The 60,948-nt window shown below is 34.3% G+C and overlaps 9 protein-coding genes across 9 annotated transcripts in view; 5 read left to right on the top strand and 4 right to left on the bottom strand.

The window, feature by feature from the left end:
- The first annotated feature begins 1,181 nt into the window (after nucleotides 1–1,181).
- LOC7479261 (cell wall / vacuolar inhibitor of fructosidase 2) lies at nucleotides 1,182–1,730 on the top strand. Its single transcript, XM_002304435.3, has one exon. It carries the CDS (start codon nucleotides 1,182–1,184, stop codon nucleotides 1,728–1,730), a length of 549 nt encoding a protein of 182 aa, XP_002304471.2.
- A 10,263-nt stretch (nucleotides 1,731–11,993) lies between these two features.
- LOC7465836 (F-box protein PP2-A12) lies at nucleotides 11,994–14,752 on the top strand. The gene is made up of 3 exons (XM_002304434.4): nucleotides 11,994–12,566; nucleotides 13,017–13,135; nucleotides 14,093–14,752. The coding sequence occupies exons 1-3, from the start codon at nucleotides 12,210–12,212 to the stop codon at nucleotides 14,511–14,513; spliced, it is 897 nt and encodes a 298-aa protein (XP_002304470.1). The 5' UTR covers nucleotides 11,994–12,209; the 3' UTR covers nucleotides 14,514–14,752.
- A 2,291-nt stretch (nucleotides 14,753–17,043) lies between these two features.
- On the bottom strand, nucleotides 17,044–19,626 carry LOC7479260 (probable transcriptional regulator SLK2). The gene is made up of 6 exons (XM_024597031.2): nucleotides 19,327–19,626; nucleotides 19,179–19,247; nucleotides 18,932–19,032; nucleotides 18,402–18,495; nucleotides 18,246–18,315; nucleotides 17,044–18,050 (listed from the first exon to the last, which is right to left on the bottom strand). Exons 1-6 carry the CDS (start codon nucleotides 19,426–19,428, stop codon nucleotides 17,518–17,520), a joined length of 969 nt encoding a protein of 322 aa, XP_024452799.2. The 5' UTR covers nucleotides 19,429–19,626; the 3' UTR covers nucleotides 17,044–17,517.
- Nucleotides 19,627–25,507: 5,881 nt separating this feature from the next.
- Nucleotides 25,508–28,264, bottom strand: LOC127905052 (probable transcriptional regulator SLK2). Its single transcript, XM_052451144.1, has 3 exons — nucleotides 26,064–28,264; nucleotides 25,718–25,835; nucleotides 25,508–25,524 (listed from the first exon to the last, which is right to left on the bottom strand). The coding sequence occupies exons 1-2, from the start codon at nucleotides 26,997–26,999 to the stop codon at nucleotides 25,782–25,784; spliced, it is 990 nt and encodes a 329-aa protein (XP_052307104.1). The 5' UTR covers nucleotides 27,000–28,264; the 3' UTR covers nucleotides 25,508–25,524; nucleotides 25,718–25,781.
- A 2,667-nt stretch (nucleotides 28,265–30,931) lies between these two features.
- Nucleotides 30,932–34,578, top strand: LOC7479259 (lysophospholipid acyltransferase 1). The gene is made up of 8 exons (XM_002304433.4): nucleotides 30,932–31,467; nucleotides 32,140–32,195; nucleotides 32,297–32,517; nucleotides 32,725–33,133; nucleotides 33,283–33,368; nucleotides 33,890–33,953; nucleotides 34,049–34,167; nucleotides 34,258–34,578. Exons 1-8 carry the CDS (start codon nucleotides 31,166–31,168, stop codon nucleotides 34,396–34,398), a joined length of 1,398 nt encoding a protein of 465 aa, XP_002304469.3. The 5' UTR covers nucleotides 30,932–31,165; the 3' UTR covers nucleotides 34,399–34,578.
- Nucleotides 34,579–36,665: 2,087 nt separating this feature from the next.
- On the top strand, nucleotides 36,666–38,470 carry LOC7479258 (elongation factor Tu, chloroplastic). Its single transcript, XM_002304432.4, has one exon. It carries the CDS (start codon nucleotides 36,765–36,767, stop codon nucleotides 38,214–38,216), a length of 1,452 nt encoding a protein of 483 aa, XP_002304468.2. The 5' UTR covers nucleotides 36,666–36,764; the 3' UTR covers nucleotides 38,217–38,470.
- Nucleotides 38,471–41,302: 2,832 nt separating this feature from the next.
- Nucleotides 41,303–43,275, top strand: LOC7465835 (BAG family molecular chaperone regulator 1). The gene is made up of 4 exons (XM_002304431.4): nucleotides 41,303–42,003; nucleotides 42,112–42,368; nucleotides 42,467–42,613; nucleotides 42,710–43,275. Exons 1-4 carry the CDS (start codon nucleotides 41,760–41,762, stop codon nucleotides 42,968–42,970), a joined length of 909 nt encoding a protein of 302 aa, XP_002304467.2. The 5' UTR covers nucleotides 41,303–41,759; the 3' UTR covers nucleotides 42,971–43,275.
- Nucleotides 43,276–54,586: 11,311 nt separating this feature from the next.
- Nucleotides 54,587–56,778, bottom strand: LOC7465834 (protein DETOXIFICATION 49). The gene has a single exon (XM_002303525.4). The coding sequence runs from the start codon at nucleotides 56,453–56,455 to the stop codon at nucleotides 54,875–54,877; it is 1,581 nt and encodes a 526-aa protein (XP_002303561.2). The 5' UTR covers nucleotides 56,456–56,778; the 3' UTR covers nucleotides 54,587–54,874.
- Nucleotides 56,779–59,859: 3,081 nt separating this feature from the next.
- LOC7479257 (sugar transport protein 12) overlaps nucleotides 59,860–60,948 on the bottom strand; it is a 2,234-nt gene continuing 1,145 nt past the window's right edge. The window contains 2 exon segments of the mRNA XM_002303524.4: nucleotides 59,860–60,363; nucleotides 60,494–60,948. The exon segment at nucleotides 60,494–60,948 is cut by the window's right edge and continues 178 nt beyond it. Of these exon segments, the coding sequence (XP_002303560.4) occupies nucleotides 59,860–60,363; nucleotides 60,494–60,948 (959 nt within the window).

Raw genomic sequence — 60,948 nt, 5'->3', positions numbered from 1 at the left:
GGATATATAACACAATAATAAAAAAAAGTAAGAAAATTTTAAGGAAAGAAAAAGAAGTGATGATCTTACCTTTCATGTTCAATCTGCCAACACAATCACCACCACCATGAGTCATCATCTTAAAAACCCATTAAAGCATGCATTTATCAACACTACAAAAGAATACAAAGAAAAAAAAAACTGAAAACACAAGAAAATATGTGTGCAGACATGGGATAATTCTACGATTTTATGATATATATATTTTAAAAAAGTTATTAATTCAATCAATCTAAATTGATATTTATCATTTAATTAAATGCTATTCACATTACCTTATTAAAAAATAATAAAAATAAAAAATCAACCTGTAGTTTATATTTATAGTCAAAGACTGTGCTCATCCAATTTTCTAATATAAAGGTTACATAATATTTCTTTTGAAGGATTGTGTTTATCTAATAAATTTATGGGATAATTACAAAAAAAAAAAAAAATTATAAGATTTGATCATCTTTTTTATTTTCCTGTAATACCTTAATTAAGAAATCACACTTTATTTTCTGAAAACATGTGTAATATCAAAGTACTTTAATATTTCTTATTTAATTTTTTTTATATCAAGTTAATCTTCGAATGTTTATCTAACTTTTTAATCATTATATTTTTTAATATTAAATTTAAAATCTTAATGACATATGTTTAAATATGTTAAATGAGTTACCAGAAATGAGTTTTGAAAACATATATATATATATATATATATATATATATATATATATATATATATATATATATATATATATATATGGCTGGATTTAGGTTCTATATTCCCTTAAATTTTGATTATATTTTGCTAAAAATTATTTTTTATATATTTTTAAATTGTTTTGATATATTGATATAAAAAATAATTTTTTAAAATATATATATTTTTAAATAAAAAACACTTTAAATTATAACGTAATATAAAATTCATACTTCCCTATAAAAGAAAAAAAAAAGAAGGAGAAGAAGGTTGCTTTCAAAGTAGATAATAAATTACATGATGATCTGACATCAGTTGAAATTAAAAGCTGTAGATGTGGTTAGTTGGGATCCACGACCCGGGCAACTCTATTTGTTTGTGGTGTCTGAAATCGGACAACCTAGAAAATATCGTAGGCATATGATCATATCAAATCAATCTAGCATTAGCAAAAATGGCCCCTTCTTTATTCCTTGTACTTGTACTACTCATCTCAACAAGCCAATGTTCTGCAACTCTGCAAGATAAACAACCTGATCTAATAGAGAAATCCTGCTCAATAATCGTAGGATATGAAGACTGCGTGAGAATCCTCAGATCAGACCCTCGTGCCATTAAAGCAACCAACGTCAAAGAGCTAGCTTACATCATTCTTGATCTCTGCATAGCGAACGCCACAGAGACTCTTCGAGAAATCCCAAAGTTGCAAGAGAAGTACAAGAAAGATGGACAAATTGAGGAAGCTCTACGAAGGTGTGCCGTGGAATATGAGAGTGCTGACAAAGTTTATTTTCGCAAGGCTGTTGAGCAACTAGGGACTAAGTCTTATCGTGAAGCACAGAATTCAGCACACGTCGGAGGTGCATTAGGTACGAGTTGTGAACAAGAATTTTATTTCCAGGCACCAGAATTCTCACCTTTATGGCTCAGGAATCATGATTTGGCAGTTCTTGGTACTGTTGCAGAAGGCATTGTTTCCCTTCTTCGTTTGAATAAATCTTAATTGTAAGGGCTACCAATTTCTTATTACAGTGCTGCAAATGATTCTACGAGAATAATGGCATTATCCTTGCGATTCTGAATGGGGGTGCTATACTGCTATTATTATGTGGTGGAAATTTTATTGTTGTGGTGATCTTCTCGCATATTTTCGTTTTAAATGGGCTAATTTGAGAGTTTTTATATTTTGGGCTCAGACCCATATTATGAACGAAAAAAATCTATATAAAAAAGGGAGCTTTTCCTCTGGATGGAATACCTTATTCTTGAATTCAGTTCCAATTGCGTGTTACTTTTTCATTCTATATATTAAATTAAAAGAAAAGCTAAAATGCCCTGAGGTTTCACTATAGATATGTTTTTATTTATTCTTGAATAATTATTTAAGGGTTTTATTGTTTTTTTATCATGTTTATGTATAATAAAATTACTTTACTATCCTTAAAAGCAAAAAATCATTTAACTCTTGCAAATAATCTTTTTAGGTATTTCACATTATGTTTTTCGATTTGGTCTTTTTATTTTTTTTTCTTGGTTTTTTTTTGTCAAAATTTTTATAATTTTTATAGTTCTTAATTTTATTATTCAAATCAAACTTATACTTGTTTTTCAATTTATTTTAGTTTGGTATTTTTTTTCTTTTGATTTTTTATTCCTTTCCTTTGCCCTTTTTGTCAATTTTTTTTATGTTTTTTTAATTTTATCCTTCAAAATAAGCTTATGATTTTTTTATTTCAATAATAATAATAATAGCTATAGTTTTAATTTTATTATTTAAATCAAATTTATGATTTTTTTAATAGTAATAACATTTATTTTAGTTTGATCATTTTGCTTTTGATTTTTTATTTGATTTCTTTTTTTATGCTTTTTTAAAAAATATGATTCAGTCCGCCGCAGAGCATGGGCAAATAAACTAGTATATATATAATATGAGCTTCTTGAAAAAACAAAAATAAAAACCACATGGTTGGCTAATTGCCGAAGCTTTTTTCAATGTTATTAAACTCGAAGAAAGACGGGATGAACAAACTACTGGGTCATTAAACGGACGGATGTAATTAATATATAAATATATTTTGCAATACATAAAATATATACAAGAAATAATGAAGTGATAAGTGTATAGTTTTAAAAGGTGTAATATTTTTTAAACAGTCAATGCAATTCGGTTTTCGATGTTGACCCAAACCGGTTAGATGTCCAGATCAATGAGTTTTCAATTGAACAGACAAGTTCGGTAGATGTTTAATAACACTAGTGTCTTAATTTTCCCCTTGATATTGGCTGCATGCACTGTCACTAGCATACAAGGGGCATGCGCCATGCCAGCTGCTTAGCCATGGCCTACCAAACCCTTCAATTCACCGGTAATGTCCGCATCAAAACCCTTAAATGCAGAGCGGCGTAAGGATGCCGATGGTTTGCATTGTCTTCTTGCCCTGCCCATCTGTATCACCATCGAAATTGCCAACCTCAAGATCTTTGCAAGGTGTTAGTTTTGATTCATAGAAGCCATCTTCGACGAATGGAACCAGTCTAGTTTCATGTTTCTATCTTCCCCTGTCACTCTGAAAAATGAAGAACACAAAGATTTTAGGGTTATCGTTGGCTAGCAAAGAATCTCACAGTTGTCCGAGAGAACTGGTGTATTTTGTGACATTTCCCATCCACGATCGATGACCAGCTAGAGGTGGGGTTTCAGTACCTTACGTGTTCGGCCAAGGTCGTTTCACATTTCTTTCCCTCGTATTCTTTGATGTTTGACTTGATTTTGTGTTAATTGGGCGGACCAAAAGTCAGAATGGTAGGTTCTTGCAATCACAGCGACAAGCCTGTACGTACAGCAAGGGGAAAAAATAATCCCAGAGGAAACGCTTGAGTTTATATAATTAGGTTTGGATTGCTATACTGAGAGGAATGCACGTGCATGGGATGAAAAAAAGATATCGTGTTTGTTTTGTGGAGATGGAGGCAAAAGGTTTTCTTTTCTTTTGTCTCTGTTCTCGTGATGGGAAATTTAATGAAATTTTTTTCCAACTTTATCCTCGTAGATTTTTTAAATATTCCAAGTCATGTCCTCGCCAATAAGTCCTGGCCACTGATTTTGTTTAGATTTTTTTCTATCATTGAATTTGATTAAACAGAAAAATTAAAAAAATAATAAATAATAAATAATAAAAATAAAAAGAAGAGAGAAAGGAGAGAGAAATCTTTTGTTGAAGAATCTGACGAATAAAACCATCGTGTGAACACTCTCATCCTGATAAATTTATAAACACCAAAATTTAATCATATCATTATTAGAATAGAAAATTATAAACAATTTGGATTTATAACAATGAACCAATTAAATTCTATTGTTGTATTAATTTATTATTTATAGATTTTTTAACATTATAATCATCGCTCGTTTTAATCCAGCAAGTTTGCCCAGATTCCAATGAGCACAGGAAAAGCGCGTCGTTTATGCATCAATAGTTTTTTTTTAAAAAAACAACGGGCCTGGATACGAGCCTACACCTGGACAAAGCTCAAGCACTCTTGAACTCAACTCCAGCCCAGGTTCCTTTTTTTATATATTGTTATTTTAAGGTTTTTATAAGTTCTTTTTTATTTTGATTTATATGTAAGCCAACTATAATTGAACTAATGTGTTCAAGAAATTCTTTATTGTTTTTACTTGAATTCTAAATTAAAAAATATTAAAAAACTCATAAAACCATTTAAAATGAAACTCATAAAACTATTTAAGATGTGCTTTTGCATATTTCTAAAATCTTATTTATAAATCGTTTAAGAGTATGTTTGGTATTATCAAAACTATTTAAGATGTGCTTTTGCATATTTCTAAAATCTTATTTATAAATCGTTTAAGAGTATGTTTGGTATTATGATAATGGTTGTTTTTAAAGTATTTTTTATTTTAAAATACATTTAAATAATATTTTTTATTTTTTTGAATTTATTTTTATTATTAGCACATCAAAACGATTAAAAATATCAAAAAATTAATTTAAAACAAAAATTAAATTATTTTTTTCTAAAAAATACTTTTAAAATACAAAAACAAATGGGATTTATGCATGGAATGCTTAAATCTACCACCACAAAATGGTACTTAACACCTTTCTAATGGAATGGCATTCGGAAAACCGAATGTTCTTTTGTAAATTTCAAAAATTATTTGTCTTTCCCTTTTCTTTTGATGGTACAAATATTTTTTTTGTTTTTTTATTAACATGGATATATGGGTCAGTTTACGCGTACCTCGACTAATCTCACGCGCCTTGAAATTAACGACCATGTAAACCTCCAATGACCTTCATATTAGCAACCACAAAACTCGAACTTGAGATTACAGAAAAAGTAAATACTTTAATCTTAAACTCTTATCACTCACAACCTCGTAGATAATTTGGTACAAATAAGCAAGTGTCACTTCAAAATTGAAATTCAATTCAATTGTAGAAGGAGAGCACTCCAATTTGTTTTTCTAAAGCACGAAATTAGGCAGCTGATGTTGACATCTTGTGCATCAAACTTATGCCGGTGTTTCAAGATTCTCCAAAACCAGGCAAGCAATCTGCACTAATTTCACAGGATGCTGTAGAATTGTTGATGAGTGGTAAGGTAGGAGCTTGCATCATTCAACAAAATACACCAGTGACTTCTAACATGCCATCTTTTCAAAAGGTCTACTGTCCTGTCAGCATCAAATTAAAGCTAGGTTACATTACATTAGGGCAAAAAAGAAAGAGATAAATAGGCGTATCATTTTTTTTTTAATTTATCTTGAACATGTTAAATTTTGAACATTTTCTATACTTCAAAAGGTTATATTTTATATACCGAAGTTCTATCCAATCTCAATTAATTGGTTTTATTCTATAAATTAAGTCAGGAATTTGCGTATAAAATGTTACGTGTATTTATGACATATCACATCAAAACTATTCAAATACACTAAAAAGGTAATTTAAAATTAAAAAAAATTAAAAATTTTTAAAAATACAATTGAATTGCAATATGGAACAAGGCCTTCATCTCGGTTCTTTCTCCTTACTTTTCCTCACAAATCTCCTTCCTTCTCCCTCCACAAAGTGAGCTACCCACATAACCTTCTGTTTTAGGAACAAAAATCCATCCTATTTTTATTTTGTGGGTAGCTCGGGAATTCAATCATTATCTTTAGAGTCTCACCAGTAAAATGAGTAAAGTTGGTCCATTACAATTTTTTTTCTTAAAAAGGATTGCTGCACATAGATTTTCAAAGAAAGTAAATGAAGAAGTATAGTTAAAAGAGGGGATTTATTGCAAATTCAAAGTCTTGTGTGAAATTATGCCTGATATACCTAACGGATTTCAATCTACCAAACACACAAATAGAAAAAAAAGTCCATCATAAAAGATCTACCATCCCCATCATCCCAAAAATAATTCTAAATCCTTGATTAATATACTTAAACTTTACATTATTCCCACCCCCCAATCATAACCCCATTCCCCCTTTTCTTCCGTGCAAAATAAGTTTCATTTGCAGTGATCACATCATACGAAAATATAGTCAAGGAAAGGGAAGAGGAGAGAATGATGGTATAACATTCATTACTCGTGTAACCACTTTTTTTCTTTTTTCTTTCAAGTCAAGCTAAATATTAAAAATTAAAAATTTATAAAATTATCAATAAAATAAAAGGACCTTTCTCATTTTTAGGTACGTAATAAAATTAAAGCAAAACTAGGAGCAAGACTCAAATCTTATAAAAATCCATAGTCCTCTCCACCGTCGTCGGCCGTGTGCCCCCCCTGGCGAATTGGCTTCACGTCCTTTTTTTAGTGGACTGCATGCACATCCCTCAAAACTAATCGTGTCTCCCTCCTTAGTGGACTTCCTCGACGAACTGACCATGCATGTGTCTCCTCTCAATGTACTGGATGTTTTCCCGGCCCGCCGGTGGAATTACCATGCATCCTTCCTTGGGTTTTATTCCTCTGACCATGAATTGTGATTATATATACTGATATACAGAACTGTTGGTTTGCTCAAATGGAGGAGAAGCACGCACGCCCTTACGAGATGAACAACATATACCAGACATGTAGCATCCCTTGACTCACCAAAAAAGGAAATGAACAATGCATGTCATTAATGCCATCACATATACAGAACAAGTAGCATACCCTTACAAGATTGTTTGTTAACTTATTTTAATAATCATGAAATATTTAAAAAATAAACAAATTAAATAATGATTTCATTTAAAAACATTGTGTTAATTAAGATAAACAAAGAATATGTTAATAGAGAGTTTTATCTCGATGAACAAATTTAATAACAATGTAAAGAAATTTACGGACTTAAATATTTTTTTCATGTTTAATTAAATATACTTTCCTGTAGCATAACGCAGAAGTAGAAACTAGTATATATACTACTAATTCACGAGGATGGAAAAAGAGTTTGTTAGCAATAATTTATGCTCGATCTCTTCATCTCTCGTTTAACTCTTACAACATTAATCGGAGGGAAAGTTTCGAGCATGGGAAACTAAAAAAAGGCATTCTCTTAATTAGCTTGTTTTTTTTATTGCTAATTAACTTTATACATTATAATAGTAGCACCGACCAAGACCAGTGCCATATTGCTATGCCTACCAACAAAATCTCGCCACACGCGACCATTTTGGTGCGGCGGCGGCGCCAGCATTTCCTTTGGGCAAAAGCAACAAAGCTTAGCCATTTTTTGAACTAGCCGCCTGTGTCGAAAGGGATCCCACCAAGCAGCCCATGGTTTAGGGCCTTAAGCAGCTGTTTAATAATTCAATGTAGGAAAAATCTCAATTTGTCCCTTACCCATTATCAAATTCACAGTTTCATCCCTAAACAAAAGGTATTTATTATCTGTGTCCCTAAGGTTTCAGTGTGTTTCTCATTTGGGTGATCATTTGATCGGTTTTTGTTAAATATTTCCCATTTAATATGCATATTTTATACAATAAAATGGAGATTACTTTATTAAACTTGATAGAAAATATTAATAGACTTTCATAGATGAACCTAAATGGAAAATTTCAAAAACTAAGGACTCAATTGACAAAATCTCTAGTTTTAGGATGATATAGAGAATTGGATAGCATATACGGGGGCTAATTTTAAGCTTCCCGTGCTTATTAATTTGAGTATTGACTCAATCGACAAAACCTAAAGGGCACCTACTGTAACAACTAAAGAGAAATACCATGGATTGTAATGGTATTTTTTTTAGTCCATAGAGTAATTAATTAGATTTGTTTAGTCAACGAAACCAGATCATATAAAATTAGTTTTAATCTGATATAGTTTAAAACCGAGGCCAAGCAAGGGCCTAATCCAAATGAGTCTTTTAGTTTTTATTGAAATTAATTTATTAAAACATTAATAATGCCTGCAAATACTAGTAAAACCTAACCAATGTTCAAAGCCAAAGAAGGAAGCCGCAGGCATGAATTAATGTTCTTTCCTAAACACTCAAGAACCTGCTACAGGAAGATTAGTTTTAAGCATATAATTAAATACTTGACTAATTCCTTGAATATTCTTAGTTTACATTCAATGGTAGACTAGCAATTCCTCAGGCTGGAAAAATCCTCGACGGCCTTGACTAAATTAGTTCTTTGTTGGTATTGATGCACGAAAAACACTAACTAAATAGTTCCATATGTCACCCTTTAATTGCTCAGTCAAAAAACATGTTTTTCTTTTTCTTTCTCATCTTGTTGGCTAAATTCTGGAGGCTTCTGGAAACTTGCATTATGAAGAAAGAAAGAACCAAAATTTCAACATTACAATAGTGTGAACACCATGGAGCTGACCTCTTTTCCAAGCTATATTTTTCATCGTCAAATCCTAAGCATTGCTAAATTGACTTGCTAGCCTCGGGATTACACACACACACACCCCTGTTTGTGTTTGGGTGTGTCTATGATATTGAATTGAGTGCAAGATAGAATTCCAAATTATTTCAAAAACATTTTTAAAATGAGAAACAAACATACTCTCTCGGCAATTAAAACTCCTTAATTTTCCCCTATTAGGATGTAACTCTGCAACTTAAGATTAATGCATTCAATCTACAGTCCTCATTTATCGCTTAATCGTGCCAAGACGGCTCTAATCGTTATTTTAATCATGTCATGACCATGTAAACCCGTATATTTGGCCTCCTCATTCTCTTCATAATGATCCCTTGACCATCTGGGAGGCCGCTCCGCTTGTTAATTAATCATAGCCCGGGTGTTGTAACCTTGTCATGGCCACGTTATGTGATTGAGATGTCGAGCTGAGTCAGACACACGTGGATGTGGCTGTACTTTTTTGCTGATTGTGCGTGTTTCTATTGGCCCATGATTTTTTTGGATTGGTTTGAATTCAAAAGAGAAGGACCTGGCCACTTGTTTCGCATATGAGAAACTTGTAGTTTCTATTATATTATAGGCACAATCAGCGGACCAGGAATGGGTTCAATCGGACATTGATTTGACGATAATATTAATTATATCCTAATGTTATATCAGTTAAGTTGTTGATAGTTTAATGATTATTTCGTGGGGAGCTCGTACCATAATAATGACCTTCTATGCTACACATCATGTTTAGGCCTTTTGTTGTTGTCCTTTGCTTTTTATTTTTTACCCGCCAGGATGTCCTATCTTATCAATATTCAATACTATGTTTCAAACAGTATTTTATTAAATTATTAAATTTTATTTTATTTAAATTTTATTTTTTTATATTTTAAAATTGTTTTTGATGGGTCGATATAAAATATAATTTTAAAAAATAATAACAGCACATTCGTAACTCGACTTGTGTGCCCGGTCAAACCCTTTATGGCTGCCATAGATTTTGTAGCGCTGGGAGGAGCATCCAAAAAGTAAATAATTTAATCTATAAATTCTTCTTTGATGAAAAATGGATGAGAATCTCTGCCCAATCTAGGTTTACAAAACAAATATAGGTGTTCGAGTCATTATATATAAGACTACTTGTTTTATTTTCTTTTGCCTTTCGGTGCCTGCCCCTGTACCATACTACCATGGTATTCTTTCTCGCTTTTTTATTTTATTTTATTTTTGTCTTCCAATCTAACTGAGTCCTGGAATTATTATGCCACGGGCAACTCCGCTGGATCTTTAACTTTGTTCATGTCCACCCATCATATACGTGGCATGCTATGTCACGGGGCTCATCTAATTTTTTTAAACTTAAAAAAATTGTTAATGCAATCCAAGTACTCATTAAAAAAAACAAAAAAAATATATAAGGCTAATGTTATTGACATGATTAAGTTTAATAAATGTGGTTAATTTAATAAGATAAATAAAGAAATATAACAAAAAAAGATAAAAAACTGACCAAACCCATTTGAATTAGTATGTCAAATATGCGACGTGGTTGCGACAGCAGAGGTAACCTCATAAAAAAATTGATAAAACTATAAAGCTCAATTATCAAATAACTTAATATTAAATGATGAAACAAAAAAAATAAAAAAACAATAGAAAAAAATCGAGTTAAATCAGATTATCCTCCTAACCCCGCAATCATGGATATAAGGTTTGTGTAATCTCATAGGAAAAAAAGCAAAATTCATGAACCAATTCTCAATTAATCAAATGTTGAAGGATAAAATTGAAATAAATAATTAATTTTTAAAAATCAAATTGAAGAATCTTATCTAATAACGAAGCAAAAATTCAATACAAACTCGATAACTTCATAAAAAATAAAATAAAAAAAAATTAAAACTTAATTTCTAACAAATAAAATATTCAGACAAAACTAAAAAAAAAAAAAGCATTGTTTAGATAAATCTAACACCATCCCAAAAGCCACCATGCCGGCATGATTTTCAGGATGTTAATATCAATTTATTTTAATGTGTTATATCTATAAGGTTATTTTCACAAAATACATGCCTGCATGATTTTCCTCGTAATAAAAAAATAATGCTAATCTCATTCATTTATTTATTTGAATATTAGTCTACATTATTACCATGACTGTAATAATAATAATAAATAAATAAAATTCATAAAAAAAAACTAAAAAAAGATTTATCTGTAGCAATATAGATAATTCGCTGTTCACTGCAGTAACAATACACATGAGAAGTCTATGGCATTCCTAGAAAAAACACGTGTCTCCTCTTACAGCATAGATATCAGTTAAATTGTTTAGAGCAGAGCATTCACAGGACGTCATTACATTGACAAGTGCAAGCTGCTATTACAGACCCTACAATGTCACTGAAAATCTTCGTCTCCTTCCTTCCCAGATTCGCTTTGGATTCCATGACAAATATCTCTTAGCTTCAAGGAATTGATGTAAAATAAAGTAATTTTAACTGAATCATAAGTAAAAATTTAAGAATAAAAAGTTTGTTTCTCCTGTGATTTCAGGTTTAAGCCATATGATTGCTAATATAATGATCACTGAAGGCTTACATGGTTATTAATTTTAAAGTTCATGAGATTAGTCGAGATGCGTATAAGTTGATCCGGATATTTATGATAATAATAAAAAAAAATAGTGTAATTTTAGAAATTGATAATAAAATAAAATTGTACTTCTTCTTTCACCTAAATTGTCAGATCCTTTCTGAATAATTCAATATAATGCCCTGTTTATTTATTCAATATAATATTCATGGTACATTTTACTAAAAAAAATAAAAATACATTGCCTTCTATTCAAAAAAATCATACATTCTCAAAATAAAGTGAAATACATAATAATTTCAAACAACTACTATAAATTTAATTATTTTTTTTGTTAATTAATAGTCAAAGATTCTCGAATCCATCTCCCTCAACTTAAAACATCAAACATAAATTAGTTTGGTCTTATCCTCTTAGTCAACTTGTGGTCTGATTTGTCGAAGTTAAACCAATCTCTTCCATTTAAGCGAATACAGGAGATGGAATAAGCAAATTTATTAAGATTTCTACTTCTCACATCCTGAGAATTTTGACCTTCAATAAAACAAAATCACTCGACATATTGTTCAAACCCAAAAAAAAAAAAACAAATCACGCCATGAATTTAGCACAGTACAATATTATATTATAAATAATACTATCTAAAAAAATATAAAATTAATGGTAATATCTTAAAAGTAAAAAAAAAAAAAAAAATCTAAAATCCAACCCGTCAAAAACAGACAACTGTATTTTGCTTTGTTGTTTTCCCGTCTTTCCTCTGGTTGTTTCTGTCATCAAAACAAACAAACAAACAAAGAAATCTCCATGTGTGTGTGTGCATACAGCCATACATACATATTACCCGCGATACGCGTCTTTTCTTTAAGGCTTCCTTTACCTCCTTCTGACGACTCTCCTTCGTTTCCTTTCATACGATCTCTTAATTCTACACAACTTTCTAGCCCTCCTCTCCGTTTTTGGGATTCCTCTGTGTTTGCTATGCTCTGTTTATTTTCTTGATGGGTGCTAATCTTTCTTTAACCTTTACAGACCCCAACGCCTGTTCCCTTGTTGGGTCTCTATGCTTACAAATATCATCGCCACCAGCAACAAAGCCTAGTCTTGGAGATTTACCAGAGGGTTGTGTGGCTTTAATTCTTGAATATTTAAACCCGCAAGAGATTTGTAAATTGGCTAGATTAAACAGAGCATTTCGTGGTGCTTCTTGGGCTGATTTTGTTTGGGAGTCAAAACTGCCTGTGAATTATGAAGATTTGATTGGAAGAGTTTTGGGTGATGATTTGAAAGATAAGTTGTGTAAAAGAGAGATTTATACTAGGCTTTGTAGAGCCAACGCTTTTGATGATGGCACCAAGGTACGATCTTTTAACTTTTATTTGTTTGGATTATGAGAGGAAATAACCTCTGGTTTTTGGTATTTCGTTATTTTGTACATTAAAATTGGAAAATTTGACAAAAAGGTGTCCTTTTGAGTTGTGGCTCTTCTCTGGTTTTTGCAGCAACTAGTAATGGAATTTGCATGTTTTCTTAATAGTGGAACCCTGATATAGATTTTTTTTCCTGATTTTGTTTGTTTTGGTGGATGAGAAAATTTAACGGAAGGCAAAGATAGGATTTTTAACTTTATTTACTGCGCCAGGGGGGAAAGAATCTTTTGCTGGTTTGATTTTGAAATTTTCAATTACATAGAAATGGATCATGATTGTGAAAAGACAGGACGGTTATTGACTTTGAGTGTTCAATTCTATCAGGTTTTATTCTTCTGGCTTTTCAACTTGTTGAATTAAAATTTTGCATTTGTGCAGAAAGCATGGCTAGATAAGAGAACAAGAGGTGTCTGCTTATCCATTGCTTCCAAGGGGTTAGCGATAACAGGAATCGATGATCGAAGATATTGGAATCATATTCCAACAGAGGAATCTAGGTGTGATTACTGAAACTTTTGCTGGAATTTTGATTAGAATTGCAAAATGGTCAGTTTTTCATTATTTATTTGTTAGACATGGCTGGTCAAGTCCAAGTTGATCGGGGCATTTTCTTGTCGAACTTCTTCAAAGAGGTTTTTTAAGTATCTTTCATTCTTCAAAGATTTCTAGTCCATGATGTGTGAGAATTTGGAATCCAGCAACTATTTGTAGTTGTGTACCATATGAGCTTGGAGGTAATTTGATTGGATCTTCAAGGGGTAAGTGAGTTTTGGATTATGTCAAGAGTTTTTATAACTTCCATTTCCTGGCATCAGGAATTTTTTTTTAATGTAGAAGTAGATTCTTTTGACCCTGAGCGTGAAACCAATAATGTGACTGGGGAGCATAATTTGATAATGTAATTTACAGAATTATATCCCTGAAGCCCCAAGTTATTGAACAACTTGTCACTAACGAACCTGCTCTGGTTGCCTAGCTGCCCCCATCCCCAAGAATCCTCTTCTTTTTTCTCCTCCATAGAATATGGTCAACGAGGAAGGACCCTGGACCTAAGTTAATATTTCTGCATTCCTTCTTGAAACAATTAATTGGCATACACGGCTGAGACCTGCATCTGATTTGGCAGATTGGATAATTGTATCGCACCTTTCTTAGCTATGCATGATTTTGCAGTTTGTTTGTGTGTGTGTGGATGATAATTCCACGATCCAATAATGTTTTTATCCTTCTCGTAGCCACTGCTTCTTCACATGGTAATTCTGGTTGGGATTAAAGGATTCTAATATCTTTGTTTCTGTCGACACTTTGCATCCATATTATGCTTTTTATAAGTGGGTTGATGTTAATTGGATTGGTTGTTTCTATGTTTGTGATCAAATTGGTGATTATTTCCCATATAGATGTAGTCAAAATAGCACTGGAATTGATCCAAAGTTCCTTTGTTTTTCTTGTAGGTTCAACTCAGTTGCATATCTTCAGCAAATCTGGTGGTTCGAGGTTGATGGGCAATTTGAGTTCCCATTCCCAGCTGGGACCTATAGCCTATTCTTCAGACTACAATTGGGGAGGGCTGCTAAGAGGTTTGGCCGCCGCATCTGTAACACTGAGCATGTCCATGGTTGGGAAATAAAACCTGTGCAGTTTCAGATATGGACTTCAGATGGTCAGCATGCCTCTTCCCAGTGTTTTTTGAACGATCCTGGGAAATGGAACCTCTACCATGCTGGGGATTTTGTGGTTGATGGCTCCAATGCATCAACAAAGCTCAAGTTCTCTATGACACAGATAGACTGTACACACACCAAAGGTGGTCTGTGTTTGGACTCTGTTTTAGTATATCCATGTAAATTGAGAGAAGGGTTGAAGCATTTTTAAGCTGCATTTAACCTTTTAGAGTAGAGAGGATGTTCTGCCCTTGTGGTGAGCTAGGACACATCTTTGAGATGAAGCGGAATCTAGTATATTATTAGTTGGTTGGTTCTTCAGCCCTTGTATCGATTGTTCCCAAGCCAATGTATATATTGTCATTGGTTTAGCTAGTTGATAAAGTGTGTATTTCTTCTTCTTTTCTTTCCTCGAGGAAATGATCACTGCTCTTTTTGTTGTTGTAAAAATAGCTTCATGGATCGTCCATTTTGGCTTTTTCTGTGGACGAATATTACAAGAACGTTTGCTTCTGTGCTTAAATTTGAAACCATGAAGAGAAACCAAGGGAAAAAGGAATTGATTATCGCAGACCCCTTGCAGCTTTCTCCGGTTTTAGGTTTTGTGTTGCCACTTGCCAGACAACAATGCCAGTTGGCGAGGGAGACAAGACGGTGATGTTACTCACAAGTTTCCTTGGCTTATACGAGATATTTTTGCACACAGACTGCACTTGTCAGTACTTCTTTGTCTCGTATAATTCACGGCTGGATTTCAAATTAGGGATCCATCATAAATAGAATCACTGCACCAGTTAGAAAGAATAATTTGCCAAGTCTTTCTGGCAAATTCATCAATTTGGATGGCAAAAAATGTTCCCTCACTCTTACTATATGAGCTGTAATAAGAGTGACCGTTAAAAAATGTGTGGCGAATAACGTGTCAAGACAAGAAAGAGTAGATCGCTACATCAAATACGAGTGAGATTCCACAGCATCAGGCATCAGCCTCTAAAAATAATAATATATAAAACAAAAAACTCGCAAAAATATCGTGCGACTTGGTTTTTTATTCACTGCATTGGTAACTAATGGTTTTGTGATTTTTTAAAAAACATTTGTCTTTATTCTTGAGGTATTTTTACCGTGTATTAGTTATTAAAGGATTTTCAAGAAACATAATTGAATTTTTTATTTTTTTAAGCACAATAAAATAATTTAATTGTTTTTAAAATAAAATATTTATTACACCAAGAAATGATTGTCTTTTCATTCATTCATGTACAGTGACAAGTGTACATTTGAAATAAAAAAAATATAAATCATGAGTTTAGGAGCTTTTTAGTCTTTTTCATTTAACTTTTTTTTTTTAATTTTGTAACTATCAGAATAGTCAATGATATTTTTATTTTAAATATTATTTAATCCTAAAAAATTATTGGTACATGTAGTGTACGTAATATTGCGTGGAAAGCACATGAGTCATATGAACGGCATGTGTGGCGCCTCCTAGTAGCATAAAATGTCATTACACCATGTCGTTGCATATGTCATCGCGTTCTCTTTCTCTCGGTACGACATGTGTGGGTTGTGGTGTGGTGGTTGTGTATAAGATTTTTCAATTTGATCCTTTTTTATTTTTATTTTTTTCCTTGACTCTTTTGTAAAAGTTCTAATGTTTATACTTAAGTATTTTTTCTAATTTGATTCTTATTTTTTTGTTTCTTTTTAGATTTATTTTTCTTTTCAATATAACCTTCCAATAAAAAAAATCAGGTTTCTCTAATGACTGGGGTCACGGTTTTATAAAGGTAATGCAGTTCAACGTCTTTTTTTTAACTTATTTTTTTTTCCAATCTCATCGATCAACATTAGTTTTTTTAAAATAATTTTATGGTTTTTTTCAATTTTTTTTCTACTGGGTTATCCCGATCTTATAACATAAGCCACAGATTTTGGGGGTTAACATGGGTTATCTTGTCTCTTATTACCCAGGTTACATGTTTATTACGCTACCTCAAGTTGACTTGAACCCCCTCCCTTTTTTTTTATCTCTTTTTTTTTATCTAGTTATGTAATTCCTATGGTATTTTTTTCCAAGTGATTGTGGTATTATTTAAAAAAAAATGTTTGTTTTCTATTATTGCTAAGTTTTTATTTTATCATCTACTTAAAATAAAATTAACTTATTAAACCCAATAAAAACTATAACATTAAACCCAAAAGAAACTATAACCCTCGATTCGGTAGTAAAGAAGGAATGATTTGAATTTTTTTGTTGGGGAAGAAATAATTGTTCGTTTTTTCTTATTTTCTTGAAATGCGTTTGAACCACAAAAACATCTTTATCGTTTTTTATAAGAGAGAAAATTACACCGCAATCCCATGTCCATGTCTAGTCAGTCCTATAACAGAACCAAATCACTCTACGAAGTTCAAACCCAAAATTTCCTTGTTCCCTTGCATCTAGTCCACGGTGATTGCGCCATTAACCACATGTACAGAAAGACCAGGCACAACAATTTCACAGCCTAACAAGTTCTGTGATCTGAACGTTGGTTATCAGCTACGAAATAGTTATACATATTTAGAAATAGGTAAAGAGAAGACAGCCTAGGCATGCAACAAATCCAGGGTCGTAAAAAAAAATTGAAGCCAATTGCAATTCAGCGTTGGCTTTCTGTGGCATGTAATTCATGCACGGTGCCATGCTTATCTTGACAAACCTGAACAAAACTTATTATGGCAAACAGACAAGGATGTGATAAAAACAGTATGGTACCATATTTCATTTCTAGGGTAAGGTTTAGACTTTGGAGTAGTTAATAGTTCATGTTGACATCACAGCATCTAATCTTCCTAATCAAGTTAATTGCTCACGAAACTGCAACTACTATCAAAAGCACTTGCGGAAAGAAACTCTCAAGGCCCTATACGTACGTATCTTCTATTGAATCACCCCCCAGAAGGATGGAACAGAAAGTACAAAAAAAAAAAGCCATTACAACCATCCCAACCACATAGCTCATGCTGCCACAACATGAAAAAATCCTATTTCCATTTGAAGCATTTTCAGGATCTCAGGAAACTAATGCCTTCGTGGAAAAGTTGATGAAACCAGCACTGTCACCAACCTTGGAAGAATCCGTATTAGGAGTCATGAACACAGGTATTTGCCATAATAATACTCGACGCGTTTCCTGAAGGATCGAGCAGCGACATGTTGTGACCAAAAGTCATCCCATCCGTAGCAGCGTCTTGCCCTTGGCACCTGTTTGCAAGCCAGATATAATATTACCTATCTTAGCGTTAACTGCTTCATTCTCAGCCCTAATGATGATCTCCTCGAGCAAATTTTGGACTTTATGTTCCCGTCTATGCTGGCCACCCCCAGAGGAATGGAGACCGGGAAACGCAAACTCCTGGATGAATTCTGCACTCAAAGTCTTGGGACCTTGAGATGGTGTGGAAGATGCATTTCTTCCACACCTTTTGTATAAAAGTGACGTCTGCTCCAGTTCACCCACATTCGAGTTGATGCAAGTTTGTGATGGATATATACAGTGGCACGACACATCAGAGATATTCAATAGAGCACCCTTACTCATGTTCGAGTTATCATTGCTGTTGCCACCAAGAGCATGAGAAGCAGACAACTTATTTGGATCAGTTGGCAAACCTTGAAGGACCTCGAGCTGCTCTTTATCTTGCAATTCATCTTTGTGGAGTTTGGTTGTCGAAAATTGCTGGGTATATTTCTTCAAGCTCTCTGCATTTTAGGTTTTTACATCAGAAATGACTTTGCAAGAATCAATTGGAAACTGCCTTAACAAGTACATTAAAGTTTACAAGGCAACATAGAAAAACAGAGATTTGTAAGGCTCAAGCAGCTATTTCCAAGGGTTTTCAGTTTTAACCTTTTTAAGATGACACACAAAGATATAAAACAGTAGATATCACTTACCAATTGGTCCAATTTGATTATCCCAGCTGAATGTCATTAAGTCTTTCATGCAGTTGAATATGTCTGCAATCTGTCAGGTAATGAACACAGAATACAGAAGATCCTGAGTAGAATTCAGGTGAAAATAGACAAATCAAAACAAGTTCTCTTACAGACCTGCAAGCAACGGACATATCTCTTCGAAAACCCCAAATCACCAACCAGTTGCAAGCCTAAATCTCTTTCAAGCTCACGCCCAGCTGATAATAACCTACAAGATGGACCAGATTTATTTGAGTTACAATATTGTCGCCAAAAACATGTTTTTCAAATATGACAAGAAGATAGATAATTGGGGCCTCGGTAACTAATTATCAAGAGAACAAAATACAAATCAGTTTCGGAAAGCAATTTGTTTGCTGCTTGACATTACATAACATGCTATGGGGTGGGTGGTGGTCCTGCTTATTGGGTCAAATCCAATACGTTGTAAGAAGAAATTTTTAAATATCAATCTCATCAATCTATCATACAAAATCCCATTAATCCGATAACATTTTTGAGAAATAGGAGACATCTAAGTCATACAAGTAAGATATCTATTCATTGATAAGAAAGGGAAAAATGGTGAACGGTGACATGTATCATGCTTGACCACTTCATAGAATTAGTAAGAGCAGTAAATAAAACCTCCAGGGATTTCTTACATCGTGCAATTTTCTTGTAAATCACACAGTGGTGTACTATATGATCCGATATCATCAATGTTGGTTTGATAGTTTTTTGAAGCATGAACTAACTCATTAACCTGCATACAGGAGCATCTGTTCTGTCAAATTTAAATCTCAAAAGGATGCATCAACAATGTTCAAAAATAAAATAATGGATTGATAAACAACATACAAGGACCACAACGGATCCAACATGATGGTTCAGACTGCAGATCATTTGTACCTTAGGTAGAATTGAACTTCGAGGAATTAGTTCTTCATGGTCCCGAGAACAAAATTCCCAGCAAATTATCTGAAAAGCATTCCGTGAATATAAGATCAATGTGTTATAGAATCCACCAGCTTCATGCTATATATGGGCTATAGCTCACCTTTAAATTATGTGCGAAGATGATACGAAGTTTACCCTCACGAACAACATGAAGTTGGTCATAGAGAGTCTCATGAACTACCTTTCCATACTCCAACACCATTAATCCAGAAGGGAGTGTGAACTCAAAAGGGCATTCAAGAAACAAAAGTTCATTGATAACACCGCTATCAAACTGAATATTATTAAGCCTGGGAAGAACTTCAAAAGTTGCCTCTGCCAAGAAATTAAAAAAAGAAAAAAGATAAGTGTTCCATGGAAAAATGTTAAAAAGTATTAAAAAAATTAGCTTTCACCTAACACCTCAAGCCTTTAAGTTAGACATTAGGGTCCAACGGTAATGAATTTGTAGCAAATTGTCAACATTTGTAATTGTCAACATTTTTCTCAACCACTCTCAACCACCCTCTCCACCATCAACCACCCTATCCTTTGCAGCCATTATATTTATGTTTTCCTTTCTCCTGTAAACATGTGTAAAAGACAGAAGAGAAAAACGAGAGAGAAGAGAGAGTGCAGTGTGTGTGCAGAGGAAGAAGAGAGAGTGCAACTGTGAGAGTGAAAGAGTGCAGATTTGAGAGAAAAACTGAGTGTAAGAGTGAAACACTGGGTTTTGTGGGATTGTACTGGGTTGAGTTGAGTGTTTGTATCATTCCTCCATTAATATACAATCTGCTGCCTCCGTGGACGTACCCGGTTTTGGGGAACCACGTAAATCTGCTTGTTTGTGTTTTATTTGTGTTTGCTTTCGGTCCAGTATGCACAACAAATTGGTATCAGAGCATTAGGGAAGCTTAAACGCAGAAAAAACACGTTTTTAGCTCTCTGTTCAAAGTTGCAGAATTTTCAAAGTTCTCAGATCTTGCTTTTGACCAGCTGCGGAGATTCCTCTCGTCCATACGAGTCCGGCGATATAAATATCGTCGCAATCGGAGTTGAAACGAGCCCTGTAGAGCTCGCCGAAGTTTCGCCGGAAATCTGCCGGAAAAACAGACAGTGCCGGAATTCTCGCCTGAGAAGACAGCCACGTCATCCGACACGTAGGCGCTGAGTCATCATCCACGTCATCAACAGAGGGGCCACATCGCCCTGTCATCAGCCATGTCATCTAACAGTGACAGAATATTCTCTTGACAGAATAAGAATATTCCGTTACCAGTAAGAGAATATTCCCGTGACAGAATATTCTTTATCAGAGACAGAATATTCCTTCCCTGAGTCAACTTGGTCAGATTGGTTTTTTGGCCAACTCAGTGATTTTTTGACCCGTTTTTGGCCGAGTCAAGTTGGTTCCTAGCATTTTCAACCATTCCGGACGCAACCGTGGTGTCCGTTTTGTTAAACAGCATACCGAAGTTACTGTTTTGGCACTTTTGAGCATAAAAGTGTGTGTTTTAACAATTTCGGGATTCCATTTGTAATCCAAAGACGTCCTAATGGCTGATATTCCAGAAGAAAAATCAGCGGGGAATGCTAGTATACCTCCACAATACATCCCGGTATCGAATACCAAATTTGAGGTGGAGAAGTTTGATGGGAAAGGTAATTTTGGCATGTGGAAATGTGAAGTCATGGATATGCTTGTCCAAATGAATTTGGATTTCACTTTAGAAGATAAACCGGAGGATTTGGATGATAAAAGCTGGGAAAGGATAAATCGGTTGGCTTGCAGTTCCATCCGACTTTGTCTTGTAAAGGATCAGAAGTACGCCTTTTCAGAACAAAACTCTGCAAAGGAATTATGGCAAGCACTGGAGGACAAGTTTATGAAGAAGAGTATAGAGAATCGTCTCTACTTGAAGAAAAGGATCTTCCGTTTTCAGCACAAGAAAGGTACTTCTATGAATGAGCATCTAAATGATTTCAATAAAATGATAGCTGATTTGAAGAATTTAGATGTGGAAATTGATGATGAAGATAAAGCTCTATTGTTATTGAATTCACTGCCTGACACATATGAACATCTCGTCACCACTTTACTGTATGGTAAAGAAAAGATTAAATTCATTGATGTGTCCAATGCTTTGGTGAATAATGAGTACCGAAAGAAGGACCAGATTGTTCACAAGGAGTCAACGTCAGAAGCATTGACAGTTAGAGGCAGAACAAACCCCAGAAGATTTCGAGGGCGAGGGAGATCTCGCTCAAAATCCAGAGGAGAATCATCAAACAGACAATATCTTGCAAAAGATGAGTGTGCCTTTTATCACAAAAAAGGGCACTGGAAGAAAGATTGTCCAATCAAGGGCAACAAGGAAAAAGATGAACCAATTGTGAACGTTGCACGAGATGAGGATGAACAAGACTCTGCATTCATGGTCTCATCACCAGAAAACCATTCTGGTGAATGGGTTCTTGATTCTGCATGTTCCTATCACATGTGCCCTAACAAGCACTTATTCTCGAGACTCGAGGAGTTCGATGGAGGAGGTGTGTTGATGGGTAATGATGATGTGAGTGAGATCAAAGGGATTGGGACTATCCATCTGAAGATGCATAATGGGGTAGTCAAGACACTAACAGATGTACGGTATGTACCTGACTTGAAGAAAAATCTCTTCTCACTTGGAGTTCTAGAATCCAGTGGTTATAAGATTATCATGTATGGTGGAGTCTTGAGAGCAATCCGTGGTGCATTAGTTGTCTTAAGAGGCACGAGGATAAGAAACTTATATTTCTTGGATGGATCTACAGTTACTGGTACAGCAGCTGTTTCCAAAAGTATAGAAGATGATGAAGCAGATAATTCCAGACTTTGGCACATGCGCTTAGGGCATGCTGGTGAAAAGGCTTTGCAAGGATTAGTCAAGCAAGGTCTATTAAAAGGCGCCAAGACTGGGAAGCATGGGTTCTGTGAGCATTGTGTTCTTGGAAAACAGACAAGGGTCAAGTTTGGCACTGCAGTACACAACACAAAAGGGATCCTAGATTATGTTCACACAGACGTATGGGGACCTTCAAAGAATGAATCTCTTGGAGGTAATCGTTGGTTTGTTACTTTTATTGATGATTTCTCAAGACGAGTATGGGTTTACATGATGAAACACAAGGATGAGGTCCTTGATATCTTTCTGAAATGGAAGAAAATGGTGGAGACTCAAACTGGAAGGAGGGTTAAGACTCTTCGGTCAGATAATGGTGGTGAGTACACTTCAGATCCTTTCTTTGAAGTTTGTCAGGATGAAGGGATCAAGCGACATTTTACTGTTCGCAAAACACCACAACAGAATGGAGTAGCGGAACGCATGAACCGCACATTGGTGGAGAAAGTCCGATGTATGCTATCACATTCGGGACTAAGCAAAGTGTTTTGGGGCGAGGCATTAAGCTATGCTCGTCATATTGTTAATCGGTTACCTTCAGCAGCATTAAATGGAAGAACCCCTTTAGAGGTATGGTCAGGCTCTCCTGCAAATGATTATGACTCTATGCGTATATTTGGTTGCTCAGCATATTATCATGTTACTGAGTCCAAGCTAGATCCTAGAGCCAAGAAAGCTATATTTTTTGGCTTTAGTGGAGGAGTAAAAGGCTACAGACTCTGGTGTTCTGAATCAAAGAAAGTGATCTTGAGTAGAGATGTCACTTTTGATGAGTCTGGCATGTTACAGCAAGAGAAATCACAGGAGAAGGAAAAACAGTCTGGTGATGCACAACAGGTGGAGTTGGAGACTTCAGTCATCCCTATAAAGACTGTTCAGACAATCTCTACTGAAGGAGATTCAGATGAAAGTTCAGATGAAGAGGATGCAACAACTCCAGCAACCACACAACAAGAATCCATTGCAACGAGTAAACCGAAAAGAGTTATCAAGAAACCTGCTCGGTATTGTAACATGGTGGCTTATGCACTTCCGGTGATTGATGATGGAATCCCCTACACCTACAAAGAAGCAGTACAGAGTGTAGAAAGTGCAAAATGGAACGAGGCAATGGATGAAGAGATGAAATCTCTCCACAAGAATCAGACTTGGGATTTGGTACAACTCCCTAAAGGAAAGAAGACAATTGGTTGCAAGTGGGTATATGCCAAGAAGGAAGGTAATCCTGGAAAAGACAACATCCGATTCAAAGCGAGATTGGTAGCAAAAGGCTATGCTCAGAAGGAGGGGATAGATTATAATGAGGTATTCTCTCCAGTTGTTAAGCATTCATCAATCCGTATTCTGTTAGCCTTGGTTGCACAGTTTGATTTGGAGTTAGCCCAACTTGATGTGAAAACTGCCTTCCTACATGGAGATTTGGAAGAGGAAATTTACATGTCTCAGCCAGATGGTTTCAAAGTCACTGGGAAAGAGAATTGGGCTTGTAAACTGAAGAAGTCATTATACGGATTGAAACAATCTCCTCGCCAGTGGTATAAGCGATTTGATAAGTTCATGGCAGAACATGGATACACACGGAGTCAGTTTGATCACTGTGTATATTTTCGCAAACTTCTTGATGGTTCTTTCATCTATTTGCTCTTATATGTGGATGATATGTTGATCGCATCAAAGAGCAAGGTGGAGATTGATAGACTGAAAGCTCAACTGAGAACTGAGTTTGAAATGAAGGACCTTGGAGAAGCTAAGAAGATTCTTGGCATGGAGATTCAGAGAGACAGAAGAAAAGGCACAGTCTGTTTGACACAGACCCAATACTTGAAGAAAATTCTACAGAGATTTGGGGTAGATGGTAAGACCAAGCCTGTAAGCACACCTTTAGCTCCTCATTTTAAGCTAAGTGCTTCAATGTCTCCACGCACAGAGGAAGAGCGCAAGCATATGGCTCAAATTCCTTATGCAAATGCAGTTGGTGCATTAATGTATGCAATGGTTTGTACGAGACCAGATATTTCACATGCTGTCAGTATGGTGAGCAGGTATATGCATGATCCGGGAAAGGGTCACTGGCAGGCAGTTAAGTGGATTCTACGGTACATTCATGGCACAACTGATATTGGTTTGAAGTTTGAGAGGGATGATAGACTCGGGCAAAATTTAGTTGGTTATGTGGACTCGGACTATGCTGGTGACTTAGACAAGCGTCGTTCAACAACAGGCTATGTGTTCACACTTGCTAAAGGGCCTGTAAGTTGGAGGTCAACGTTACAATCAACAATAGCTTTGTCAACAACTGAGGCAGAGTACATGGCAGTAACAGAAGCTTTCAAGGAAGCTATTTGGTTACATGGGTTGATTGAAGATTTGGGAATTGTTCAAGAGCACGTGGATGTCCATTGTGATAGTCAAAGTGCTATTTGTCTTGCAAAGAATCAGGTTCATCATTCCCGCACCAAGCACATCGATGTTCGATTTCATTTTGTTCGAGAAATTGTGGATGAAGGGGATATTCTGCTACAGAAGATTGGTATCGCAGATAATCCAGCTGACATGCTCACAAAATGTGTCTCAGGGATTAAGTTCCAACATTGTTTGGACTTGGTCAACATCTCTCGGTGTTGAGCACCTTCAGGGTGCAGCGCCATATGGCGCATCAGAGGCAGCATTGATTGATCACGAGGATTGAATGGAAAAATCTTGCCAAGGTGGAGATTTGTAGCAAATTGTCAACATTTGCAATTGTCAACATTTTTCTCAACCACTCTCAACCACCCTCTCCACCATCAACCACCCTATCCTTTGCAGCCATTATATTTATGTTTTCCTTTCTCCTGTAAACATGTGTAAAAGACAGAAGAGAAAAACGAGAGAGAAGAGAGAGTGCAGTGTGTGTGCAGAGGAAGAAGAGAGAGTGCAACTGTGAGAGTGAAAGAGTGCAGATTTGAGAGAAAAACTGAGTGTAAGAGTGAAACACTGGGTTTTGTGGGATTGTACTGGGTTGAGTTGAGTGTTTGTATCATTCCTCCATTAATATACAATCTGCTGCCTCCGTGGACGTACCCGGTTTTGGGGAACCACGTAAATCTGCTTGTTTGTGTTTTATTTGTGTTTGCTTTCGGTCCAGTATGCACAACAGCTTTCACCTAACACCTCAAGCCTTTAAGTTAGACATTAGGGTCCAACGGTAATGAATTTGGACAGCCAGGCAGATGGAGGTAAACATTATATTTTACAGAATTTTAGCAACATGTCAATAATAAACTGTTCTTTTAGAAAGCACCATAGTAACTGACTTATAAACAACATGTAGTGCTGATTTGCTTACCAAATCCCCTGCCAGATTTGGTCCTGCACAAGTCACAATGCCATGTACCCTGCAAAATAAAGGGAAACAGGGAACAAATAGAATAAGTGAGGAAATATTTATGCATGAAGAACTAGATGAATGTGTGCATCTGTCTGAATGCATCTATTTATGATTGATAATAAAAGGTATGTGAAACAAATATCAGTGTTTCAACGGTGGAAAAAAGGATATATTGACAACCTAAAACTAGCCATATCTACCTGGGAGAATACACCTATGGCATGAAGTCTGGCACTATCACATGAAGACAAACACCACCGTTTCTTAGCACAAGGAGCATAATACTCTGCAACAAATTTTCTCCAATAAGAAATACCACTGTCCTACAGAGAGAGAGAGAGAGAGAGAGAGTTAGAACAGCTTCAAAGTGTATCACTTTGTTGAAGTCTTGAAGAACTAGTGGTCGGACATTAAGATAGAAATAAAGTATCAACAAAAGACCCGGAACAAGTAAACATTAACATCTAAAACTACTAACAAAATATGAGAGGTGGTACTTATTAAAGAACATTAGAAATGATTACATTCTTGATCACAGTCACTCACAGGAGGTCGTTGCCGCTGATGATACATGTATTGCATTAGCCTGCGTGAACATACATTAGCATTGAATGAAAGCATAGATTGGACTCGTGGCAAGGCCAGACTTTGCAGGTAGTCCCTCATTTGTCGCTGCTGCTGCTGCTTCATATTAACTCCCAGCAATTGAAGAGTTGACTGCAAAGTATCCTGCTGCTTTTGATTCCCTAACTTATTCTGTGGGACTAATGCATGTAGAGTTGGGCGTGAAGCTTGCAGTTGCACTGAATCCTGGCTTGGCAGTAGCTGCTGAATAATATTCTCTTGTAGAATAGCATTTTTCTGATTGTCTAATCTGATTTTCTTATGTAGCTGAGGTGAAGAGGAAAGCCCCTCTCTTTTGAAATCAAGAAGTGAATCTAGACTCTTTTGCAATTCAGACTGAAATGTGGTACGTATATCTCCTTGTTGACGTTTCCTTTTCTGAATTTGTAGCCTATTTTGGCCTAGATGGACATCTTCCTCTGCTATCGAGTAGCAGGCAGTGGAAGATCCAAAATTACTTAAATTAGGTGACATCAAGAGGGGGAATGTGGATAAATCAAGATGATCCGTGTCAGTAGAAGCGCTTCCTTGTAACTGGAGACCTTTTGGAACAGCTGAATTGGACCCAGTAGCTAAAAAACTTGCTGCAAGACTCGATTCTAAGTTAGTAATACTATTTAAAATAGTTTTTTCCCTATCCTCGGATACTTCGGCCACATTCAAATCTGGAATCTTGATTAAAGATCCTGGAAATTTTCCAGATGATGCATTTGAGCAACAACCTAGTGCAGCGTGGATTTGACCTCTTTGTAGTATGTTCTCAGAATTTGAAGACTTTACCAAGTCTGTGGTCACCTGACTCGAGTCCAAGGAGCTCAGTGCCAACAGGTAGTTGTCCAAGTAAGCTTGTAAAGCCATTGCTATTCCCTTGAAGCTTTTAGAGTAAAATAGAAATCTTGATTAAATTCTCACATTCAAAAGACAAATATCAAAAGAAAATTCAGATGCAACAAACATACAGTAATTCATGCTCACACACCTAGCAAAGAGCATATACACCAGAACTAATACACGCATAGAGTCAAACTGCTCAGACCTGGATGAATTTCAATCAAGGGATATTAAACCATTTTATGTAGGCATTGTATCTATTTTAAGTTCCCTATGTCCCTTAGCTCCACTTGTTTTAGAAATAGCAATGCCTCAACGTGTATAAAGTCTAGCATGCAACCAGGTTTAGACGCCGTAAAATAGTTCTTTAGCACCATAATGATCAATATTTTCCTTGGAAAGAAAGGTAAAGGTTCCCTGCTGGAAATATTTTCCGAGAAAAGAACATAAAGACGGGCCCGTTTAACCGCATAGGAATGTCAACAAACATGTAACAAGCAAGGTTAACCAAAGTCCCCAGCTACAAATGTCAAATCGAGTTATAATGTTCAAGCATTAAAAATAGTGCTTTAAATGAAACAGACAATGATGGGTTTATAATGTTCAAGTCTTCACGCATACAGCCAACTCAGTAACTTTAAACAGCCAATTCAAGAACAGACCGTCTCATTATCATACACATTCATGAAAGACACCAAGAACGCTGTTAATGCATAATCATACAAAAAAATATATGAATACAAAGAAACTACACAGAGCATCAAAGTTAACCTTGAATCCTCAGCTGGCTTCAGAATTTAATCGGGCAAGAAATAAATTATGCTTTAAGTAACAAACACATCTCAGGAAACTTGCTTTCCCCCCTTTCACTCATTAACGAAGCAAATCCTCGGTATTACCATTTTTTTGAACATCCAAAGAACTACATAACAAAACATAAGAAACTCCTAAATAAAATGGTTACATTAGTAGCCTTAACAAAAGACCCCATTTTTAAAAAACGAAACATCATAAAGTTCAAAACTTTAGCTTCTTTTCCCACATTTTCTAAGAAACCAAACAGTCATTTCTCAAAGAAAGTGCTAAAAAACAAAAAGAACAAGAAAAGCACGAAGCTTTTAAAGGTGGCACCTTTTTAAGAGAAAATGAGAGATTATATGCTAAACCTGAACTTTGATTTTGAAACCCTTTTGACAATGGGTCTAACAGAGTCTACAGATTGTGTTGTACGGAACCTTCATGGCTAGTGAGCGTTTCTTTTTTCTTCTTTTTGTGGGTTTTTCAATTCCACTAAGCTGCGTTTATGTAGAGCGGGAAGAGGCACCGACTCGGAGAGAATGGTGACTGGCGGGTGACAGTTGGTTAACCTTGTTTACCAGTGAGACCGGTGAAAGTAAGGGACAGGTGTCATGTTAGGACAAGCCACGTACTTCTGTCCTGGATTGCAGGATGGATTGTTTTGTCTCCTTCTGGATCTGAAGAAGAGAATTTCCTTTTACCCGTGATCTTTTAGATTATTAGATTATTGCATTTGAATTTGACCTGCTTTCTTATTACTGTTACTCCAACAAGTGTTTTTTCGGAAATTTTTTAAAATATTTTTTATTAAAAATGTATTAAAATAATATTTTTTTATTTTAAAAAATAATTTTTGACATCAGCACATCAAAATAATCTAAAAACACTAAAAAACTATTAATTTAAAACAAAAACAAAAATTAATTTTTAATTTTTTTCAAAAACACTTTTAAAATACAAAAATATACATGCTAAATAACTGGGTTGGGTTACAAACAATAACCATATTATTTTTTTTATTTTCAACACTTTAACTTTCTTAATTATAATTCCATCACTTTTTCATTTCAGTCCTCTAACATTTTTAATTATAATTTCATCTTTCCAAGTTAAATTAACATGGTTTTATATATTGAGATTTCTTTTGATTTATATTCTTCCACGTATATAAAATGTTGAGGGATTCAATGCTTAATCCCTTGAATTGATGGTAACCACTAGGGATCTCTTTAAAAAAAATATTCTCGAGGTTCTTGTAAAAAAACTTTAACAACACTAGGAACACAAAAATTCAATTCATCAAAATTAAAATATATCTTCTTTTACAAGATTAAAATCATAGGAATATTAAAATGATAAGCATGAGTAAGATCACTTTGTTTTGCATAAAAATTAAGGTGTTTCCCTAGTTTTTCTATACACTTTTCTTTTCTCACTCATACTTTTTTCTACCCACTCATTTTCTCTCAATCTCGGCCTTCCCCGTGTTTTTTTCTCCAAATTCTTCAATCCTATTTCTAATGGCAGAAACTTTCCTTTTAATTATTTCACACTCATGGTTCGCCTTAGTTTCACTTGGCCTCACATTCTCACCGTTATTTTTCATAAATTCTTGTTCAACTTCCCCAACTTTCTTAAGCTTCAATTGATCATCATACGTTTACTTTGGTGACGATGAAGAAAGTGTGTGAATCTTTATATCCTTCTCCGTAACATATCTATTTTTGAACCCATAATGCTTGCCCTCCCTATCGGACTACCAAGGTTTCCCCAATAATAGGTGTGTAACATACATAGAAACTACATCACATACAACCTCATACTTAAACTTTTTTATTGTGAATGAAATCAAAACATGCTTAGTCGCCCCTAACTTCTCTATATTCAATTAACCACTAAAACTTATATGGTTTATCGTGCTTAGATGTATTCAGGTTCAATTTTATAATCAAAGTTGAGTTTGCAATATTATTACAACTACCTTTATCAATCATCATACCACATATCTTATTATCAATGTAACACCTAGCATGAAATATATTCTTTATTTATTGCTATACATTCTTTTAACAAACCTTAAACACTCAAGGATCTCTTTATAATTAAGGATTCTTATAGAATAACATACTCCAAATCATTACAATTATTTAGCTTTGGCATCTCCTCCAAATCATCCTTACTAGCCGATCTTAGCTCACCATCATATATTATAATCATAATTCTCTTATTACTGATGTATAATTGTCATTTAGATTGCTAATTTGAGGTTTTAAAGAAATTTTGCAACTTGACTCAATAACAACCTTGTTTTGAAAAACCAAAGTTATATGTAATAAATCACCTCCACCCTACGCCTATAACAAGATGCGAATGAGAAGTATAAATCATAACGAATCTAATCACAACCATAAGTTCAGTTGAGAGAGAGAGTTTTTTTAAGTGGCAATTTTGTTATTTTTAAAGTAACACAAGCTTTTTATTCATTAAATCGAGAATCATAACCATAAGTTTAGCTGAGATGGAAGGTTTTTTTTAGTGGCAATTTTGTTATTTTAAAGTAATATGAATTTTTTTGGTATTAATTTTTTTTGGTATAAAGGCAAACTTGTAAATAATCCAATATTTTTTGTTGATTTTTTTTTGGTGCCATGTAAAGTGCTATGAACTTATAAAATTCAAATGTTTTCTATAATTTTTGAAAGAATAAAAAAAATATCTAAGTTATAGGATGTTCATAGTAATTTTCCCTTCAAAATACCATGATGTTGATAAAAATTTAACTTATTTGAATTTTTTTAAAATATTTATTTTAATTACCATAAAAATTTAATGAAAAAATATTTGCTGATGTAATTTTACGGTGTTTAGAGAGTAACTAATAATATTTTATTAGTTATTTATTTTGAAATCAATTTTAAAAATTAAAAAAATACAAATGAAAAAGAGAGATCCAAGATAAATATATTTTTATCATTTTTTGGATTTTATTTTATTTTTTTCAATGTATATCTAAGAAAGTAATGCCACTAGTTATTTTTGCCGTAGCACGTGAGAAATATGCATTTTACATCATAATTAATGTTTTTCTCGTGGATGATTTCAAGGCAAGAAAAAGCCGCTATCTACTTGGACAAGCACAGCCAATGAAATCTCTCGGTTGTATCGCCTCTGCGTTCAAAATCACCCGTTTTTCCCCCTTCTAACCCAAATTGGAAAAAAAAGAAAAGTCTACGCACAACCCCCACAATAATAATAAAAATAAAGCATTGCAAAGAACCAGTCAGCAAAAACTGAAGTTCCACCAAAATCTCAAAATCTAAGCCCAGACCAGTCAGCCCGCCGTGTTGACTCGCCCGAGTCAATCAAAAGCAAAGCACTCTAACGCAGAAATCACCATGCCTTTTGAAATGGAATCCATGGCCGCCGCTATTGGCGTCTCCGTACCAGTTTTGAGGTTCCTTCTTTGCTTTGTGGTCACAATTCCAGTGAGTTTCATCCACCGATTCGTACCGAGTTCATTCGGCAAACATTTATACGCTGCTATTTCAGGGGCTTTCCTCTCGTATTTATCATTTGGGTTCTCTTCAAATCTTCACTTCTTGGTGCCCATGTTGTTGGGCTACCTTTCGATGGTCCTGTTTCGGCCTTACTGTGGAATCCTTACGTTTTTATTTGGATTCGGCTATTTAATTGGCTGGTATGTGTTTTTAATTTTATTTATTTTTGAGAAAGAAAGCTCACTTTTTATTTTTATTTTTATGAATCAGTTGTTTCTTGATTAATTGGAGCTGAGTTATAGGATTTTTAATTGGATTACTTGTTAATTGCCATGCTTTGATGATTTGCTGCTTGATTAAATGGACTCGGCGTGCTATTCATTTTGATTTCTCTTGAAGGCTTCAAATTAATGCGTAAATTGCAGAAAATAAAACATGCTGGAGGTTAAATGATAGCATTGAATTTACTTGAACGCATGCCGTAGTTTGAAATGCTGAAAGCTCAAATGCTGCATGTTTTGTTTTATCTTGTTCATGTTGGGTGGAAGTAGGAGCTCGTGAATGTTGTATTTTTAATTATTTATTTTGGAAAAAAAATCCATATATAAGGAGGGATAGAAGCTGCTTTTAGCTAGAAAAGGTGTCATCGTCGGAATGCTGAATTTCTTCATTGAGCAGCTGTTTTCTGTGTGTGGAGAATATGGTACTGCCTTATGAATCTCAAGTCCCCTTATAGCTTCATGTTTGTTATTTGATGTTCTTTTGAATATGAGTATGAAATTTATACTAGTTAATCAAATGGGACTGAAGAAATCTTTTTTCTTTTTTTGGGATTTTATTTCTGAATTCTTGATTATTGTATCCATGTGTAGCCATGTGTATTACATGAGTGGTGATGCGTGGAAGGAAGGAGGCATTGATGCCACTGGTAAGCACGATTTCATATTTCATAATGACGATAACGGGAAATGGTATACTCTGTGAGAACTATTTATTGTTGGGTGATGGATAGTTTTCTTATATTATCAGGGGCTTTAATGGTGTTAACACTGAAAGTCATATCATGCGCCATGAATTACAATGATGGACTATTAAAAGAGGAAGAATTGCGAGAGGTTCAGAAGAAAAACCGCTTGATTAAGCTGCCCTCTTTTATTGAGTATGTTGGTTACTGCCTCTGTTGCGGTAGCCACTTTGCTGGTCCAGTTTATGAAATGAAGGATTATCTTGAGTGGACTGAAAGAAAAGGGGTATGTTTACTGTGTTTGTTTTGTGCTTCTATATGCTTTGTCTCAACAGAGACAGTCTGGTCTTGCAAAAGAGAATGGAAAAGAAAGGTCTATTATTTTTTTTTTCAACTTCTGGGACAAAGGCTTAGTTTTAGTTAGTCAAGTTGAGTTGATGCCTTGTCTTGCTGTAAATATTTGGTTCTTAGTTTTGTTAGTTCATCTTTACAGATTTGGGCCCCTAGTGAGAAAGGACCCTCACCATCACCTTTCGGGGCAACAATTCGAGCTCTTTTCCAAGCTGCTGTTTGCATGGCCTTGTATCTGTACCTGATACCCCAGTATAACATACCCGGGCTCAATGGTCCAGCATACAAAGGATGGGGCTTCTGGAAACGGTTGGGTTACCAGTATATGTCAGGCTTCACAGCACGATGGAAATATTATTTCATCTGGTCAATTTCAGAGGCAGCTATTATTGTCTCTGGCCTGGGTTTAAGTGGTTGGACAGAGACTTCTCCACCAAGGCCACAATGGGATCGTGCGAAAAATGTTGATGTTCTAGGTGTTGAGTTTGCTAAGAGTGCAGTTCAGTTGCCACTTGTATGGAATATACAAGTCAGCACTTGGCTTCGTCATTGTGAGTTTATCATCTAAGCTTTTGTTTCCAGTTGGTTGAGTTTTATTCTAGGATGTAAATCTTAATTGGTACTATTCTTAGCATCCATGTATGGGAATATGTCACACAATCTGATGTACTAACTTCATGTGCTATTTGTTCTGTTGTAGATGTTTATGATAGACTTGTTCAGAAGGGGAAGAAACCTGGTTTCTTTCAGTTGTTAGCCACACAGACTACCAGTGCTGTTTGGCATGTGAGTATAACATGCAACCACTTATTCTATTTGTGTGGGTGGTCAGGAAACTTATTTTTAAATTATGCATTTGACCCCCTTATAGCTTTATGTATAATGATGCTGCTACTTGTTGCAAATTAAAAAGATCAGTAAAGCACCAATAGGTAAAATTCTTGCGAAGAGCAAAGGAGTGTGTCGTAGCTCTTGTCTTAGCAATCTGATCCTTTCATGGTATTCCATATCTCAATTTCTCAGGTCATTGCAAATTAAAAAGACCTGAAAGCACCAATAGGTTAATTTTTACAAGAGCAAAGGAGTCTGCCATAACTTTTGTTTAACAATGTTATCCTGTATAGCATTCTATATTTCATTTTCTCAAATATTTGACTCTTTTCCTTGGCTAGTTACCTGTTTTCCTAGCATTTTCCATTTGTCTTCTCAGAAATACCTATGACTATACATGTTTTGGAGTTTTCTTGTATAATATTATTCATTGATTTTAACTTTTTCCTGTCTTCTTCTCTCTATGCAAATTACAGGGATTATATCCTGGGTACATAATATTCTTTGTCCAGTCAGCGTTGATGATTGCTGGTTCAAGGGGTATGACCTGGAAGATCTTTTTTTTGGTCATTTTCTTTGTAGAAAGTTAAAAAGAAAAGAAGAGATTACTAACCCTCTTTCGCTACCTCGAGCAGTCCTATACAGATGGCAACAAACTATACCTCCAAATATGGCTCTGGTGAAGAAGTTGCTTGTTTTTATTAACGTTGCTTACACCATTCTGGTTCTAAACTATTCTGCTGTTGGTTTCATGGTTAGCACTTTCTCTTATTGGAGCAAACTATTTCAGAAACTGAAAATAGATATTTCTGGAGCCTAATGTTTCTCTTGTTCTATGTCATAGGTATTAAGCTTGCAGGAAACAATTGCTTTATATGGTAGTGTATATTACATTGGAACCATTGTACCCATATCATTGATCCTCCTTGGCAACATAATTAAACCAGCAAAGCCTGCCAGATCTAAAGCCCGGAAGGAACAGTGAGGTAGGATTTTCTCCTCCGATGTTTCTCTTTAGAGTTCCTGGAACGAGAGCAGGAGCATGGCAGATAACTGACCGTCTCCTCAACTGTTGCCCAATTTTTTCAACATTTCTTTTGATCTCTGACACTGTGACTCTGTCTGAATTTTAATTTCAATATAAACCCTGGGCATTACATCTTCATATCTACAAGCCCCATTGAGTTTACCGCTGTGCTGTGGAACTAGATATAAATGTTCAGTGGTAGGGGAAGGAAAATAAAATATTTTGAATACCAAGGCTTACAAAGCGAATGTTTTCAGCAGCCATTCTCTACCAGAAGGCCATTCAACAATTTTGTCTGGAATATGGTGGAGCATGAGTGGTGACATAATCATCTATGATTGGCTAATCAATAGAACTAATCTTCGCTGGAGTCCTATTGTGCTAAGTTTATGTTCAAATCTCGCTTTTGAATTTGTTGGTTCTTGGATAGGTTTTCCGGCTTCCACATTTTTTTCTTATGGCAAGTGCATGATTTTTGTGGAGGCGTATGGCCATTGGCCTCAGGTATTCAGGTCCCCTGTTTTATCATTCTATTTTCCAGAGCTTCGGTCAATGTCAATCGTTTTAGTTCTGGAGTTTCTTCAACGAATCCGAACCCGTATTGCGCGTTCTTCCTGGATTTGACAATTTTATCTGGATGCTTGTGAATAGTGGAATTTTTCAAGATCTGTTTGTTTTCTGGAAAGTAGTTTTTTTTTGGAAAGTAAATTTCAAGAAAGTGAATTATTTTTCGATGTTTGGTAGTGTAATGAAAAATAAGTTGGAAAATATTTTCCGGTGTTTGGTTATGTCATGGAAAATGAGCTGTAAAATAACTTATTAATGTTTTATTTTTTTCAAGTTTATTAAAATAATGAGTAACAAATCTTACAAATTAAAATTGAATGAGAATGGAAGTGAAAAAAAATATAATTTTATAAATTATCTCAAATAAAATAAATAATAATAAAAATAATAGAGATCAAATCTAAAAAATAAAAAAATTGAAAGATGAAGAAATTAAAATAATAATAATTAACATTTTATAAATTATTTCAAATAAAATAAGTAATAATTAAAAAAATGAAGATCAAATTTGATAGATAAAAAATTTCAATTAAAAAATGATAAGGGAAAAGCAAATAACAATTATAAAAATGAGGACCAAAATTAATATAAAAATTAAATTTTAAAGGATGGAATTGAAAAATAAATATTCAAAACAAAATATATATATAATAATCAAAAGTTTGAGGATCAAATTTGATATAATCAGTAAATAATATGATATTTTTAAATTTTTCACAACTTTCAAAAAGTGTTTTCTGTCCAAAATAAAAGAGAAATACTTCCCTGGAAACTAAGCTAAATTGTTTTTTTACTGGAAAGTATTTTTCATTGACCAACTTTTCTAATGGCAAACAAACACAGTAAATTTTAAAAAATTATTTTTTAAAAAACAAATTTAGCCCAAAAAAAACCCAGTATCTTGTCTGGTGGGTATAGGTACCAGCAAGTTTCTAAAAATTAGAGGACCTTGATGGGTTAACGTGGCTCCAACACAGGCAGGACCTTGAGGCTTAACACAATCACAACGGGACCTCAAATTACGCCATGGTCACCTCACTTCCTATGAACCACAAGTGCCGCCGGCACCGGAAACCCCCCCAAGTTGAAAGAGATCACAGTTTTGCCCTTTTATTGCTGAACTTCATGCCCCTGGTAAAATCTCCACAGTCAATCCTCAAACACAAGTTATAACATGAGTTCCGATCCTCAGTAGTGCCGCTGTGTTTGTCCTCATTTGAGATTGTGGTATAAATGAAAGTTTATCAAAATTTATTTTATTTATTAATTTTTTTATATTTTTGGATTCGTTCTGAATTATTAATATTAAAAATAAATTTTAAAAATAAAAAATTATTTTAATATATTAAACAATCGCTACTATCATATTTACAAACTCATGATTAATCTCCAAATGCCTAAACACACTTTAATTTATAGAATTCCTTGATCATGAGCAACTGTCCACCTACACAGTTACTGTTACCCAACATTCTTTACCAGGACTCTAGGGGCAAGTACTCCTTTAATAACCTTAAACCTTCAAACTCCTGTCCACGTGTTACAACTTGGGAGGTGATTTCATGAACTTTCCATGCTACCCTAGGTGACAACTTGCCTCTAGTCTCAGAAGCAACAGCTTGCAGCAGAGGATAGAACACTCAATAACAGCCATTCTTTGGTTACCCATAAAGAGAGAACAAAACACATCCTCTCATACATTTCTCTCCCAATCAAGAAAACTCTCTCCTCTGTCACTCTCTAATCCGCCACTCCTTATGGCTATTTCCGCCTCAACAACTACTTTCACCTCCACAAACCTCCTCTACCCCCACCACTCAACCACCACATCCACCACATCCACCCCTACTTTCTCCCTAACACCCACCTCGAAACTCCCCTCAAAATCCATCCTTTCGTCTTCTTTTCTCCCCACCCTCACTCCCACCTCCTCATCCTCCCCTCTCACCACCACCCGCCACCGCTTTCTCACTGTCCGTGCAGCTAGAGGGAAGTTCGAAAGAAAGAAACCCCATGTCAACATTGGCACAATAGGCCATGTAGACCACGGCAAAACAACTCTCACCGCTGCTCTAACCATGGCTTTAGCCTCAATGGGCGGCAGTGCACCAAAAAAATACGATGAAATCGATGCTGCACCTGAAGAACGCGCTAGAGGAATCACAATTAACACTGCTACTGTTGAATATGAGACGGAATCTCGCCATTATGCTCATGTCGATTGTCCTGGTCATGCTGATTATGTTAAGAACATGATTACTGGTGCTGCTCAAATGGATGGAGCTATTCTTGTTGTGTCTGGCGCTGATGGTCCAATGCCACAAACAAAAGAGCATATCTTGTTGGCAAAGCAAGTTGGGGTTCCAAATATGGTTGTGTTTTTGAATAAACAAGATCAAGTTGATGATGAGGAGCTGTTGCAGTTGGTAGAGTTGGAGGTAAGAGAATTGTTGTCTAGTTATGAGTTTCCTGGTGATGATATTCCAATTATTTCTGGTTCTGCCTTGTTAGCTTTAGAGGCTTTGATGGAAAATCCGGCTATTAAGAGAGGAGAGAATCAATGGGTTGATAAAATATATGAACTTATGGATAATGTTGATAATTATATACCAATTCCTCAAAGGCAAACTGATTTGCCATTTTTACTTGCCGTTGAGGATGTTTTTTCTATTACTGGTCGTGGGACTGTAGCTACCGGGAGGGTTGAGAGAGGGACAATTAAAACTGGGGATACAGTAGATATTGTGGGGTTGAGGGAGACTAGGAATGTAACAGTTACTGGTGTGGAAATGTTTCAAAAGATATTGGATGAAGCATTGGCAGGTGATAATGTTGGGTTGTTATTGAGAGGTGTTCAAAAGGCTGATATTCAGAGAGGGATGGTTTTGTCGAAGCCAGGGTCAATTACTCCACATACCAAGTTTGAGGCGATTGTTTATGTTTTGAAGAAGGAAGAAGGTGGTAGGCATTCTCCCTTCTTTGCTGGGTATAGGCCTCAATTTTATATGAGGACAACTGATGTTACAGGGAGGGTGGCTACAATTATGAATGATAAGGATGAGGAGTCGAAGATGGTTATGCCTGGGGATCGTGTGAAGATGGTGGTGGAACTTATTATGCCTGTGGCTTGTGAGCAAGGTATGAGGTTTGCTATCAGAGAAGGAGGGAAGACTGTTGGAGCCGGTGTTATCCAGTCCATTATTGAGTAGGTAATAAACTGTAGGAAATATGCTCTATCGGTACTTTTTGGATGGCATTGTCAAACTTCATATCTCAGCTTTGTGCAATTAAACTCCCGCCATTTTAGCAGAACTTTTGAGCCCCATGTCATATATTTTGCAATTTGTTCTTCTTTTGCACTTTGCCCTGATACTTAGTCTAGTTGGATATTGTCTTTGTGAAAATTCAATGTGGTAACTTAACCCTTTCTTGCTTTGGCTTCTAATTGCTGAATTTCAGTGAATTCGAATTGCATGTGTTGGGATGATGGAACAATCTATATTCATTTATCTGTTAATACTGCCCTTGCATTTGCTTGGTTCAATTAGTGTGGTGGTTTTTTCTTGTGTTTTTGTGGCATCATAATTGTGAATGCCATTGTTGATTAGATAGGCTATATTACCTCGACGTGCTTCTGCTCAGTGTCTTTGATCTGATTGTGTGATGGACTGGGGAACCATATCATCTCACTACTGTTTGTTCATATGTGTGCATTTTATGTGCTGCACTTGCTTTTAGATTCAGTTCGTCCACTGTCATTGTAATATTTTCAGTAGTGGGATGAAGATATCGTTTGAGACTTGAGAGTGTAGTTTTGACTGAAATAATTTATAACTAGATTGCTTTGTACTTGAGCAAATAGGACCTCTGAAATGGGTTTTTCTCTTTTCTGTATCAAGTGTAAGGTTATTATTTGTACTTTGTTTGGGAGGGCAAAGGAACATTTGAAGACTGAAAATTAGGGGCCAATCTTCATGCTTATGTTTTCGCAATGCTAAAAATTAACTCCCAAGTTAGTTTACATAGCAAGCAGCCAACTTTTTTCTGGTGATTGGACATGTGTTTATGCACACGAGTATCCATAGATGGTGGAGGTGCCAAGGCTTCCAGGCTTCCAGCACTAAAGTGTGTTCCCAGTTTAAAATTTTTGGAATTCTTAAAGGTCTTGTTAGATAATTTTAGAGTTGCTTAGGATTTATACGAATATTACCTGAAAATCAAATGTTTTTTTTTGCTTTAAATAATTACTTCAATGTTGGGTTGTCACAAATTTAAAGCTGTTTAGAAAAGAGATTTCTATGCTTTTGAATGCTAGTTTTTTTTTTATGTATTTTCTAGGTGTTTTGACTGTGCTATTTTCTACTTACTACATAGAAAATAAGAAAAAACATTTTATTTACAAAGAAATTTAATTTTTTTTATAAATAATAAAATATCAATTTGCCTCTTAAATAATATTATATATATTATTTCAGGATAATTTGAGAAATTTATTCAATTAAATTTCTATTTAATGTTTTTAGTTTTTTAGATCTAAAATTGTAATTCTATGAATAAATTATATTTTAATCTTTAATTTCTAAAATTTATTTACAATTTAGTCACACTTGATTAATAATTCTATTTTAATTTTTGATCAATAGTTTTTATGTGTGTGACTTATTAAGTTTTCTAATAAGTTAATCCAAATATAAATAACAATTCTAAATAAAATAAGATTAAATAAATTAATTTATTATCAATTGAACAATTGATTAATTTATATTTGAAAATCAAGTGCAATGTCTAGCGACATTAATGTTTTTAAAGCAAGAAAAATCTAAAACCCGATTCATTGACTCGATCAGGTTCAATAAATTTAGTTAATTTAATAATATGATTAAAAAAAGCATTGACAATGAACAAAGAGAAAAAAATGATAATAATTAACTATAAAAATTGAGCTATCAATACTCGGAATGAGAAGAAAAAAAAAGCTCATTAAAGACTTAGTATCACTTAACCATGGACGCCACCTCGCCACCATAAAGATCTCATTGAAATAGTTATAACATCACTGCAAAAAATTGCACAGCGACAGTAAAAAAGAGCGCAAATACCATAAGAGCAATGACTCGGAAAATAAATCAAATAAAATATCATGAAGTGAGCATCTCATGTTTACATTTGATCAATTAATTTAATTTAAAAATAAAATTTCTTTTAAAAAAGAATAATAAATACAAAACCCAGAGATAACCTAAATCATTTTCAAAAAGAGTGAAAAACCATATAAAAATAATAATAACAAAGTTTAATATCCAATTAAATAAAAGCCAAAGAATAAAACTAAAAAAATATAAACTAAAAAATAAAAAATAAGCAAACCTAAATAAATTTCTTAAACTAAAAAAACATGCCTTGTGCCTGTGCCTATCAGTGGGCCTGATTTGGTCAGGAACCCATCTTATCTTTTGGTTGAGCCATCTATTATGGAGAACTCGATGGTTTGACTATAATGGGTTGCTCTCTGGGCCTCGTTCACTTGTCCAAACAAGTAATATGGATGGGATGGGATTTTGTTTTCAGCATACATTTGTATGTATGTATGTAATGGCAGCATTCCAAATATTTGACATTGACAACAAAACAATATGCTTTGAATAATATTAATAATGTCAACACCGTTACTCTAACCTTACAACTAAGCAAACATAAACATACAGACAGACAAGGGCTACAGATTTTTCTTTTCTTTTTGTGCCTGTCAGAAGACTTTGCCTTACCATGTTCCTTCCTCCTCCTCCTACTCCTACGTTATTATTATTATTATTATTATTGCCTTCCAGTTCGTAGAAAACGACTGCCTCTTACTTTGGCTCTCTCTCTCTCTCTCTCTCTCTCTCTCTTTCTTTCTTCTTTCGCACATGTTCATTCACCCCAGTTAGATGGAAATCTAGTTTTTATTAATATTAATTGGAAGGATAAAGCTAAACTGGCAATAGGATCCTCTCCCTCTCTCGAGGTCTTGTGTTCGAGCCTCTTTTTCATAATAAAAACAGGAAGGAGTTGGACAAACTTTTATCCTAGAATTTACTTATTAAGCTAAAAAAAATGGTTATAACTATGGAGAGATCAAGAAATAGCAGTTCTGTCAAACTTTATTTATCAAATATATCTTTGATTTAGGTAAAAAAAGAGATTTGCTCTGCGCGCTTCCCTCCATTTAACTCACACCTTTTTTTTAATGGTTAAATTTCCCATACCATATAAACAAATGTCAACGTTTCCATTTTAATTTCGTCTTCTTCATTACAAAAATAATTTCCAAAAACAAAAAAAAATCCTTTCTCCGTTCTTTAGTTCTGTATACATAGATTAGATTCTTCTCCTTCGCTGGCCATTCGTCCCCCCCCCCCCCCCCTTCTCTCCTCCTTGCTTGCTTCAGCAAAGATATCACATCTCTCTCTCTAGCAATATTTCTCCATTAACCATCCTCTCAATATATAAAAAAACATTATTTTGTTTACAAAATCACCACTGTCTTTTTGTATAAACATGTTTTCTTTCATGTAAAATACCCTTCTTGTATTTATAGCAGTTCAGTATTGAGTCCAAATATTACACGCCATGTTCTTTGAACTCAGCAGTTGTTAAACTGGGAAGCACTGCTTGAGATCAATGATGAGAACTTTCTTAGAGATCTAAGGTTCTTTCTTTCTTCTCATCTGCGTTTATCTTAAGCCTCAAGGCAAGTTCAGGGATATATGTAGATGGAACCAATGAAGTCAAAGATTAAGGGGATGTTTACTCAGCGGGGTAAGGAGGACTTTTTTGTTGGCAGAGGCAATATGAATTTTGTTGAAGAATGGGAAATTAGGCCAGGAGGAATGTTAGTTCAAAAGAGAACTACTGCTGATTCCAATCACAACTCTGTTCCTGTTTCCAACATTAAAGTTAGAGTCAAATATGGTTCTTTATGTCATGAAATCAGTATCAGTTCTCAAGCAAGTTTTGGTAATTTCATAATTCTTAGATCACCGTGTCTTTGTTTATATTGATGATACTTTTGACTTGATATTTTTTAGAATGATAAATATTAAGGAGTTGGTTTCTGGGCTACAGGTGAACTGAAAAAAATGCTAGCGGAACATACAGGAGTGCACCCTCTGGATCAAAAGCTGATATTCAAGAAGAAGGAGAGAAATTCGAAGGCGTATTTAGATGTTGCTGGAGTGAAAGATGGATCCAAAATTGTGTTAATTGAGGACATTACCAGCCGCGAAAGGCGTTGTCTTGAGATGCTCAAATCTGCTAAGATAGAAAAGGGTTCGAAGTCATTGCAACAAGTAAGCTTGGAAGTTGACCAGTTTGGTGATAAGGTAAGTAAACTTTACTAGAGATAAAGATTACACGGGTGCCTCTAGCAGATATCAGATTTTAAAGTTTCTGAGAAATTCTTTTTATTGCAATTTGGTAGGTGACATCCTTGGAAACAACAACTTCCAAAGGAGGAAAAGTAGCAGAGAAAGACGTGGATGGTTTGACTGAAATCTTGATGGCAAAATTAGTAGCATTGGATGGGATTTTTGTTGAGGGAGACTTGAAGTTGCAGAAGAGAATGCAGGTATTATGGGACTTCTAATTGGTCTACTAGCTTTCTTGTTACACATTTCAATTCGATTAATGTTCAAGTTCTTGCTTTGCCTTGTCTTTCATGAAGGAAAGGAAAGTTCAGCAGTACATTGAAGCTCTTGATAGGCTCAAGTTAAACTATTCTACTGCCAATACCAGTGGAGGCAAAATCCCATTGCAGCAACAAGATAATTCAACTGGGAAAATGCCAATACCAAAGCAAAAACAGTCAGTTCAGTCCAAACAGCAGAATGCTACAATGCAAATGCCAACACAGAAGCAGCAGCGACCAGTATTGAGTAATTCCGAGTCTTTTGTGGTCACAACAGCATGGGAAACTTTTGATTAAGCTGTGGAGATAATGTTTCCACGAGTTCTTAGCTGAAGTGGGAGCAATTTAAAGAAAAAGGACGGTTAGCTATGCTTGGATTTCCATTTTTCTGTCACTTTTGTTTCTTTACTCATTCCTTGCTGTTTTAGATTTATGATTTGTTTTTCTTTTTTGAAAATAAACTAAATTGGCTCTTAGCAAATTGTATATAGCATATAGCAGAAGGTGCACAGCGAAGGGAGAATTTCTTATATGTACCACATTATGTTATAGAGTAGTTGTAAATTCGGGCAAGTGGAATTATATTTTGAAGATGTTGACTCGATGGTGGTGTGGCTCGGGACCACAGAACACCTAATCTTGTGTTCATACTTCCTGTATTTTACCAAACAGTTCAATAAAAGTTATTTTGAAACTAATACAAGTTAAAAAATAATATAATTTAAACACAATCATAATTATAAATATTAATTTTGTAACCACAATTATTGAAAATAAACAATTGCTATTATGGTTGTTGCAAAATCAATATTAAAAAATAGTTGTTAATTCTTAATAGTAATTATATTAATTTAAATTATGTTATTTTTATAGCCCGTGATATTTTCCAAATTTTGTTTTACCTGTGTTGTTTTTCTTTTATAAAAAAAATCCTCATACCTCATAGCCTACTGACTCATCGGTAATTAACGGAGAAAAAAAAATCTTACTGTCTTGGGACCGTTACTCCAATTAATCAAATCCACTTTATTCAGTCATTTATTGCCTGTAGCAGATTTAGTACACAGTACTCATCTGAGGAGAAGTAAATAATTTCTGATTCGGATCATAGAGATTCTTCGTTTCTATATATATACAAGGGGAAAAGGAGAGTAGGGGGGTAATATTTATGTAATAATTAGGATAAAACAAATCATTCCAAAATGATAGAAAGGTAGACTTGATATTGGAAGGCAGGACACATAGCGTTGGAAAACAGGTAGAATGGTTAATCATCTCAAAGGCAACATGTTTAAGCGTTGGTTAACGTAAAATTCCAATTAAACACATAGATTAAGTTACCCCCGGAAAAATTCTCCATCACAGCTGTTCTCCCTCTTGCTGAGAGAAAAAGATCGATGTCATATTGTCTTGGTTTACAAAACTATTGGCTTGACGTGATGGGAGTACCAGTTAGAATCAAGAATTCAGAGACATGCACATGGATAGGTTTTGCTGGTGAAGTTTGAGGTGACATGATGTCAAATTTTACTCATGCATAGAAAAATCAATTTCATGCAATCCTGCTCAGTGATTATGAAAGCTTTTATTAAATAGTTCAACCTAATAATTGAACCTCTAATGCCAGCCAGTTGTGAATAATCAAGTCTGAGAACTTTTATTAAACAGTTCAACAATATTTTTAACTTTTATTTAATAGACTTAAAGTGGATGTTAGAAAAAAAAGGAGCGAAAGGGCTGTCTATTTTCGTTTTCTTAATTTACCAGAAATCTCAGTAAACGTGTTATCATCTAAGGTGATGGTGCCAGAAAGAAGGAACAAAAAGCAAAGAAGAAGAAAGAGAAGAGGCCCAATGGTTACTCGACTAGGCAATAATAATACCTCGAGTGGATTCAAAACATCCCTGAGAAACTTTACCAGTCAGAGGGAGAACATCATGAGGAATAAGAAATGCAAGAACCGAGAGGGATTCTATTCATGTGATGCCTAAAAAGTAGCTGCAAACTCAAGGTAATTCTCTCGAACATGCCAAGAACTCCCAGTTAATTAGCTTTGGAGTAAAGAAAAAGGTAGGGGCCATCCTTGTTCCTTCTTTTCTTTGTTCTTCCTTTCGTTTTCCCTGTGGACAAATGCATTTGATAGCATCAGAGTTTCCCTTCTGTATGATGGGGCACACTTGCGTTTCCTAACTTTATTTCATGCCATGAGGGGAAAGCAAGGGTTTTGCTTTTTGACAGGTGTTGCTGCGAGGCTTTGACTAACTCTTAGGAGATGGGCCTCTTGCATGTGAACTGGAAATGAGGATGCAAGATGGTACCCCAAGAAAGTTGCCGATCTACTTTCTTAAAAAACAAGGTTATTAAACTTAGACATTGATATGTTGGACTTTATCAGTCGGTAGTGACATTACCCTAACAGCATTAACATTAAGGAAACACCTATATGACATGGGATGAATCTTACTTCATATGTAGTGAAGCGTGTTAATATATTCTTTGTTTCGTAACTCAATTGGTTAGTATGTATCATATAAACCGTTCTAGGTTCGAGCTATGCCGGGAGTCATATTTTCATTTATACGTTTAAAAACACTAAAATAAGGTAATAATGTTTTTTTTTTTTAATCAATAATTAATAGTTTTATCTAGCAGTTCAATTGGTTAACGTGTGAGTTTTAGCCAAAGATCACTGGCTCGAGTTACGGTGTGAGTTATATTAATTTTTATGCCACATATAGCCTGTCATTTTAAAAAAAATAAAAGAAGCGGTGAATGACTTGGGCTTTTTAACAAACTCAGCCATGTTGGGCCATTTTAGCCTGCATTTGGGCTATCTTTTTATTAGATTTTTAGGGTTTTTCTTTTTCTTTTTATTCTTTAATGTCAAGTTTTTATTGAATTTTACCCTTTTTAGGGATAACATAGGAGTACAAATGTTGTAAATACTTAATGACACATAAATTTTAGTGCTAAAAAAAAATATTGTTGCAAAGGCGCTCATATAATAACAACTTATTTAACCTAACTTATAGGAGTTTTTCATAAACAAGTAAAGTGGGAGCTAAAAATAAGTAATAATATTCAACCAACTTCATAAAGTCCTTCCTAAAAGGTTATGAAGCCTGATAGGATAGTGGTTGGAAAACAAATTAAATGTTCATAAAAACCCGCAACTATTCAGGTTGTATGTGAAATTAAGATTATAAAAAGATGTAAACTTATATTTTTGATAGAAAAATATAAAAATGAAACATATTATAAAGTGTGGATATAGATGCATGTAGTCTAGAATTAGTAGTAGGCGTTGGTAATATGATGTAGGTCCTAGGCATTTAGGCCGGGAAAATTTGTATAAATTTCGTAATGTTAATATTTAAAATAAAGATCTAACCTTAAACTTCTAAACTAAAAGGGAAGGCTTTCTTGACTATAATAAACTCACAACAAGAATTGTTAATTGATGCAGAGGAATCTAGGAGGGTTTAAATATTTACAGTGAAAAAATTCATGGTTGAAAAGAAAGATTAGGTGGTTGATACTGTAGAAAAGGTAAAACTTGTACTACTAGAATAGTCCAAGAACCCTAATTTTTTAAAAAAATTACAAGAATAAGTAAAGTATATTTGTTAATTATGCTTTTATAAAATGAAGATTACTCATACTTAATAAAAGATTCCAAATACAAAATAAAAATTACTCAAGGCTTCACTTATTAATTAGACATATATAAAAAATAAAAAATATATTTATTTTTAATATTTTAAAAATCTTATTTATAGTTTTATCCATGTCTCTCATTCTTTTTAAATCGGCTTTGACAGCAATGTTGTAATAGCTCGACATTTGATAAGTGAAGCATGTTTTCCTTAATTAAACAATGTTCATTGAATGATTTAATTAATCCTTCGATATGTACATGTGACTAGTTGTACTTGTGCTTGATAGAATACAAATTAAGTTTATTTAAGGCATCAACTAAAGTTTATTTAAGCATCAACTAAAACTTGTAATATTTGTAACTTGGCTTTCATGTCGGAAGTTTGTAAAAAATGCTGTTTTTTATTTTATTTTATTTTTTTATATATAGCTTCGTGCGAGAAATAGTGACTCCAAAGTGAGGAGCTATATATTCGAAGAAATTGGCAACATCTTCATGTAATAAGCAGTTAAATTATATATAAGACTTGCTGCTGCTTTGGAGATTAATCCCAACCTCCGTCGTCACCTTGTGCAATTTGGCACATACGCTAACGTGGATCCATGTCGGTTTCTGAAAAGTTGGTGGTTATCTTTCCAACTCCAGTCATGGCTTCTTAATGGTAAGCTAGTTAATCCCATGGAAGGAATTGGCCACGACTCTCTATCAGCTAAGACAGAGAGCAATACTTATCGTCCCAGGGTATTAGCCTGCAATCAATCAAGCGAAGCTTTGATCAATTCCATCTCGTTAGGAAGTATTTAATTGGTATGATTGTGCTAAAGTGTATTCATGTTATAAGTAGATTTTAACCTACAAAATAAGGATGCTTGTTAATTTCTTAATTTAAGGTAGATTTAGCCTAGGCAATAGGAATTCACGTCGTGAACTTCTATATATGAGACGTCAAAAGCCCGCGTCTTAGAAATTTTTTGACTTCGGCAATAATGAAGCAGCTCAAGACGTAGCCTAGCGCATCATGGGCTGTCTTTAAGAAGAGAATGTACGTTCTTGTTTGTGCTAATTAATGTCCTTAAAAGCCTGTTTTCTTGTAGTGTTGGGTACTATTTTCTTTCATCAAGAGCAGCCGTACTGAGTGTGTGGATTTAAAATGGGTACTATGCATGGATAATCAGCTCCGAGTCATGTATATAGAAGATGCCCTCTTCTCTGTATTGCGTGATGTTTCATCCTCCTATACGATCATGCAAATGAAACAGAGCCTCACATGATCATGTCGTTAATATTTGCATACTTCCACTGAACAACTCATACAGATGGGGACCGAGCAGACGACATGCAAAGAGCAGAAGGCATTATCAAGCTTTATAGTTTATGATTAATAAGACAGCATAAATGGGTGCTTGTGATTAGTAGGCTTTGGACTCATTTGTGCACGAACATTTTTGATGATGCTTACATGAGAACAAAACGTCTATTTGTTAGCAAAAACACATGGCAGCGCAGCTTATGAAGATGATAAAAGCTGATTCTAGCTAGAACCAACCAATTCGTTCTGTCATTGTTGATTTCCACGGACCTTAAAACAGCTTATCATCAAAATTAGGAATTCAAGGGACATTCAAACACCACCCATTCAAGGCAAACAGGTTCATCCTTGAGACATAAGAATAAGGGCCAACTTGACTTCCTCTTTCTAGAATTCCCTCGGCTCAGTTTCGATATGGCACCGGTTGTTAGACTCATGGCACTGGTTTATATAGATTCGCCCTTTAAATCTGGATATGGGCTAAAGGGTACAGGGTATGAAATAAAGGACATAATCTGTCAAGTCGCCCACCACCCCATATATATAAGAGTTCCCTTGTTTTCTCTTGAGAGAAGAAGAAGCAGCAAAAACGACTAGATCCTTTCACGCTACTTTAAAATGAATGACATGATTTTAATAAATATTTGTTGTCCAAATTAAAATATAGCAAATAATAATTAGACTCGTGAGTATACATGTAGTTTATATCCACGTAATATATTTATAAGATTATGGTAAAATATTTGCTATCATAAAAAAAATGCAATCACTTAATATCTTTCGGGTGCTACTAAATTTTCTCCCAAAACTTTGTTAGTTCCACTATTTGACTTTCTAAAATGAATGCCGTAAATCCTCCCATTCATCTTTATTTTGTGCAAATAAACATCAATGACAGCTGGTTGTACGTAGAAATAATAAAGTTGATAATACATTTAAAAGCACTCATATATATTTTTTTAAATTTAAATTATTGAATTCAAAATAGATGATAAAATTTAGAACATGCATGACCAAATCATTTCCCCCCTCTGAACAAATATATATGCTCTGGTATTTATCATGCATGAACTTTTAATAAAATAGTGGTAATCATTTCATTAATTTATTAAATATAGATTATAAAACAGGCTCGTTTTTTCTTTTCCAAATGACTAGTAAAGCTGCCATGTGCTTAACACTTGTCTTCAAAATCTCCATTTATTTAGGGAGGGAGGGGCAGCATTACATTAAAAAACGTGTCACCATGGATTTATCACCTCGAATTCATTGTTTTCTTGTATGTTCCAGAAAACAAGCAAAATTTATCGTCAATCACGCAATTGAAAAATGTTGCTCATGACCAAGATTGTTGAAAAGATTGAAGCAAAGCTCAACTTAATTTGCTGTTAACACCATGCTTTGGGAAAATATGAGCGATCTGTATTAAGTTGTTGCTATTTAATTAATTGATAGTGTGATTAATCTCTTAACTTCAACGCTTTGCAAGCATGCTTAATTTCCTGGTCAAGTTTTACAAGTACCTCTTGACATTTCTGTTGTTCTTAATTTCCTGCTGGCTGTACAGATAAACGTTCCATCTAATCCTTCTGTTGTAGGGTGTTAGAAATGTGATAGCTAGTTGTTTTTTGTTTTTTATTTTAAAATATATTAAAATAATATATTTTTTTATTTTTAAAAAATTATTTTTGATATCAGCACATCAGAATGATTTAAAAACATATTAATTTAAAATAAAATAATAAAAAATAAAATAAAATTTTAAAAACATTTCCAAAACACAAATGCTAATAAGAATTTTTCTGACATCTTCTAGAATGGTCAGTTGATCGACTGCTTTGAAATCTTATAAATAATCAATTTTCAGATTAAGAGACAGAGAAGCTTTCATGTTGGAGATAAAATGGTAGATCCTTTACAAGGGAGATGATCGTGACGAGATTGAGAAACTACAACATCTTTGTTACGCGTTACAATAGGTTTGATCAATTTTGATAGTGTAAGAAAATATTCATGTGGTATTAATGTTTTTTCTAATAAAAAAAATTAAATAATAAGGATGGATTTTACATGACCTGATTGATTTTGTGGGTAAAAAAAATTTAAATTATTGATAAAAATATAGTTTAACTCAAAATAAATATTTAAAATGATATTTTTTTTATAAATATTGAGACAATAGCATGTTTGATTGATTAGAGTTAATATATTTAACCTGTGAATCCGTATATCGGATGATAAAATCATAATAACTCTATAAAAAATGAATTAAAATAAAATATAAAATTTAATTTTTAATAAACTCAATATTGAATGAAGAAATTAAAAATTAAAAATTAAAAAAACCATATTATTTTAAGTTCTATAACAAGTTATGTTAACTTGCCTTGTATATGTTAATTGTTATAATTCAATTTCATATATATAAGTAAATTACTTTGGTTTATATTTATGCATGCTATGGATTTTGTGTTAAACTAAACAATTATCTAATCTGCAGGAGGCCAAAAATGGCCAACGGGATACACACGCAGAGCAACTATACGGCCCATAAACAGTGCGAAGACACTCTGGTTGGGTTGACTTTGATTTGTGTGTGTCACAATAATGGACTGCTATGTGCATGCACACAGAGGTGATCACGTGGCTAGCTAGGACGGCCAACATGCCTCGTGTCTGACATCCAAGTGTACAGGCATGGGTGCACGACCCATCCATGTGGTATATTGTTAGGCAGATCGTACTACTGGGGGGCCATGGCCTCGCTAGAAATTCAAGATTTCCCCCCTAATAATTTTGTTTAATATTCAACATTATTATTATTATTATTATTAATGGAATGGGATTGATCATTCATTTATGCAGTGCATAATTCCATTGAAATAACTACAAAAAAGAGAGTATATTATTAATGTCCAGGCTGCTAGCCAAGACTTTCTAGGCCATGCTTCTCACCAAAACAATAATGACCGGGCTAGTTTTTTAAAATTCTTTATAAAAATCTAGTTGTTTTTATGTGTTAAAAATATTTTTTAAAAATTAAAATTATTTTAGTTCCTTTAAATTAATATTTTTTGATATTTTCAAATTGTTTTGATATTAAAAATAATTTTTTAAAAAATAAAAATTATAATTTTAATGTATTTCTAAATAAAAAACATTTTAAAAAACAAATATTATCTTACTCGAAAAAAAAAATCAACCTCTGCTGCTGCTTTTTATATATTCCTCAACCGACTTTGAATGTATTATGGAACTTTGACAACTTAAATGGCTGGATTTAACGACAGTTCCATCGTTATATAATTCAGTCAACCTACAGTGCTATATATAATTAATGCCTTTAATTTAAAACTGAGGTCCACAAGTCCGATCAGGTGTTTTAGCAATAGTCAAGATCTAAATAATTCCGTAACGGGCTTGCTTTATTGCCTTCTATAATCCAGGAAAAAAGAAGAAGAAATTCTCCGATTTACTTCCCCTGATTAGAATATCCGATCTGGGTTTATCAATCTTACTCATGGTGCCGTGCTGTTTGCGAATTCCTTGGAATGTTTTAATTAAATTGCCCCGTTAACGTATATGGTGCAACCCTAGTTTAAGTACTTATTAAAGATGAATAATGCATCCATTTTATGAGAACTTTATATGCATTTTTTCTTTTTCTTTTTTAATTTATTTTTTTTACTTTATTTTAGAAAGCCAAAATATGACTAAAACATTTCTTTTTATTTTTTATTTATTTATGTTGAATTTGATAATATTTTTTTTATAAGTTCTTATGTATTTATCAAAATTTTCATGAGAGAAATTAAATTGAGAAATCATATCTATGAAAAGAAAAATACATATTTACCCCTTCAAGTGTGTTTCATGAACAAATTCATAATTATTCTCTCCATTATATGTGATTTACAAGGCGCAGATACTCACTATAGTATTTGCTAATTAATTTAAGATAAAAGAATTTAATTATTTTTTCTTTATTTTTTTAAATAAAATCAAAACTCTGGGGAGTGCGAGCAAAAATTTTGAAAAAAAAACAGAGATTCCATATGCATATAAATAATAAGAAATAGAAAAATTCTTTAAGCAATTTTTTTTAAATTGTTTTTTTAACTTTGATCAATTTTTTCTCTAAAATTAGAACCAATAGAAAGGAATCTAACATGTATCCCTCTCTATACCTTTAAAAGTTAAAATTAACGATTATTTAAATCAATTATAAACGGGGAGTCTTTATTAAAAAATATATATATTATAATTACCTCTACTATAACTAAACCCACCAATATATTAATATCACAGTCAGGCGTGAGAGAATTAATAATGCATTAGAACGAGCTTGAATTTGTTTATAAAATTAAAGGGTACTTAAACAAAAAGAAACAGTGATTAAACTATAAGCTACCAACTAATTACGCATGAACGCAGCCGTCCCGGTCCCAACTAGGCATGTTGGTATTTTTTTTTTCCTAACATGTATTATCAATGTTATCATAAGAACTCCTCACTCAATTAACATACTGTCAATTATAAATTCCATCTTAATTTTTTTTAATTATTTGCTTTTGATCATCCGAGCCCAATATTTTTATACAGTCTAAGTTTGATTTAATAAAGTAAAAACAGAAAAACATTACTAGAAGTAGCCGCCGGCCTTGCTATGTATATGGGACGGCCGTTCCATTTTTCCAAAAAGACGACGGTCGGTACACTTGGCTGCCTGCTTTTTGCTAAGAAATGTTTTGGCAGCTCATTAATCTATAGGATAAAAATAATCGATGACGGCTAATATATGGTATGGTAAAAGGGTGCGTGTGCAATCTATATATCTTTTTCTATTATTATTAATATAAATATACAGATTAATTTATACATATCACAACAAATTTATATATATATTTTTTTTTAGTTTAACATGAGTGTCCGGGCTAGCTTGCGCACACCTCGACTAATCCCACGAGCCCTGAAATTAACGACCATGTAAACCTCCAGTGATCATCACTCGAATCTGAGACCACAGAGGAAACAAACCTCTTGTCCCAAGCTTTTACTATATAGTTACAACAAATTTATATCTTAATCCATAAGGTATTGACTTCGTGCTTTTGTAAATTAGTCATATATGGAGCAGACGTGTGTGTGTCCTTGATTTGTGATGAGCAGACGGGCAATGACGCGGCCGTCTTTACAATCTTGATTCCCAAATTTCAATTTTATCAATAAAATCTAAATTCATCTCTTAAATTTATCTTTTTACTAATTAAATCTCAAATAAAATTAATTTAATTCATTAAAAATATAATCAAATCCTTATACATAATTAAATATTTTAATTTGATCTAAATTAATTATTAAGAAGCATTAAAATTTTAATTTGACATATCAAAAATTAATTATGTCTATAAATTTAATTTTTATGCAAATTCATTTAATAATCATTTAATTTGATCTTAAATTTATATTATTTTTTTATTTTTGGGTGCAATGGAGTACGATTAAGCTCTAAATTTCTCTCAAAATTCTAGCTTGATTATTCTGTATATATTTGAGACCTTCCTCTATTAATTTTATCAAATTACTAGTCTTCTTGTTATTATTGTTTTTTTATTTTTTACAAGGAAAAAGGTAAATTAGGGAATAATACAAAACTAAATTATGACAGTTATAAGAATAATTAAATTTAATTAGTTTAATTTTAATAAAAATTCATGTTATGTGAATGATTGTGTTTAATTGTGCGAGTTGGGAATGAATTGCGACCAAAGTGTTTTGTTTTCCGGGCGGCAGGGAGGTAGAGGCTGAAAAAAATTACACTGTGCTGGATTTCTAAATAATATTTGGATTGTGATATTTTATTTTTTGTTTTATTGTGCCAAGTTCCCGGAAAACTCCGTAGAAAATCAGAATCCCACGCGTTAGTTACTTGGATATTTGGAGAAAAGAATGGAATGGGCCGTCTAATGTACAGTGTGTAAATTGTTTATATTGTGGCCGCAGGTCCTTGTACCTCAACCGCGCTCATGTCCCCCTTTCAAAAGACACCTACGGTCAACCTCTTTTTCCAACTGAAATAAATACGTGCTTTGATATTTATAACAGCATTAAATATCATCCCATGCAAACTTAAATGTGTTGTAAGTTTCTTTTTTTATTATTTATTTAGAAGAGATTTAATTTTTTTTCTCCAGAAGAAGAAGTCTATAATTGACAGTTGAGTTATAATTTAATTAAAAAAATACAAATCTTTTTATGGATTATGGAGAATATTGCAACCATGTGGCTAAACATTTATTTATTTTTAATTGCCTCAATTAATTTTATTCTAAGAAATTTCTCAAAAAAATTTAGAAAAGGAAGATAATTTTCAATGAAAAAGATATATAGGTTTTTAAATTATTTTGCTTAATATTATTTCTTTGAAATAACGATACACAACCATTATTAAGTTGGGCTATTTCTTTTTTTTACGGGCATATATATATTTGTGTTTTTAAATTGTACACATTGAGTTAATTTCTTCTTCTACACAAAAACGTCATTACCCTTCCATGATTTAACCTTCTTTCATTAGTCAAGTTGGTTCTAACATAGTGTGTTATATGCAAAAATGAAAATAAATGAGAAGGCACAAATCTGCTCAGGAAAAAAAAAACTATACTGAATTATTCAGAGGAAGATAAAAAAGAAAGAAAGGGTCATGGTGACCCGATCCAAAGAGGGGGGGCTAGGTGCGAGAAGAGTCGTTTTTGGAGTCGGCAGCCATAAAGGTTGGCCAGTCAAACTCCTTGGCTTCTCTACCCCACGCGATGAGCTGCTTGTGGGCGTACACTTCACACTGGAATCTCAAGTTTTAGATTCCTGGGAGCCTTCCTGAATAGGAAATTTGTTATGCGCCAGCCTCCTTTCCCAAAGAACACACTACCATCCGGACAAAAGAACAAAAAGAAAATCAAACAGCAAAAATATATTCCCATTGTTACTTTCTTTGTATTTGAAGCAACTAATATATTCCCTATCTCTAAATTTCAACTAGTTTCATGATCTCTTTACAAAGTACTGCAAAAATTTAAGAATAAAGGGAATCTTAGTGATAGCTGCTAGGAAAGATCGCCGAAGAATGAAAACTCACCCCATCATCCTCGCAGGGGTTTACGGGAGACAATGTGATGGCACGAACATCAATTGAAATTCGTGAGAAAATATGTGGCATCATCACATCGGTTACCAATCAAACCAATGAATCATTACCATCTAATGAGCTGGATGAATTCTTGGGATCTTTCAACTTCTCATCCTCTTCGTTGTGGTCAGCATCGTTAGATACATTTCCAGTTAGTTCCTTGGCTCTCTGGGCTTGGCATTCCCAATCTGTTCTAGCCAGAACGAACAACATGGTCACGACACATGAGCCCTGGGCAGCTAACAAACCCAACCAGAGTCCTTTAAAATCAAAGCCAGCATAAAAACTCAACCAAACAGCAACAGGCATGCCCACAAGGTAAAAGCATCCCAAATTGATATTTGCACCTATTTTAGGCCTTGCCGTGCCTCTCAAAACACCACAACCTGTTGTTTGCGGGCAATTTCCAAGCTCACAAAGGCCAATTATAGGCAAAACCATTGATGTCAATGCAATAATCTCTGCATCTTGAGTGAACATGCTAGCCCAAATCTTCCTCACCATGACAGCAAAACACAATGCTGCAAATCCCAAGACAAAGCTTGAAGAGAGACCAACAGTAGCAGCAAGCTTGGCCTTTTGAGGATTATTAGCACCTAGTTCATTGCCAACTCTTGTTGACACACCAAAGCTCAAAGAAGATGGGAAAATGTATATAAAAGCTGTGGTTTGAATTAAGATTCCCATTGAAGCAACGGTAGCTGTTGGATTTAACAATAGCCCACAGAGTAAAATCATGATCTCATACCACCACCATTCAAGGCAAACCGAAATGCAGCTTGGAATTGCCAAATTCAATAAAGATCTCCACCCTTTTAAGCATTCCAATGATATCCCACCCCAAGTTTTCTTGGACACGCCAGAGATCATAACGTAAATGACCAATGATCCTACAAGACTGAAGTTGGTCCAAACTGCGCCTAACGCAACGCCTTTGATTCCAAGATTGAATACGGAGACAAGAAGGTAGTTAACAGGTATGTGAAGAAGAATAGAAAGGGTTGCACAAAATGTTAGAGGCAGAGTAATTGACTGACTCCTGAGATATATACGCAAAGGATGCAAAATGGATTGAGCAACAAGGTCAGGGAGGGAGTAAAGAATGTAGAGTTGTGCTTCCGTGGAAATATCATCTTCTTGACCACAAAAGAGAAGGATCTTTTTCATGTTGAACCACAATAAAGCAATAGGGATGGAAACTAAAAAAAGCAAAAGAATTGTTCTTTGCAATGCGAGGCCAAGAAGTTTGTATCTTTTGGCACCAAAAGCCTGTCCACAAATGGGTTCCATTCCCATGGAAAGACCGGAGAGAATAGAGTAGCCGGTGATGTTAGCAAACCCAATTGCCAGCGAGCCACCTGCTAAAGCCAGTTCTCCTTGGCGACCGAGAAAGAGCATGGAGATCATGGAGCGAGAATAGAGTAAAAGACCAGTTAATATCATTGGAAGTGCTATGTTGGCTATGCATCTTGCTTCTCTGATTGCAAGAGCGAGGTGAGTCCTCTGTTGATTTTCAAATGTTGGGTCCTTGGGGATCAAAGCCGTTATTAGCCTGTCAGATTCCTGTACTTTGGATGATGGGTCTATTTTGCATTTGCAAGAATGAGAAGGTGAAGATAACTGGCACATCTTGTGGACTTAATCGAGAGAGAGAGGGGGAGAGGTGATTTGGGGTTTTGGGGGATTTGAGAGAGGGGAGTCAAGGAGAGGTTTAAATGGAGAGCTTGTTTGGGCACATATGACATCGTGATCTTTACTCTCTAGACGGCTTTTTTAGACCGATAAAAAAAGAAAATTAAAAAACAGGAGGAAAGATGGGATATTTATTACTTCGTCAGAACTTGAGTTCCAACCGAGTCTTGGAAACCTTTCCAGGCGTCCTTTTATGACCGATCACAATGCCATTGTCGGGGCCTGCAAAGGGGAAAGTCATCCCAAAAGGCAGAGAGAGAGAGAGAGATTTTTTGTGATGACAGCTTAAGGATGGCAAATGGGGTTACAACAGGTGTCAGGTATTTTTGAGAAGCAGTAACTCCATGATTTCTCAATTAATTAGTTCTTAGCATAACCAAAAAAACCTAAAGTCTAAAGAGGGCGTGCGAGCGTTCTTATTACAAGGCATGAAGAATGTTTTTGCGCCTTGAACGCGCAATGAAGAGGATTGGCTCGGGGTTGTTGTCAACAGAGACATATTTAAGTGGTGGACGGTTACATAAATCGGACCCGTTCTGGAATACTAGGGATCGAGCCTATACCACATGTAGTTGGCATCTATAATTTGTTTGCTGGCCACATCAATTCCCTGTTGACATGAGTAATATGATTTGTCTCAAATTAGTGCATTATGTCTCATTTTGCGGGACTGCACATGGAATAATACTATGGATCCAACCAAAGTTGATTGAGGGACGAGACCTTTGAGTTGATGTAAACGGGGGAAATTAACATAAAACCACTTAATATTTAACACCTTTCTCTCCTCGGAAGATGTTTCAAATTTGAAATCCTTAAAAAGTTTTTACTCTTGCAAATGTACCGAAAGAGACTAATTAAGATCAAATTCAGTTTATAAATAACTTGAGATATCAAGAAAGGAGGTTTTTTTTTGTTTTAAGAAGGTCAAGGAAGGAGGTTGCCTTGTTACGTTTTGCCAACAACATTAAGTCTCTATATAAGCATAATATTGGTGTCAAAAGAAAAAAAAACATCTATCAATTTTTGTTTGCCATTTCATCAATAATTAAATCACTAATATAATATTTTCTTGTTGGTTTCATTAACAAAACGTAAGCATTTTTCATCATTAATTTTGTTGTAAAGTTCTAAAATTTCTTAATCATTCTATAACTTTTCAATAAAATGACATATATATTGCTAATGAAATCACCGATGTAGTTTTTTTCGTTGAAAATTTAATATTTTTTGAGTTATTTAAAAAATTACAAAAAAAAACTTAATTTATCAATTTTATTCAACATCAAAAATTTATTAATTTCAATATTAATTCAAAAATAATTTTACAACAAAAAATACATCGCTACGCAAATAAAAATGAAGGTAAAGGGAGGAGTTTTTGAGCAAAAAAAAAAAATAGGTCTTAGATGCAGCATAATCTAAAGCCATATATTACATCATTTAATTCTTTCTATTTTTTTCTTCTAATTTGGCTACTTGCTTCTCAATCTATTGTATATATGACCCTCGTTTTAAATTCTGACGTTGATTAGCTTAAATCAAGTTGTTGTGTGTCTAGATTCAAAGCAGCAGGACTCAATCTCATTTCTCCAACTATCAACCACAACAAGTGAGGTTAATTGAATGATATTGGGGGGATAGAATACAAATCCAAGATTTTAAAAGCTTCAGAAGAATATTATCACTGAACAAAATAGCTATCAGCGTGCGTGCGTGCAGGGTGCATCCAGCTTCGAATTAATTTCAAGATTTCTTGTTCTATTATTGTCTGAACCAGCAACCTTGATTTCTAGATATATAGCCATAAGCAGTCGTCAGGGACATTCTGCTAATCTTTCATATAATAATTAAGGGGGTTAAATAAACTAATTAAGAGCCATTGATTCTGGAGGAGCATCCATCGCACACGGCACAAGTTTAATTTTGGGCAAGATAAAGGAACACCCTAACTAGTCACCAAAATAACACACACGCACGTACTGAGAAAAATCTTTCACAAGATTTTCCATCTCTGGTGACTAGTAAGAGAAACATTGTCAACCGATCATGTTGACTCGTTAAAACCTTTTGAGATCAAAGTTGCTAGTGTTAAATATAAGAAAGGAAGAGGTTAGGGTTTTATTGATATTGTACAATGTAATTAAAATAATTTTAAAAAATTAAATTTAATCTAAGTATAAAAAAATTATATATAGACTAAATATAAAAAATTCAAAAAAATATAAAGATTGCTCTATTTTTAATAAATAATAAAACAAAATAATCTTATATTTTTTAAAAACTAATTCAAGTGGATGAACTAATCCGTCAATACCCACAGAAAAATGAATTTCTCCGTCACTATCTTCAGATAAACACGAGAAATTAATTTACTTGCAATATTTGCTCAGAAGCATGAATATTCTTTGAAGTGGAAATATGTACACCTGCCCTGAATATTCTAGCACAATATTGGAGCAGCCATTCTCAAAAGTCTACAGTGTTTTGAAATGTTGCAGCAGAAAAGAGTGGCTGTTCCTAGACGTGCACGTAACGACCGGCAGTGTGATTGGCTGCTAGTGCCCAATTAAGAGTGCCAGGAATTTTCTCGAGTCAATTTGGCACGATTTAAAATAAATTTATTTTTTGTTGATATTCAGTGAGAAGTTGAACTAGTCAAATCCGTTAAATATCGATTGAAATTAATTATCATTTTTATTTTTTAAGTGGTATAGAATTTAAAATTATTTTTTAAATTGTTTTAATACGTTAATATTAAAAATAAAATTTTAAAAATAAAAAAATATTTTAATATATTTTAAATACAAAAAACTTTAAAAAATAAATACTATGTGAGAATACAAATACCACTACAAACTATATACACGAAAGGATGACTTTAAAAAACAATTCGAAGGTTGCATTAATATTTAACCATAACATTTACAGCCAGATTCACTCTCAGAATCATTCTTAAAATTAATTTTAGTATTATTTACTGTTTATATCCTCCTTTTGTTCTTAAGAAAACTTGTTCAACCATCACAACCCCAACTTTTCAAAACTATCTTGTGTGGACTAGAAAAAATTGAAACCAGTTTTTAAAATTTTTCAAACAAACAAACAATCTTCAACGCAAAGTATATGTCTTTGCTTGTCATGGACTCGAAGCCCATACGCTCGAACTCAAACTGGCTTTGAGCCTTGTTTTCTATTCTAAATATATATAAAAAAAAACACTCACACAGTAAACAATTATAACACAAAAGCAGATCCAAGTCCAACAAATAGAAGGCAAATTAACTCAATCAGTTCCAATAGATTGAAAATTCCTGGTCCACAACACACAAAAAGCCTTACTAAGCAAGTCTCAGAATAAAAACAAGAAATAAACTCAATAAAATCCCAATAACTATGGACTTGTTCGTTTCAAACTTAGCATCATCTTCATAAAAATACTTGCTCCAGTGAGGATGATTGCGCCACACAGTGGTCATTTCTTCAATTGGGACACCTTTAGTCTCAGGCAGCAGTTTGTATATGACGATGCTCATGACAATCACGCAGACAGCAAAGCAGATAAACAAACCGAACTTCAAGTGACAAAGCATTGCCGTGAAGATTTGTGCGATTACGAAGGTGATGATCATGTTTACAGAAACAGTGATACTTTGGGCAGTTGAACGGACTTCCAATGGGAAGATCTCACTAGGCACTAACCAACCTAGAGGTCCCCATGACCAAGCAAAGGCGGCAACATAAACACATATGAAGACTACCACGGTATAAGCATATCCATTAGAAATCACACCTGGGTTTCCACTCAATCCGAACTTCATAGCAATGGCAATTGTTATGACAATCTACAAAATAAGCGAAAAAAATAAAAGAGCAAAACTTATGAGCCGCGTGCATTTCAGAAACGCAAAGAATTGAAGAAAGATAAATGGGAATCTCGAATGTATAGTGGAAAGAAGAGATGTGGTAACAAACCTGGGAAACGAGCATTTGGAGACCACCGTAGAGGAAAAGCTTTTTCCTTCCAAACTTATCCACCGTTGAAATTGAAACAAAAGTTGCAAGCATGTTAACAATACCAGTAATGAGAGAAGAAAAAAGAGAAGCATTGCTCCCAAAACCAATGGTTTTGAACAGAATAGGTGCATAAAACACGATCACGTTCATGCCAGTGAGTTGTTGAAACATGGGAATGCAGAACGCAAAGAAAAGCTGAGGCCTATACTTCCTTTCAAATATGTTTAACCAAGCATGTTGGACCAGTTTTGCTTTCTCACTAGCCTCGACAAGATCATTGAACTCCTCATCAACATTATCAACTTTGCGGAGCTTAAGAAGTTGTTCTTTAGCTCTATCATAATTGCCCCGTTCTATCTCGGAATTCGGAGTATCAGGAAGAAGGCATGATCCAATAAAAATTATCAGACCAG

Source organism: Populus trichocarpa, chromosome 3, assembly GCF_000002775.5.
Source record: "Populus trichocarpa isolate Nisqually-1 chromosome 3, P.trichocarpa_v4.1, whole genome shotgun sequence".
NCBI lineage: Eukaryota > Viridiplantae > Streptophyta > Magnoliopsida > Malpighiales > Salicaceae > Populus > Populus trichocarpa.
The sequence above is the reverse complement of the archived record's forward strand: the minus strand, read 5'-3'. Positions and strand labels throughout refer to the sequence as shown.

What these genes read in the sequence shown, in the direction of transcription:
- LOC7479261 (XM_002304435.3), top strand. Translation starts at nt 1,182, where the DNA reads ATGGCCCCTTCTTTATTCCTTGTACTTGTACTACTCATCTCAACAAGC.
- LOC7465836 (XM_002304434.4), top strand. Translation starts at nt 12,210, where the DNA reads ATGGGTGCTAATCTTTCTTTAACCTTTACAGACCCCAACGCCTGTTCC. An exon ending in CTTTTGATGATGGCACCAAG is followed by an intron (nt 12,567 to 13,016) that starts GTACGATCTTTT and finishes GCATTTGTGCAG; the next exon opens with AAAGCATGGCTAGATAAGAG. An exon ending in ATTCCAACAGAGGAATCTAG is followed by an intron (nt 13,136 to 14,092) that starts GTGTGATTACTG and finishes TTTTTCTTGTAG; the next exon opens with GTTCAACTCAGTTGCATATC.
- LOC7479260 (XM_024597031.2), bottom strand. Translation starts at nt 19,428, where the DNA reads ATGGTGTTGGAGTATGGAAAGGTAGTTCATGAGACTCTCTATGACCAA. An exon ending in TCTTCGCACATAATTTAAAG is followed by an intron (nt 19,248 to 19,326) that starts GTGAGCTATAGC and finishes AATGCTTTTCAG; the next exon opens with ATAATTTGCTGGGAATTTTG. An exon ending in TAATCAAATTGGACCAATTG is followed by an intron (nt 18,051 to 18,245) that starts GTAAGTGATATC and finishes CCTAAAATGCAG; the next exon opens with AGAGCTTGAAGAAATATACC.
- LOC127905052 (XM_052451144.1), bottom strand. Translation starts at nt 26,999, where the DNA reads ATGGCTTTACAAGCTTACTTGGACAACTACCTGTTGGCACTGAGCTCC. An exon ending in ATCAGCGGCAACGACCTCCT is followed by an intron (nt 25,836 to 26,063) that starts GTGAGTGACTGT and finishes TCTGTAGGACAG; the next exon opens with TGGTATTTCTTATTGGAGAA.
- LOC7479259 (XM_002304433.4), top strand. Translation starts at nt 31,166, where the DNA reads ATGCCTTTTGAAATGGAATCCATGGCCGCCGCTATTGGCGTCTCCGTA. An exon ending in AGTGGACTGAAAGAAAAGGG is followed by an intron (nt 32,518 to 32,724) that starts GTATGTTTACTG and finishes TCATCTTTACAG; the next exon opens with ATTTGGGCCCCTAGTGAGAA. An exon ending in GATGATTGCTGGTTCAAGGG is followed by an intron (nt 33,954 to 34,048) that starts GTATGACCTGGA and finishes TACCTCGAGCAG; the next exon opens with TCCTATACAGATGGCAACAA.
- LOC7479258 (XM_002304432.4), top strand. Translation starts at nt 36,765, where the DNA reads ATGGCTATTTCCGCCTCAACAACTACTTTCACCTCCACAAACCTCCTC.
- LOC7465835 (XM_002304431.4), top strand. Translation starts at nt 41,760, where the DNA reads ATGGAACCAATGAAGTCAAAGATTAAGGGGATGTTTACTCAGCGGGGT. An exon ending in TTGACCAGTTTGGTGATAAG is followed by an intron (nt 42,369 to 42,466) that starts GTAAGTAAACTT and finishes GCAATTTGGTAG; the next exon opens with GTGACATCCTTGGAAACAAC. An exon ending in AGTTGCAGAAGAGAATGCAG is followed by an intron (nt 42,614 to 42,709) that starts GTATTATGGGAC and finishes TCTTTCATGAAG; the next exon opens with GAAAGGAAAGTTCAGCAGTA.
- LOC7465834 (XM_002303525.4), bottom strand. Translation starts at nt 56,455, where the DNA reads ATGTGCCAGTTATCTTCACCTTCTCATTCTTGCAAATGCAAAATAGAC.